This window comes from Bidens hawaiensis, unplaced genomic scaffold (genome assembly GCF_021521415.1).
Source record: "Bidens hawaiensis isolate Kalapana, Puna unplaced genomic scaffold, B.hawaiensis_p1.1 tig00002343_1, whole genome shotgun sequence".
Classification (NCBI taxonomy): Eukaryota; Viridiplantae; Streptophyta; class Magnoliopsida; order Asterales; family Asteraceae; genus Bidens; species Bidens hawaiensis.
In genome coordinates this window covers 684,795-756,883 of record NW_027491127.1, presented here as the reverse complement: position 1 = coordinate 756,883, position 72,089 = coordinate 684,795, and the positions used below count along the sequence as shown (strand labels likewise).

The following is a 72,089-nucleotide window of genomic DNA, read 5'->3' as shown; positions in this document are numbered from 1 at the left end:
ATACTTCATTGCTAGTATTCATCCAAAATGATGTTGCCTCATTCTAATGTTTAGATTTTAGGATATTTATTTTTTTTTGGTTAAAAATAATACGTAAAAACTGAAAAAGATACTAAAATATTTATTAACAATGAACTGAGAACAAAATATATAATTGGATTTTCACACATGGTCTATGACCAGACCAAGACTAGGACAAGGCAACTTGACCATGCTAGCCTAGTATTGTCGCTAGTCTACCAATTCAAGTGAGATGAAAATTATTATGTAGGTTTTTATCATTTATTCGTTGATTCTACGACTTATGTAGTTATGTTATTAAACTATACTTAAATTCCAAATACTATAAAGTATATAACATTCAACTTGGATTTTAAAGCTAGTTTTATAGATTTGTTATAAAATAACTAACTTAGCCCTTCCAAAAAATAACGATCCTATAAATCAAAAGGTTTATTATTATTATTATTATTATTATTATTATTATTATTATTATTATTATTATTATTATTATTATTATCTATAATAAGGTCTAAAATAATACTTAATATAGAAATAGTCTAACAAAGAAACTATTATTTAAGGGATATATGTTGGAAGCGTCCAACAGAAATAAGATTGCCACAAACACAATACCTCCTTGGGATACATTTTATCTGTTTTAATTTCTAGACCTTTAACTCTAAGTAGTTAATTTGTAAGCATCTAAATAGAAAGCACCTTCAAAATATATAAACGCAACTCTAGAGTAGTTTTTTTTAAAAGAAGTGACCAAACCTATGGACATGATCCTCTAGTCCAAGCCTCTTAACAAAGCATAAAGTGCCACATTGCACCCACAATACGCACATGTGTGAGTTAAGGTGTTTCGCACCTTCAAATTCCCATTAATTCTTTTGTTGTAAACAATATCTATACAAGTACATATAAACCATTTCAATGTTACTTTCTCCTGTCTTAGACAAGTTCCCGCACTTGCCGTCCCATTTTCGCAACTTTTGATGTTTCAAACATATACAAATTCAGTATCATTAGGTCATTCACCTTAATCAACGCCGTTTTACTCATGATTGGTTCGTTACGATTACATAGTAGGGTGCAAATTCCTGTAAATGATATCCAGATTAGTAACTAGCGTGTGCAATTGTTTACGTCATTCATGTATTTGTTTGTTATATGTCGTAGATCGATCCATAGACAATATTTGTTACCGACTTGCCGCAAAATTTTCTTGTTTAAATTTTTGTGCTTTTATAGATTTACTAGCTTTTCTTATGTCAATGTTACCACTATTTTTTATTTTTTTTTGCTTTGGTATGAGAATTCAGGATTGAGGACGGATATTAGATAAAACATATTAGTTTAAGTTTAGAATTTAAATAAGATTTATTATAACTTTTTAAGATATTAAGAGAGATGAATTAATAAAATTATCTGCTATACTTATAAAATATCACCATCAAGAGAGATCTTTATGTTTTATTTTATATTCTTTACTCTAGTTACTTTTGCACTTTTGGAGCTATTATTTTTCCACTATTAGACAATCCAAATACACCCACTAAATTTCTTGTTTGCCAAGGAGATGGAAAGTGAAAGTAGACATATTCTTTTAGCTTTATTACAAAAGATACCTAACAAAGTATCATTGTGGATATAACCCCCTTTTTTTTGATTGGCTGCTAAGGATATATCTAAGGATGAGGGGTGTGGGGGGCTCTAATGGGGGCTTTAATAGGGGCTCCAACCAATAATATTATGACGTGTGGCAGAGAGAGAAACTGGATAAGGGGGGTGTTTGAGCCCCCGTTGGAGCCCCTGGCCCTGGTGTGGAGGGGCTCCAGCAGGGGCTCCAGCGAATTTTTTTTATATTTTTTTATAAATATATTCAAACAACGTATTATTAAAAAAACTCATAAATTATTAAAAAAAACACACATTAATAAAAAAAAACACATTAATATCTAAAAATAAAATAAAAATTAAAGTACTAAAAAAAACATTATTCTTATTCTTCGGCTTGGTCTTCTTCGATCAACCTCTTTCGGATACGTTCCTTTTGCTTTTCCATTAGCATTTGATCGACCGGATTTAGGTTACTGAAATCTCTAGTAAGAAAGTCCAAATCTCTCATTCGACTTTTTTCCTTTTTGTCATAAGAGACCACCTCCATGGTTTTGTTGAATTTATTGAGGGATTCAACAAGATTGGCGATGTTTACGGCTTCCCCCTCAGCCTTTTGTTTCCCCTTGGCGTCCCTTCCCAATGGCCGCCTCCTCGCCGGTGAAGACGTTTCCTCCTCCGCAATGTTTAGGTCAAATCCAACGCGGCAATCCGACCCGGTTGAAGTGCTATACGCTCCAGACGAACTAGTTTTAGTCCGTTTCGGCCCTACTTCCGCATCAACGTCCGGCGCCACCAGCTCAACCCACTTGGAACACCTTTTCAACATATCCCACAACTTTAAATCGTCCCACGTCTTCACCATCCCATACCTCCGCAAACACTCCTGCTTCCACTCTTCGACCGTGAAATTGTAAACCGCCAAATCATCACTGCCACTTGGTCTCATACGACCGCTGTTCCTGTTGAAAAGATTAGTAAACAAGCCGACAAATTTTCTGATTTCGGACCACCGACCCGAAATCATATCGGCGTTCCGCTCTGTACTCCCAACGAGCATTTAGAACGTCTCCCTAACCTTTGTCCAAAAAATCTTGCTCTTTTGGTAGTCGGCTGCAAAATGAATAAATAAATTAGATTTCCATTTAACTTTTTTTATTTAACTTTTTTTATTAAAAATCATTTTTAAAAACGTTAAAACAATTACCGCAACGCCGATCCTCAGAAATGACTATCCAAGCCCGACACAAGGCTTCCTTCTCATCCGATGACCACGGAGTGGCTTTCCGTTTCGTCCTCGGAGTCGAAGCCGGTCCCGACCCGTCCGTTGCAAGTTGTTTTTTCCGGTGGACGCGTCTTTTTGGTCCCGTAGCTTCACCGTGTGATTCTTGTGTCTCCGGAACAACAAAGTTAGGAGACGGTTGTGTATTGGATGGTTGAAAGCCGGATGATTCTTGCGGCTCCGAATAAAACATCGGTTGGTGCGGTGACGACCATAAATCGTCGTCAATATAATCTGAATCAAGGTTTGGGTACCAATTTCCAGCCATTTTTTTTAAAAAAAGTTGAGAAGATGAATTGATTTTGGGTGAAGGTTTGAAGTTGTGGTATAAAAATGGGTGAAATGGGGTATTATATAGGAAAAAAAAATGTTTTTTTTTAATTTAATAAGAGCCCAACAGCTCTTTTCCTAAAACCAAGACAAGCTTTTCTCTCTCTTATCCCGCTAACAGGCTCACGCCTACATGGTTTTACGCGTTAGCGCCCCGTTAGCGCCCCGGTGGTGTGGTGTTAGCGCCTGGGGGCGCGAGCGAAGGGGCTCTAGCGCCCCCGTTGAAGCCCCACACCCCTCAGCCTAATAAAGTCTTTATCAACTCTAGCCTGTTTAACAAATAAATAGTAAATATATTGAATGACAAAAAGAAGTTTGTGGCTACTGAAATTAGGAGTGAGCAATAAACGATTTGAAGTTAAATGATTGATGGAGATTTGAGACAAGATTTGAAGTTATCCGTTCTACGAAAAATAAAATTAAATGCTTATAATTTAGGATTATTTTAACCGAATGATATTATTTTTTCTTCTAAATAAAGTTATTTTAAACCAAAGGATATTATAGGTTTACATGTTTGTTGAATAGGGTTACAGCTAAGGGGTATTGCTTATTTTGGTCATGTCCTCTTATTCGTCACGTTTTTGACACGTCAGTTTTTCCTCTATCATTCAACCTCACTCTTCAACTATGGTATGAGTTATTATCCTTATTCTCCATTATTTCCTACCACTCTATTAATTAATAATATAAAAAATGAAAAAGAAAAGAACAAAACATAAACAGGGAAATGACCCGTGTGACGATCCTCTTGTTGGTCCCGCCACGGGTGAAAGGAAAGGGTGGGTGTAATGTTCAAATGAGGCCATTGCATGAAAGCCTCGCCATGTAGGACCATTTCCTTATGCCCCCATATATATCTTGGTTCAGTGGTTGGCCTAATAGTCACCCATTATTGATTTTTGTATTGAACCATCTTTTTGTAAACATACTTAATATAATTTTTTTTTACATTATTATTCTTTTTTTACAGAAAGTTATATTATACAAAAATTCAAGAAGGTTATATTGTAATACTTATTTTTTTTATCATTAGTTGAGTATAATAATGCTGTTATATAATATTTTAAAGACAATTTTTTTCGCTTACATGTAAATACGTTATTATGTTTTAGTCAGGGTCAACTCAACGAATGTGGAGGTCTAAATCGAAATAAGATTTCGTGGTCTCTTCATGACAATTTTTAAGGAAAAAAATTTGTTTATTACAAGTTTTGAACTCATAAACTATACTTTGGTATCAACTAAGCCTACCAACACATCGATACATTACTTTGAGTTTACTTTACTCATTATAATATATCTATATATAATGTTTTTTGGACTTGGGGGTCTTAATTAAGTGTGAGCTTAAAGCCCTAACTTGTTTTCGTTGTTCCACGAGCCACCCCTGGTTTTAATTCATATCTAAGAACAACGTAGTTCGTACTTAATAGTCATGGTATGTTAATTAATGCATGGCGCTTTATTTTGTATTCAATGATAGTTATGAGAAACAAGGTGTTATTACATAGTGTATTAGTTATGTTCAATAATGAGTGTTACTAACATAGTAACATTGAATGAGTTATATATAGTTAATATATATGCATGCATACAAGGTGTATTTGTTATTTAATTATGATGTTTAGTTCATAGATACTGCGTACTGTCAGATAATACATATATTGTTTTAGTTTATGAAAACTAACACGCATACACTTGTCACTCATCGTCTTCATTCACGAATTAATGTGATTCTTATAGTTATAATATTTTCAGATTTTACGGTTGTTCTTTTGGATTGACTGATTTATCATAGATTGCATACTTGCATTATTGTCTATACATCTAAAATAAATCTGTGGTGTGTGTAGGTCCACTTCAAAAGGCAACTGCACATGGTCAATTAAAATTGCCTTGCCCGTTTAAATTAACCACTATCAAACAAATATGAAATAGACATGCATAAAGCTCTTCATTAAAGATAAATAAACTATTTTGTAGTGTTATTCGGTTGTTATCAGTCCGGTTTGTTACGGTACCGCTATAATACTGATATTTGGTATAGCAACTGAAAGAGAGATGCCGAAGAGGATATCGTCATGTATTTTATATTTATAGAAAACCATAAAACGATGGTATCGATGTTGTTCGGACGAAATTGATTCGGTTGGTCATAGCACCGGTAGAAGTGTGATGGAAGTCAGGAAAACCATAAAAACGAATACCATTATTGATGTTCGGATAATATCTGTTCATCATGATAAAGAACAACTAAATAAATTATGTTTGACTCATTCAATTTCAAACAAAACTATTTCAAAAAATAAATAAAAATAAGTGCATCGTAACGTATATTCGTAATCTATAAAACATTATATTATTATACTATATATAAAAGAAAATCTAAAACTACAGTAATTTTAGTAGAGGTTCAATATCTCGAAATATGTTTTAGTACTTATTCATTTGAAAGTAACAAAGGTAATATAAAAGGAAGTGTTGTAGACTTGTAGTGGTATTGCTATGTGGTTGCAACTAGAAGGTCTTTGACTTCGAATCCTTTTTAATCCTCTTTTTTTGTTTTTTGTTTTTTTTTTCTTAAAGGGTCAGGTTAAACGTACCTCTCCTGTTGCTTGTCATACCCCTCTGGAAAAACCAACTTTCATATTACCCCTTGAAATAATATAATTACCAAATTAGCACAAAATTAATAATTTCATATTTTTTTTACAAGTTGTGTTTTTTTTTTTTGTCTAGGGTTTAGGGTTTCGGGTTTAAAAGTTGCGTTTTTTTTTTATTTTGGGTTTAGGGTTTAACATTTTTTTTATTTTGGGTTTAGGGTTTAGGGTTTAGGGTTTGGGTTTAGCGTTTAGGGTTTGGGTTTAGGGTTTCGGGTTTAGGGTTTAGGGCTTATTTTGTAAAAGATAAAGAGGTAAAATAAGTATCTCATAAATATATATACTATTAGAATTTAAAAAACGATATAAAAAAGTTAATTAGTTTACGTATTCATCAATGCTTTCTCTCTCTCTATGAGTTTGCATGATCAACTAACTGTTAGAACTTGTATGACTAACTGCTTAGTGCGAGACGTTGTTAAAGAAATTAAAAACAAATAAATTAAACTGCTTACAATTGAGAGAGAGTTTCATTTACGTACGTTTTTGTGTAAAAGATAAAGAGGTAAAATAAGTATCTCATAAATATATATACTATTAGAATTTAAAAAACGATATAAAAAAGTTAATTAGTTTACGTATTCATCAATGCTTTCTCTCTCTCTATGAGTTTGCATGATCAACTAACTGTTAGAACTTGTATGACTAACTGCTTAGTGCGAGACGTTGTTAAAGAAAGTAAAAACAAATAAATTAAACTGCTTACAATTGAGAGAGAGTTTCATTTACGTACGTTTTTGTGTTTCTAGCTATATTATACAATTTATAATTATGAATCTAAATAAGTTAAAAAAATATTGTAGGGACTAATATGTATGTAAATAATTTTAAAAGATAATAGTAATTAAAGTTCAGGGGGTGTAAATTTAGTAAAATTAGTATAAGGGGGTACGTTTAGCAGCACCATTTTTTAAATAGAAATGGTTTTTGTATATATAAATTTCATACTAAATCAAGCAAAGAAAAAATAAGATGGTGTAGTCTTTCGTTTTTTAATTTGTTTTAAATACGTTAGTTTTTGATTAATTATTTTTTGGGTTTAGTTTTGGTATCGTAAAGAACGTAGCCTATGCGTCAGGTAACAATCTAGTTAAATTAAAGAGAATGGTAAAGGACGTTATCTTCTCAAACAAAAAAACTAAATCATGAGCTAGCTTTGATAAAATATACTTAGATTCTATTATTTCCTTGTTTTTTTTTCTTTTTGGTGTTCTAATCGTGGTAAATGTAAGTTCTTGTAAGCGAATTAATGGGTGCAATCCCTCTTTTTTTTCTTCAAGTAATTGAATTTTGTTTCTACCTGGTTTTGCGATTTACTAACTGAGTGTGGTTGATTTATTTTAAGATTAAAAAACTTAAAAAAATTAACAAAAGCAATTTTTAGTCCCCAAAAATCTATGTATTAAAGTGGTGTGCTTTCGAATCAAATTAAAAGTCTATTTAGTTAGGATTATAAAAATTCAATAAACCTAGAATAACATTCAATTTTAAAACATACATTCACTTAAAAATAAAATATAAATTACAATACTAAATTTAAAAACTTAAAAAATTAATCAATCACTTCGGAGTTTGAATGGTTTGAAAAATATAAATTAGAAGAGTTTCGTGCACCTCTAGGTGTGACATGTCGGTGGCATGTGATTTGAAAAATACAAATGGAATTTGCGAGAGTGAATGATGAAAGAATATAAGTTTCTGTGTAAAAAATTGTTTGATTGAGGTTAAATTTATAAGGTAAAATTTAATTGATTTGAAAAAAACAACTAACGGAATATACCATCTCCAACAGCTAATTATGGTCTGGAAGTACAACCTGATTTTTGCTACCATAATCTGACAAGAGGTTTGCTATAGATACACCACTTAAACTCATTACACATCATTCCTCAATCTAATCATAGGCTTCATACACAGCGTATGCTGACATACACAGCGTATGCTGACATACGCAGCGTATGGAATAATAACTTAAGTTAGTCAAATCAAAGAAGACATACGATCATATGGAAAACCATACGAGTCATATGCTATAGAAACTATACGAGCCATATTCTTTTGTATGCAGTTCGTATTATATGGAAGATGAGACGTATAAGACTTCATACGAAGCATGTAAATCTAACATAACCATATGAACCGTATAAGAAAGAATAAAAATCGTATGCATGTAGGTTTTTGAAAAATCATGAAAAGTAATCTATACGAACTGTATAAGAAATAATATGAAACGTATGACGAAAAATCTTTAAAATTTTACAATTACTTTTGCAGGAAGCGTGAAACGTGTTTCAACATTTAATCCATCAATCTATCACTAATATTTACGTGTAATCGTTTCTTTGACCATATTGTAAGACAAATATTAGGTATAAAAAGAATCTCTAAATTGTGTGATCTCATATGGTTTTTTTACCAACTTATTTCTTTGAACGAGATAAATCTAACAATGAAGTCTGTTTATATTTTACTCACTTCTTTCTCCCCTTCATCCCTTCCAAATGTTGGTAAAAATATTACCAGCCTAAATTTATTTTTCCAACCACATTGATAAATTTAGTTAATGAAATGCATAATTTTGAAGAAAGTTTTGTGGAATCCGATGAATCTTTCGCCACCGTTTTTGTGGAATCTGGTCATATTTTCGCAACCGAACAGGTATAGGTTTTCTATTCATGTTTGTATTACGTTATCCTGTTATTAACAAAAATGAATCTTATTTTAGGTGTTTATGTGTTTCGATGAGTTGAAGCAATGGGCGTACAACACCAGACTTAATAATGGCTACGTGATAGTGACCCAAAGGTCTAAGACAAATGTTGCTAGCGACAAGAACAAGGTGTTTCTTAGATGTGATCGTGGAGGTGTATACAAGGGGATGGAAACTGTCAGACTCGCTGGTACCAAGAAAATCAACTGTCCATTTTCAGTAGATTGCAAAGTACCACAAAGAGGAAGATGGTTGGAAACTAAAAGTTGTGTGTGGTAAACATAATCATCCGGCTGCTATATATATGGAAGGTCGTGAGTTTGCAAAGAGTATGAACCCTGCGTAAAAAGTTTTGGTTAAGGATCTGACAAACTAGAACGTGGATCCCCAAAACATTATATTAATAATAAGAAAGCAGGACCCTCGTTGTGCGTCTACGGTAAAAAACGTATACAACGAACAACAAAGGCAATGAGTATCCCTCCACGGTAATAAGTCTCCGATGCAGGTTCTTTTCACACTCCTGGCTAATGCTGGTTACCTTCAAGAGCATGAGGTAAATGAATCCACTCACAAGTTGGAGAGGCTATTCATCGTTCATGAATTATCGTTCCCGATTTGGCGTGTATTCCCGCATGTGTTGTTCATATATGCAACATGCAAGACAAATAGGTACGGTTTGCCATTTTTTGAGATTGTAGGTGTAACTTCTACCCGTAAAACCTTTTGTGTAGCTTTCGCTTTTATAAGTGACGAAATAGAAGATAGTTACACGTGGGTCTTAAGCCAACTAAAAAGGACGCTGGACAAGTGTATGCAGCCACGTGTCATACTAACAGACAAGGAGTATGCTTTGATTAATGCATGCCAACAGCAATTCCTAGACGTTGAAATGTTACTATGTTGATTTCACATATATCAGAATATTACCAAACACCACAAACAAAGTTTTCCACTTGAAGAAGACTGCGAGGTCTTCCTCCGTAAGTGGAGAGTGTTACTCAACTCTCCCACCAAGGAGTCGTACCTTTACCATTACCAGCGACTTGAAGAAAAGTACTCTTCAAGCCACCCAAGTAATTCTTAATTATATTCACCGTGTTGTTTACATGTTACTGTTAATTGAGGCGTGACCAATTGTGTTTACAGTTAGAGGACTATTTCCTTACTTGTATGATACATGGTTAAAGTGGTTGGTTAGAGACAGGAACGGTCCCACTGATGATGTGCCATTACGTGATACCCCGGCTCCGCCAAAGGAGTCGCGGCTTTCATGATGTTGGTGATGACGCTTGTGATGATGGTAGTGATGATGATGCTAGTGGTGTTGGTGATGATGATGATGATAGAGGTGACGGTGATGATGATGATGATTTTGGTTATGAAGATAGTTTTGGTGATGGTAGTGACGAGGATCATGATTTATGATGATGCCTAGTATGATAAATGCACAATTTATCTATTATGGTTTATCTTTTAAAACTGACGCACGTAAACATTAATAGTTATCTTTTTTTGTTGTATGTTTGGATTCTAGTAATTTGAATGGATGTAGTAGTATTTTCCTTTTCCAACTATGTTGGGGTTTGATGAATGTTAATGTTCATACTTTTATGTATTTGTTATACAACTATGTGAGTTTAGTACTTAGAAATGTTCATGGTTCGTCTTTTTTATGTCAAACCCAAAACCGACCCAAAGTCTTCACAAATCCTAAAAAATGGATGTAGTTAAAGTTTACTGATGAATATAAAAAGTTTTCGATATTATAAACATTAAACAACAACGTTGTCAACCAATTAACGTACCCTAATATATACTTTGACGATAAATAATATTATTTGACGTTTTGCTTAAACAATCTGTTACAATAAATGTACTAGACTTTTATATCTTTATTATTGTGTTTGTTGTAGACGGTTGCTATAAGAAAAACTTATTTTGTTACACATTCAAATACGAATTGCATACATTTTAGATGATTCGTATTTAAGATATACGAAATGTGTCCTTTTTATACAAAGCTTTTATTAATTTAGTTAAAAATTAATTTTACTTAAAAGTTGTTCATATGAATCGTATGTTTTTCATGTTATTCGTATTGTTTATACAAAAGCCATATGAACCATATAACATTACATACGAAGTATATGACGTTTGAAAAAATATTTCAGCATACGAAACGTATAATGAATGATGTGTAAATAAAGCCTAATTAATAGGCTAGATGGTGTGTGAATAGATTGACAAAGATTGGCGGCGGCAGTATTACCTACCTAGTTCGGGTGCCATACCCTGAAGGCATCCTTTCTCCATTAGCTGGTAAAAAAGATATGTTTACATATTAAATGTGGATTTATACAAAGTCTATTTTTTAACCGAGAGTTTAAAGTTACAAACTTAAAACGAATTTTAAAGAGACACATATTTATCACTATTGATATCCACTTAATAGTCTCTTATGTGTCCCATGTCATAATCTCTTCCAGAACATGATAATTCCTTCTTTTTTCAATTATTGTGTTAGGAAGAAGTCAAATGCCAATTGCCGACTAAATCATGTAGCATTATTGAAGAGCCCGGTAATTAAAATAACTAAACCAATCTAGAAACTGATGCTTTGCTTAATTGGGTTAATGTTATCGAGTACATTAAAATCAACCCTTATATTTTATATAAAGAAACTATGTTATTTTTGGGAACTTTGTTTTATACCTTTTTATAAGAAACATGGGTCCCGGTACGATTCCAGAAGTGTATGCCACTAACATGAGAGAACACAATTGTTTTAGGATTCGAACTTAGGTTAGGTTGGTTGTATGCGGTACGATTCGAACTTAGGTTAGGTTAGGATGGTTGTATTTAACTGAGCTAATACATAAACAGACATCCAGCTCAACCCATACATCCGACATAGAAAAAAGCAAGACAACGATAGACACAAAGCTTGTCGCTTAACAGAACTGGGCCTAACAAGTTTGTCAAATATACCGGGCCTGGTATTGGTTATATAAGCCTAAACCAACAACCTAGGTCCTAGGAGTAGGATGATTTATTGTATTTTGTCACCTTTGATGCAATGTAGTGTTTTAGAGTCTAAATTTTACAATTTTATTTTGGTTTTCATAAGGGATGACATTGATGCAATGTAGGTTATTTTTGTCAAATACTTTATGTTAGTTGATCATAATTTTCGTGTGTACTGATTGCCAAACAATATTATACGAGAACATAACATAATCAGACGAGATCGACATTTTTCTCATCCACCGTTGCCAAAGTCGAAAGGTTGGCATGCTACTAAGTATGACACTGCTTCAAACTTGTGTAGGAGAGTAAGAGTCGACAAAGGTGGCGAAACTGAGTGGTGGCTTCATATTGATGAATGATGATGTTATGACCAAAATCCATTGTTTTTTCTGTTGTTTTCTTAGTAAGTAAAATAAATAGTTCATTGGTTCAAAATTTTGAGTTAATTACTTTAAAAGAGTATTTTTAATTATTTTAACCCTTTACATAATCAGAAGTTAGTTTTAAAAGATACTTTTAACAGCATAAAACCTCCTAACTCAAACATGCAACCTAAACTATAAATATAACTATAACTAACATTTGTATAAATAATCCTAATTTAAATGTACGTACTTGATGATACAAAACTGTTAATAAAATTGAACTTGTTTATAAACGAATGTAACATGTATAAGTCTTAAACAAATAATTTAGTTCTAAAATCATAAATTCGAATCCATGCGAAAGCTGAATATGAAATTTGGTTCCAAAGCTAGCCCGGTTTGAAATTTTAAAATTGAATTCGAATTTGACTTAAGAAATATTCCACTAACAAGGTTTTTGGACCAGGCTTGGTTGTACGTCTTGGGTCCATGAGTTGTATCCACAAGGGCATCCGTAGTGAACCTTCACCACCAACGTTTTTGCTTCAAAAACGCCCAAACACCACTAGGGCGTTTCCAATAATTATAAACCTCTCGTGTGTTTTTGTGGCAATGGCGTTGCCGTGTTGGTGGCACTTATGGGGACCCCGCTTACTAAACCAACCAATAATAAACCCTCATTTCACCCGCTAGTTTTAACTGCTTACTTTATATATATAATATAAAATTTATTTAATCATTACAATTTACAAGGGATTTCAACCACTACACATAAAACCGGAAAAAGCCCTCGTGTCTACATAGCCTTGAGCCGTTGGCGTGGCATAAAAAATGACGTGTTTAGCCCCTCCAGTACGGACTCCCTAACCGTTTGTGCATTTCTACATCCTAACCTTTTTTATTGTTAAGTTAAACGTGAAATAGTACAACATTTTAAAACAAAGGGCCAATTTCTAACACATACGTATAGTACCAAAAGTAACCATCAATAATTAATTTAAAATCACTTTTGGTTCAGACCTTGGAGATTTGCATATTTTAAAACTGTCTACATTTAACTCTATTGTAACCATGCATATTATAACAAAACACATGATTCATTAATCAAGTCTTCAAAACATAACCAAGTTAATCTAGTGAAGTGGTGAGTTAAGCCCCTCCTGGGATGACAACGAATACGCAGGCTGGTGTCGCTTTGAAGGAAACGGTGAAGTTTTCCTGAAAGATGCTCGTTTCTTCAGATGATTTAGCGTTCTTCGGGTATAAATTTCTCTAACCATCGGCTTAGCTCGTTCCTTCAGCATGAGAATAACGAAGAACAACAGTCGGTAAAGGAGAATAATCGCCATCACTGCTGCTAAATCCCACCACTTTGAATGGTTGAGTGGTATCCCTAGCACGGTGGTTAGTATTATCTCTCCGGGTAGCTTTGGTTCGCCTTCGTATTCAGCGTCAAACTCCAGCCCAATCATGTCATTCTTGTATGCTCCCTGGGAAGTAAAAATGAATGAAAATATTAGATATTGTACTCTGTATTATATTTCATTAAAAAGTAGTGTTTACGTTGATACAGAAGACAAACAGGTAACAAGCTGATAAAAAGGTACACTTAATATATTACCTGCAATCCCCATGCCATATAATTGATGTAAGAAACCGGATATCGCCAGAATATATTTGGAAGATCGGGTAGGAGACGAAAGAACCCTGCCGTCATCATCATCACACCCTATAAATCAAGGTATTCATTCAGATTTATGGTTTTTGTGGACACATAATCAAGAAATATAATGATGCGGGTTGACCCAAGAGTTAGCCGACTCCTAATGGGACCAACTAGACACAAGAAACGGGCTAGAAATGGCCCGGCATGAATAAAGCAAAACTTGGGCTACTAGTTGAGTTACAGGCTCATAAGTAGTGGACGAAAATATATTGACAAGACGATCATGAGCCTGTTGTCAGGCTCAAATTCCATCATTTGGGGTTCCGAACTTCCTATCATTACTTTTTAGTCTAAAAAGGCGCAATCCATTGATTGGCTAATTTCATTCAATAATATACTAGTTTCTTCATGATTATCTCTTTTACCCTTTGTGCTTTCGCTTTGCATCAATAAAATGCTAATGAAACGAACAAATGAAACTTACAATGAAACCGGCACCGATAATAATTCCCAGCATGAAATTAGGAACAAAGGAAGCAATAACCATCATGGAACTCTCAACAGCCGCAATGGATAACAGAAGATCAAGGCAAGCATACATTTGCCGGTAGAACCCGTGATGAAACTTCACCATGTTGTAAGTAATTGCAGCCGTACTGAACGACATTATCGTTAAGAACGGGAAGGAAGATAGGAAGTTCGAAAGAATAAACACGCCAACGCCATAATGCCCGTTAAGCCTTTCCCTTTGAAAAATTGAAAAATCTACGCAAAAATAAATCATTATGTTACACTATCTCCGAACTTGATAACACTAATATTACCAACAAGTTATACATAATTATATTTATATACCTTCATTTCTTCGATGAATGAAGGGAAGCCACCAATAGACATGAAGATCATAAACCCCGAAATGAATCCACCACACGCTCCACGAGCTAACATCGCATGATAGTTTGTTCCAATATCGTAAAAAACCGTACCTACACAAATAGATACAGCAATGTACACCCCTATCCTTAACCAGTAGTACCCAACATCTCTACTCATGTTTATAAAAGACCTCTTTGTTAATGTTTTTAACTGCTTCCACCAACTGGCCTTGCTTCCAGTACCCTTTGTTTCAACCACTAGACCTTCCTACCAATTTGAAACAGTTTAAAACAGTTAAAACAATGATATCATATTATCATACTGTGTTTAAAGTTTTAAGAGAGTTAGTTAATTACAATGGTTGATATTTCTTTTATTCTGGTTGTTGCAGCCGCTGCGTATGTTGAGGATTTGTATTTATAAACAAGCATTCCTTTAATTTGCGCGGTTGATGAACATGAGAAAGTAGTGGCGCAGATGATTTTGGTGTCCTGCGGTACATAAAAACGATATTTCAACTTGTCGCATTAGTAATACATTCGCCCATTTTCACACTAAAAGATAAGAAGAATGTACCTTTAGTCTACCCTGCAATGTAGCGTTGATCCTGTCGAAATCGGAGTTGATACACCGAAGAAAGTGATCCGAAGGATTTCTTCGACTTGGACATGGTATACCCGCATCCGCAAAGAACTAAATTGCCAATTTTTAAAATATGTTAGATACATAAATGTGTTTAAATAAAATAATAAATAAATATATAGAAGTTAGAGTGCAAAGGATACCTTATATATATTGGGCCCACTTAGTTAGGCCAAACATAAGGTATCCTCCCTCTATTAGACCACGCGTAGTGGCTTGTTTTGGAGTCCAAAAACGCAGTGAACACCCTCGTGTAGACAAACGGTGGTTGGGGGGGGGGGGGGGGGGACATCACGTGTCAGAAAATGTCCTTATGTGATTACTTATCACTTATCACTATGCGTGGTCTTATACATAACACAAGTACCTCAACGGCCTGTTTGGCTTCACCAAAGAATACTGTTTCGCCACCCGACAACAAAAACAGATCATCAAAAAGTGCAAAAACTTCACTACTCGGCTGGTGAATGGAGGAGACAACGGTTCGCCTACCATCACGAGCCACACTTCTAAGGGCCTGAACCACGAAGAAAGCAGACGCGCTATCGAGGCCACTAGTGGGTTCATCTAGGAACAACAAGGTGGGCTTAGTTAGGATCTCAAGTGCAATACTAAGTCTTTTTTTCTCACCACCACTTATGCCTCTTAAATGCCAGTTGCCAATGAGTTTATCAGCACAATCTTGTAGACCCATTTCCATTATTGTTCCTTCAACAATTCCATTGACCTCAGATTTAGTTAAGTCTCTTGGTAATCTTAGTTTTGCTGAGTATGAAATTGTTTCTTTGACTGTTAGTGTTCCCATTAGTATGTCCTCTTGGGTGACATAAGCCTAGGTTCAAAATTTGGAATCAAAACTATACTCAAATGTCACATTAAATATTGATACTACATCATTAAGAAATGTTACCTAGCTAATTAAGTTTATGAAAAAAAAAGTACCACACCTATACAATAACCTATATAGTTAAGAATAAATGTGTAAAGTTGATCATATGTAAGACGGTTAGTTCGCATTACTTACAACAGCGCTATAATCAAGCCTCTTTTTTTTCCCGTTCAGTAGGACGTTTCCGGTCATTATGACATTTCCAGCTAATCTTCCTGCATTCAGTTATAAAAAAGATATACACATATAAGTTACACATACAAGCAGTGGGTCTATGGGTTACCTGCATTTCTTTAATTCAAATTAATTATATAGACTGAAATAATAGCGTGATTTTGAGTTCAAGTCCGCACTTAGACAGAAATTTGTCGTTAAAAAAAAATAAAATAAAAATTATTTTGATTGTAATAAATCAATTACGAACCTCATTAAGAAAGAACAGTGTGACAAGTACAGTACTTGTTACTTCCTTTTAATGTAACTTAATAAAAAAGTACTATCTCTTTCTTTACAGAAACAAACTATGGCATTTAATTGGAAAATCAACTCCATCAGTTGATGAAGGACTGATGGGTGGCAAATGTGTAAAAACGAAACGGCATTTACATACTGAATAAAAAATCTGATTAATTTTAAAACTTATGTTACATGTTATAATTTATAGTTTATAATAATGAAATATTGTTCAAGTTTAAATATATGTTCGATAAGAGATGCTATACTCATTGTCCAACATAATTTTGTGTGAAATTCAAACAAGAAAATATATTATTATGTATTCAAACAAACTATGTTTCTTAGGTATCATACGTCATATGATACGGTGAAACAGTTGAAGAAGATTTAAAACACAAATCATAACTAGAATCTTTGATAGGAACTACAAGACCAAAGAATAAAAATATCCCAAACTATACCGATTTAAGTTAATGATTTTAACCACCATTGTAACGATGATAGATGCCTCGTTGTAGTCAATATGTGGCCTCGTTGTAGTCAATATGTATTGTGTGTATATTTATAGCTTTATAGCCATATATAATAGTCATGTTATATTAAAGAGAATAGATTAGGGATTTTATAAAATACACTATGGACTAAAGAGATATATTTTAGCTTTCAACGAATCCTTTAAATGGATTGCTTGCTAAATTTATTATATTGAGATACAATCGTCTTTCGATTCGAGAAAACTCTCATCTAAGGCCAACGTTGTGAACATTTTCCCAAAGGTACGATAGTGTGGTGAGATAAAATTCGTTTAGTTCAAGGATCCAACTAGTGAATGTCATTTACTCGTCTAGTCTCTCATCATCTAGAATCGAACTTGAGTCACATGGAACACCAAATCTCTCCTTACCACTCCATCACAAGCCTATTGACATGGTAATGAATAATGTAAATGACAAAACATTATGTGATTGATGAGTATTAATGTACCTTGAGTAACCACCTATATTACCCTAAACATACTCTATGTGCTCAAACCAGGTGTAAATGTTTATATATAAACAAAAAAGATTAAATGCTTAAAATTAATGAGGCCTACCGACCACCCATGAGCTCAAACCACCACTATGCCACAATTAAGTTTTTTTTGTGCGAGTACTTAATACTCATTAATTTGGGTTTCGACCAAATTGCCTATTCACATTCAAGTCAGTAGGTTTTTTTTAACGAAGAATTTTTTATTGTTAGGAGACTTGAATTCAAACCTTACCACTCCTTGATGGGTTGGTTGGAGAGAAAAGCGTATGAAGGGTGAGGATTCTGTGGTAGGTACGTCGGAACACCAGACGGGTAGTATGGCGGGACCTCAGATGGTTGGTAAGTAGGAACCTCGGAAGGATGATATGTTGGTACTTCGGATGGTTGGTATATGGGTAAACTTGACGGATGGTAGCTGGAGTGCCTTGGTGCTTGGTATACTTGATTTGGAGTGTTATCTAGATGGTATAATTGAACTTTGATATGGCTCGGTTTGATTGTGATCCTCGTCGGAATTGAAGAATGCCTCATAATAATCCTTGCTCATGTTGTCTTTTGGGAACTTGTAATATTTTCTTGCTCTTTTTGCTTCATTATCATAATACTCCATTGATTTCTCGAAATACATCTAATTTAGGTGGTTTAGAATGAGGAGAGGGAAAGAAAGGGTTACCAACCAATCTTATCCCTATTCAAACAATCAAATAATAATTTTCTATGCTTGGATCGAAGCTTGGGTATTGTTTTATGATACCCAATTCGCTAAGATCAATGGCTCTGATACCAACACTTGTCACACCCCAAACCACGGCCTAGGCGCATGACACATATGTTGGTACCACAATTGTAATTAAATCAGAGTTGCGGGTTATTAGCGGAAGACTTTATAAAACATGTGGATTTAAATATAATATTTACATACAAAAGACGGGATTTAAAAGTTCCCGTATATAATTTGAAAGATTACTTGTTTATGTTTTACAAAAACAAACCACCATTAACATTATATTATATTTAACAAAAATATCCGAGCCATCGGATTCTTGCACTTCGTCATTCCAAGTGTTAACCTTGATCACCTGCAAAATGTAAGAAAATACGTCAGCAACGAATGCTGGTGAATATGCTGACGCTAAAAATATTTTTCTTACTTAATCACCCCTCGAGACTACGTAGGTCTCGGCCCAACGTGGCTTAGGAATAATCAAGTTAAAATAACACAATTCATAAACTCAAGTCTCTATACTCGGTTCCCCCAGTAAACACCGCATCGTTCGACTAGTTGAGTGCCTATACGTATACACAAGGTCATACTCCCCGCAGGCGAGCGTAATTGTGACCAGGTGTGATGTGCCCACCACATATGTAAGGATCCATACAAACGTATACTATAGCCTGAGGCCAGTATTTATACTCTTATTTACAAATGTTTTAGAGACACTTAGTCTCACGTAAAGTTTTTCATTAAACACATTGACTCGTTTGAAAACAAGTTTGTAAAAGTTTGGGGCGTATTCACCTTTTGATTTGGATCGGCTTCAAACACCATCCGAGGGTTTTTCCCGTTGCTATCTCGCACCTATAGTACGAGTATAACCAATTGTTAGTCGGATATACAATCCGGCTTAAGACCTTTAGTCTTATTTTATAAACTTTACCTCGACGAACTTCTAGTTCAAAATTTCTTTTACTTTAAAAACCTTTAGTTTTAAAAGTAAGTTATAAACCTTTAGATTATTTATAAAACCCTATGTTTCTTCTTCTCTAAGAAACGTATTCTTTTTCTTTTATTATTTAAGAATAGTTATTTATTCCTTAAATAATATTTACAACAAAGATTTAATATATATATACTTACACACATATATACATATTTCTAATTGTTCATAATCTATCTTTTATTGTTTCTTTGTTATATTTTCTTTTCTTTTATCGAGGTATCGAGTATAACCTCGACTTAAGGTTTAAGCCTTTTATAATATTTTATTATTATTTTCATTGGCGTTACGCCTACCTTTGTTGGCTTATGGAAACCCTAATTACTCAAGCAGCACTCCAACGCCGCTTCACCTTCTTTTTCCTTCTCGATCAATCATTTCTTGCGTTGTTCTTCCTTGGCAAGCCGAATGACAAACACCAATTCTTCACCACTTGTCGGCACGCCTTACGAGACTAACCATCATGGTATAGAGGAAGTAACAAACACCTTCTTGGTTGATACGTCGGTGGAACGTGGCACAAACTTCGAGGAAACGAACACGGAAATTGATGGATTGGGACACGCTTTTCGAGGTGGATCGAGGTCGAGTTTATATATCTTAGAGAGATGTTTTAGAGTGAGAGAGATGAGCTGATTTGGTTGTGAAAATATGAGATCCCGGACTTGCTATTTATAGACAACATCTGGAAGCCCATCGCGGTACGCGACGGCCTCTTTGGCACCCTTCGCGTATCGCGACGTAGTCCAGGCCAGTCACCATATAGGTCTGTCACGTGTCGCCACGTGGCAGACGGTGAGCCACGTGTTGACACGTGACGGACGACGTGTCACGTGTGGCCACGTGTCGGGACACGTGGCGAGAGGTGTGCCACGTGTGGACACGTGGTGGATCTTGTGCCAGAGGTGTCAGATCACGTCATCGCGATACGCGATGACGTTGGTTCAACAGTGATCGCGTATCGTTGTTGACTCCTTCTAGAAACTTTTGATCAAGCCCTTCACGATACGCGATGGGCTTGTCTTTTGTCCCGTCGCGTATCGCGATAGAATAAGAAAACAGAATTTTCATTTTTAATCTTGGAGTTTGGAATTTGGCAGAATTAGTCCCTTGACTTTGGAAATTTGATATTTTTGGCACGAAATTTCCGTGATGTTACATTCTTATTCTTCTTCTTCATCTCTCTACACCCACCATCTTTCATCTTTAATTCTCTAACTCACTCAATTCTTAACAAAATCCTTTGATTCCGGGCTCTAATCTGATTATTTTTACGAGAGGAATTCATGTGTGGTGTCGGTTTTCATCAATTTTATCTCGATTTTTGCCGGATTCGTGTTGAGTGTAAAGAACCCTAAGAACCAAGTTTGGGGATTTTCAATTTTAAGTGTTATTTCTTGTAATTGAAGCTTAGTACATCTTCTTTCATCGCTAAAAAGGTATATATTTCACTTGTAATTGAAGCTTAGTACATCTTATTTCATTGCTGACATATTCGTTTTCGTTTATTTATTGGTATGTAAATGAACAAACATAAACAAATGTTCACAAACGTAAATGAATAAACAAGACATGCACTCATGTTCATTCGTTTAATTAAATGAACATCAATTTGTGTTCATGCTTATTCGCTTATTGCGTGAAATTATAAAATATGGAGATTTATAAAGGTTTACCTTTATTTGTTGATTTTATAATTTATGCTATTAAACGATATATGAGTTTATATGCAACTACCATGTTTTTGATCGACTTGACTGAACCCTCCACATCGATCACGACAATGGTTGATACCATGAGAATTTGGTCTCTTCTCTTTCAATCGCGGCTTTGATCGATAAATACCAAGAGTTTAACCGCTCTGATACCAATTCGACTTCTAATCGATAATCAAACACAAATAGAAGTATAAAACGACCAATTCAAGTATGAATTGATATAACTTATCAAAACGTAAACACACACAAAATTAATATCGAATAACTCTCAATATATTATGGAGAAAATATAACTCAAAACCGCTATTACACATAACTCATTTTTCTCTAATGAACCCTAACTCAATTGTATCTCATTTGTTCTATAATGTCTAACTTATCATGATTTATATAGACTAATCTTAACTTACTAACCAAAATATTACCAATTATAATTACAAATCAATAAAAAAATATTGTAATTAGGAAACATAATCAACTATGGCCGACTTGACAATATTGATCCGTCATGTTCATCGATTAATGAATTTAATGGTATAGCATATTTGTCTCGTGATTAGTTTATCCTTATATATGTTGGTCTCTTTCAGCTTTAGTTGCAACGTTAATTTAACATATATTTGACTTTAAAAAAACAAAAACACAAAAATAAAATTATTTATTGAAAAAACTGTATTATTGGTTGATAGTGTTGGCACATGAAAGTCATAGTTTTCTTACCATAAATTGGCCTCTACCCCGTGATTGAGTCGTGATGTCTATCTAGCTTCTTAGGTCATCTTAGGTCATGAGGTATACTTTAACTTATACATAGGTTAAAATGACATAACACTTTAAAAATAGATTAAACCACTCCTCACTAGTATTAAGTGTGTTAAAATGGCACATGAGTTATGCTTCTAACGGGTTAAAATGAACAATATGCATTAATTATGTATTAATTACTAATTGATTTGTTATATTAATTATGTGTTAAATGGGGGTTAAACCATTTCCTTTAGATGACATAGAGTGAAAGAGAAAAAAATGAGTGATGTGGAACTTATATGGAATTAAAATGGGTTAGAGTATACCTCATGGCCTTATATACAAATTATGAAAATATGTAAAAAAAAAAAAAAAGAGTGTTTTACGTTTTTGTTTATCTAATACCAGATACTAGAGGATTAATATGTAACCTGCAACCATTTCTTGATTACTAAATTAATTCTCAATAGTCAATAGTATTGCTTTTGAGTTTTGAGGCTTAGAAGCCATAACAGACCTAACTTAAACTTGGGCCGAAAAAGCACAAACTATTTAACCCAGTCGGTTAAATTAGTTGGTTCTCAATCATTAGTAAAGCTTTTTGACGATCATTCAAAGAATCAATTTCTGACAAAATACTTTTTAGGGGGATAATATCTAAGAATAATTACGAAGTGAAATCAACTATCTGATTAGACAGTACCAATTTGATTTTGGTATGGTATTGATATAGAATCAACTTCTGACAAATTACTTTTTAGATAGATAATATCTGGGAAAAGTTATGAAGTGTAATCAACTATCTAATCACACGGTACCAATTTGGTTTCGGTTTGGTACTGATATAGAATCATGCTTGAAGTTTTAATCTAGTGACTTAAGCATAATACTTGGTTAAAACCATATTGTTTCATATAAATAAAATGAATCCCGTTGTGGGCCCATCCAACATGGAACCAGCCTAGAACGGTACTAAACTGGAGTAAGAACAAGAGCACACATAAACGGTTTAGTAATCTAGTTTCAGCTCAGTTTCAGTTAAGCTTGCTAGTTTTAGTGTTTTTGACTGATCAAGTTTGCATATAAGCAACTCATAGATGTGTTATTTGTCGCATGATTAGAGTTTATAGTTATCCTCTCAATCTCATCCACGGCTATTGCACCCAAAATACGATGGTAATATTTAAGACAAAACATTTCTTATTCGCAACATCTCTTTAGTAACAGAACAAAATGTACAAAACTATTTTGGATTTGGATTTGCTTAAGGTGCCATATAATATGTCTTGGCAAGTCAATTCAAGCGGCCATCTTAAGAATTAATAATACAACCAATAAAGCAATCCGTTATTACAAACGTGTTTCTTTAATTTTGAATCCAAATAAAAAAATTGCCACAAAGAATAACTTTACAAAAGTCTTAACTTATAAAAAAGATGACGTAATAATTTTCGATAATATGATGTAACGATCATGTAATAATTGTCAAGTTGGCTATATAATAGTGTGGCTGCAGCTCTCTTTTAGCACCCCTCACTTCACATCCTCCCAATTATCTGCCTCAAACCAAGCTTGTTGGTCACACGATCCGATTAACGATGTGGGCTTCGAGTGAGATGCTGACAAATGGAACGAGAGATCCCGTTCCACCACGAGGTGGGGTCATCAAGCAGATTTTGAAAGATGTAGCGAACGGTTGTGGTGGTGGAAACAGGTGCATCTAGCTAGCTAGTTGTTGGTTGGTTACCTTCTGATCTAAAATCCCCACATGTACATATGTTGGTACTAGATCTTGGTATGTTTAGATCAGTGTTTTAAGTCCAAGTGTTCTAGTTTTTGATTTCTAGTGGTATCAACTATCCTCTTTTGGTTTATTGTACTAGAAGAAAGTTTTAATGTAATTATTTGTTGTTATATTTGGTTCTCTTGTTTCTTATCTTATTGTTTAGCTTAGATTCGATATTCCTTTCACTTTATTTTTTTGTCATTAAATAACATATATGAAGTTTGATAGCCGAAAAAACCTTTAATTTAGAGGTGGACAACCAGATACTATCGGCTGTTTGTTTTCCATCGGAATATATGAAAAGCGACACCAATTCATCACACATGGTATCCTATAAAAGATAGTCTTAGATCTGTCGCCATGTATGTCAGTATGTGATCTTGTTTATATCGAGAAACACTTCTTATGACATGTCTCATTCTCTATATATTTGTTCAGAGTTCGTTCTTTTTTCTTTCTAAACGATTAAGATTTACGTATACTCTTTATCGTATAACTAATTTATAATTTATATCTGAAAGCAACTAGTATTCTATATGATGAATATAGATCAACATTTTCTATTTGTTTATTTTGTAAGGTTTGGGTAACCTTGTTGACCATCTATCGTTCATATAGTTAAATTAAAAAATATATTTCATGAATTAAATTACAATATATCTGATTTTTAGCTATCCAGTATTGACATAATTAAGTGACATGTAATTAATTAGGTATGGCATATGTGATATGTATATATGCTTTTTTATATGCATTATATAAATTTAGGTTTATAGTTGTCTTTGTGATTTGCGTAATCACTAATCCTATTCCCATAAAGAAATTAAGTCACTTAATTAAGTGATCATCATATTACAAACTCAGCCGAATATTTTAAGACAATCACCAGTCGGGCAACAAGATGAAAAAGAACAGGCGGATGAAGGTTTGGTTTTTTTTTTAATTATAATTTCACATATATATTTTTTAACTAAAGAAGTGTATTTGTAATTTAAAAAAATAAATAAATAGAATATTAAAAATAATTAGCAATATAACTAAAACATGTTACTCCTATCTCAAACATACAATGTTTAAAAGTTAGGCCTTAACGTTGTGATTAGGGCCAAATGTTAAGGACTACATCTGACTTGTTGATCTCCTTTTGGCCTGCGAACATAGTTCGACTATTTTATTCGGTTCAACTGTTAGATAAACAAGTTACACATGCGAGATTATAACACACGTTACTGTCACCATTGCCTCCACCTTCAATACCCGTAACTACTAGCCACGTAAGATGAGTCTATCCTCATATATCAGGGCCGAACTTATAGACTTAGAAGGCTAGGCAAGGGCTTAGGGCCACCAAAAGAATTGAGCCCCCAAATTTCCTTTTTTTTTATAAATAGTTACATACGTGTATTGGAATTGGACCGCAAAAAATGATCTTCAATCTTAAATATGTATGATACCAAAAACAAATGAAACTGAATAATTAAAAAAACGTCCATGACCCACCTTTAGATAAAAAATCATACATTGCTAAATTGTTATCAATCATTGTTAGGTATTTAGCTAATTTCATTTTCCATTTATCATTTTTCTTAGGTATTACACAATACGATTTAGGTAATTTACTTGCTATTATCATTGTTTTTTTTTGTGACAACTGCCAAATTTCAGGTTAACTTCGTTAACTAAACACAGTTAAATCTTGTTGACTATGTCTGTAAACTCAGTTAGTTCTGTTAACTATGTTAATGAACTCTTATACATGTGGGGTCATGTATATGAACTCTTGTACATGTGGTGTCATGTATGCGCACATTTAAGTTAATGTGTCATTGGTGACTTAAACAAGAATAAGTGGCTAATTATAACTAGAATAATAAACTCGTCATACATGTTATGATAAACGTGTTATGTAGCATGTACTGTGTATGATAAGTATAATGTGCTATGTGATAAATATGTTATATTATGGTTGATACATAATTATGTGATTTGTAAGTAAGCTAGGTGATTAAACAAGTTACATTATATGTCATGTTACATGTTGGTTATTTATATGGAACCTTAGATTATAATACATAGAAAATGTTTATAAATTATGTAACATGTCACATATGGATTAATAAAAATAACTTAAGGTGTTATTATTCCATTAAATCATTAGTAAAGGATTTTTAATAACAAGGAGGTTACAAACTATTGGAGTTCAAAGCCTTTCTCTTTCCCTTCTCTCTCTCTCTCTTTGGCCGTGAACCACACACACACACCCATACTCTCACTTTGTTTTGCAAACACTCTCTTTCAATATCATTTTCATACACAAAAGGTTTGGTGATTATTGGAAAGAAAGGGAAGTAAACATTTGGATCAATCAAGAGGGTAGGTATTTATGTTTTGTTGTATACATATGAACCTTGTATCCAAATGATTTGGATCATAAAAGGGGATGATCAAAGTTTGATGAGTCAAAAAGAGTTGTATGTGTTTTGGTCTAGTAGTTTGAATCTTTTATAAATATAATTGTTTTTACTTTTCTTATGAAATCAAATGGATAATAAAAAGACATGAAATTTGATTGAGTAAGAATGATCTTTGATGATTTAGAATCATAGGGATGTAAAAACCATGGTTTTTGTTGATTGTGGTTTGAATCTGCTTGCTGGCAGACTTTGTGTCTTGGATTGTATGGTGAATAACTTGATGATACGTTTGTGTTTTTGGTCGATTTTTGATTCTATGAACGTGTATTTTGAATCTAGTTTTCAGAAAGTCGGGAATCTTAATTTTTGAACTTTGTTTGAGTACTTTTTATTAATTTATAAAATCAGGATGCAAATCTGATTTAGAGGTAAAGTTTCTGAGTTGTGTTATAAATTGCATAACTTGATGTTGAAAATAGATATGGAGATAATTCCACTTCTGTAATGTTGTAAATTGAAATAGAAATCTAGTCCAATTGGTCTTGCATCAATTGGACAAGTATGGAATTTTTGACAAATATTTGTTTACTGCTGTGTTGAGATAGAGTTAAAAGTTAGATTGATGTAGTGTGTGAATAATCTGTATGTTTTGGTAAGTTATAAAATTATGAGAAAAATATATGTTATACCTAATACATGTGATTATATGTGTGATTTATTTGGTAATTTAATTCCAAGTTTTGATTGATTAGAAAAATCGGTTTTTGAATGATTGAAATGTGTTAAGGGTGATCAATATATTGATTAGTTAGAATGGTTATAAATTGTAGTATATTGACTATGCTAATTGGAATTTTGACTTTGTGAGTCAACTTGGAACTATTTGACTAAGTGGTTAGTCTTACTTGTGAAATGTTGAAAGTATTAGGAGTTGGACTTAGTCATAGAATTTCATGAAAAGTGGCTAAGTGCATATTACTTGATTTTTGTTAAAGTTGTGACTAGGAACATAATATAAACATTCTAAGTCTAACAAATTGGTCAAAAGTCATCAACGGGCCGTCGGTCAACATTTTGGTCAAAGGTCAACATTTTGGTCAAACGGTCAACAAAACTCAATTTTTAGTCTTCGGTCATCGAGACTTGGACTTTTTAGTCAACGGTCAACAACTTGGACCTTTTGGTCAAAAGTCAAACGAAAAGTCAAACTTTAGTCAAAGTCAACAAAAGTCAAACTTTGGTCAAACTTCAAATAAACAAGAGAATTGTTTGGATACTAAGGATTCTAGGAATCGCTTAGCAAATACTTATAGTGCTTGTGTGATTTAGGCACTAGAACAACATTGATTTAAGAAGTTGACTTTCAGTTTGAACCGCATTCGAGGTGAGTTTCACTACCCCACTTTTTACTTACTCCTTTTGGGGGGAAAGCATGCAACATACAAACTTTTTGGATAATTGTAGACTTTTTAATACCTCATGGGTACATAGTGCACTTAAACTTATACTGAAGTCCCCCATGCACATTGGACCGTTAGCAATTGTATATTGGCTAGGTAATGAAAGGTAGTACTACTGTGTTTGACAAACCCCCTCGGGGCTCTCGGTTGAGGGAGTCGCCGGGCGTCTCATTTACTAGAAACACACTAGTCTTATATTAGACTTCGTGGGTGGCAAACAAAACTAACACGTCAGCCTCGGTCACAATGGAACACACACTAATGTAACATGATTGCTAGCCTAATTAACTAGCGGTATTACTAATGCATACATTATCCGTACATTATCCATGCTTTACTACTACACTGTTTACTTACTAAATGGTTGTTTGACAAACTTGTTTTTAAACTCAAACTGTGAACTCACCAACCGTCGTGTTGACCCGTTTTAGCATGTCTTTCTCAGGTCGCTGATAGTGCAAGGATAGGAGTTGTATTCATGATCACCAATAGACATTGCGTCTTAAGTTGGAATCTTTTATTTAATAATGTTATGGCTTGCGCATGTTTTGGGCGCCTTATACTATTTGGTTTTGTTTAGGGATGTTTTCCGTTATGTTACGCTTCCGCATATTAAAACCTTAAGACATTAACTCTGAATGGTTTCCCAAATAGGGGGCAATAAAGTATTTTAAAATATTTAGACGTTGTTTGTTGTAACTAATGATTGAGATCCTGGTTTGTCACGCGCCTCGCTGTAAAACCCCGCATGTGGAAATTGAGGGTGTGACATTTTGCTATTCACTTAGTTGATAACGATAACACATAATGCATTATGTTTGTTATTAAGCTTTTGCATTAAACTAAATAGCATTGATATTTCTTGTTATTATTGTCGATCCCAACCTCAGAAAATATATAGTGGTTTACATCAGAATGTTATTTAAAGGGTCTACAACTCTTTATTTCGTTTAGGGCTTTCAAAATTGTTAAACCGACCATATTTCTTTTCTTTTTATGAAACCACGCATTTTAATGCATGAAAAACTAATTAGTATGGACCATTTTCGTATTGATGGTAATCAATAATCTAACTCTCAACTTTATCTATATTTACAATAAACAATTATTTGAGGTTGAGATTTTTATATGGCTTTGCCATCACGTCGTCCTTTTGGACAATAACGAGGTGGACCGGTGGGCGATTTAAGGGTGGGGGACCTTAATTTCACTCTACAAAATATGAACATATGCATGGGACCATTTTCAATAAAAACATATATAGAAAAAAAAAACATATTATAGTTATCTAATTAAATATATCCTGATTTTTTGTCTGGAGCAACGATTTTTTTTATATTTAATCTATCACACTCTTTAAATTATGAAGCTCTGATAACTCACTCTGGCTAGACTATTTTGTCTTAACCGGGCCCACGCTGGATTCAAAGTTTGGCTTGGTCGTTTCTCCGGGAAACCATATATACTATCGACTGCCACTTGACAGTCATTGTGTTGCCACAAGAGCAAAGTTCTCTGACGTAGCACATTGTGGGAAGAAAACCCGAGTGGGTTCAGAATCTGAACTGACAACCTTGTACAAGGCCTAGCTCAAATACTTCATTGCTAGTATTCATCCAAAATGATGTTGCCTCATTCTAATGTTTAGATTTTAGGATATTTATTTTTTTTTTGGTTAAAAATAATACGTAAAAACTGAAAAAGATACTAAAATATTTATTAACAATGAACTGAGAACAAAATATATAATTGGATTTTCACACATGGTCTATGACCAGACCAAGACTAGGACAAGGCAACTTGACCATGCTAGCCTAGTATTGTCGCTAGTCTACCAATTCAAGTGAGATGAAAATTATTATGTAGGTTTTTATCATTTATTCGTTGATTCTACGACTTATGTAGTTATGTTATTAAACTATACTTAAATTCCAAATACTATAAAGTATATAACATTCAACTTGGATTTTAAAGCTAGTTTTATAGATTTGTTATAAAATAACTAACTTAGCCCTTCCAAAAAATAACGATACTATAAATTTATTATTATTATTATTATTATTATTATTATTATTATTATTATTATTATTATAAGGTCTAAAATAATACTTAATATAGAAATAGTCTAACAAATAAACTATTATTTAAGGGATATATGTTGGAAGCGTCCAACAGAAATAAGATTGCCACAAACACAATACCTCCTTGGGATACATTTTATCTGTTTTAATTTCTAGACCTTTAACTCTAAGTAGTTAATTTGTAAGCATCTAAATAGAAAGCACCTTCAAAATATATAAACGCAACTCTCAAGTAGTTTTTTTTAAAAGAAGTGACCAAACCTATGGACATGATCCTCTAGTCCAAGCCTCTTAACAAAGCATAAAGTGCCACATTGCACCCACAATACGCACATGTGTGAGTTAAGGTGTTTCGCACCTTCAAATTCCCATTAATTCTTTTGTTGTAAACAATATCTATACAAGTACATATAAACCATTTCAATGTTACTTTCTCCTGTCTTAGACAAGTTCCCGCACTTGCCGTCCCATTTTCGCAACTTTTGATGTTTCAAACACATACAAATTCAGTATCATTAGGTCATTCACCTTAATCAACACCGTTTTACTCATGATTGGTTCGTTACGATTACATAGTAGGGTGCAAATTCCTGTAAATGATATCTAGATTAGTAACTAGCGTGTGCAATTGTTTACGTCATTCATGTATTTGTTTGTTATATGTCGTAGATCGATCCATAGACAATATTTGTTACCGACTTACCGCAAAATTTTCTTGTTTAAATTTTTGTGCTTTTATAGATTTACTAGCTTTTCTTATGTCAATGTTACCACTATTTTTTATTTTTTTTTGCTTTGGTATGAGAATTCAGGATTGAGGACGGATATTAGATAAAACATATTAGTTTAAGTTTAGAATTTAAATAAGATTTATTATAACTTTTTAAGATATTAAGAGAGATGAATTAATAAAATTATCTGCTATACTTATAAAATATCACCATCAAGAGAGATCTTTATGTTTTATTTTATATTCTTTACTCATTAGTTACTTTTGCACTTTTGGAGCTATTATTTTTCCACTATTAGACAATCCAAATACACCCACTAAATTTCTTGTTTGCCAAGGAGATGGAAAGTGAAAGTAGACATATTCTTTTAGCTTTATTACAAAAGATACCTAACAAAGTATCATTGTGGATATAACCCCTTTTTTTGAATGGCTGCTAAGGATATATCTAAGGCTGAGGGTGTGGGGGGCTCTAACGGGGGGTTTAATGGGGGCTCCAACCAATAATATTATGACGTGTGGCAGAGAGAGAAACTGGATAAGGGGGGTGTTGGAGCCCCCGTTGGAGCCCCTGGCCCTGGTGTGGAGGGGCTCCAGCAGGGGCTCCAGCGAATTTTTTTTTTATTTTTTTATAAATATATTCAAACAACGTATTATTAAAAAAACTCATAAATTATTAAAAAAAACACACATTAATAAAAAAGACACATTAATATCTAAAAATAAAATAAAAATTAAAGTACTAAAAAAAACATTATTCTTATTCTTCGGCTTGGTCTTCTTCGATCAACCTCTTTCGGATACGTTCCTTTTGCTTTTCCATTAGCATTTGATCGACCGGATTTAGGTTACTGAAGTCTCTAGTAAGAAAGTCCAAATCTCTCATTCGACTTTTTTCCTTTTTGTCATAAGAGACCACCTCCATGGTTTTGTTGAATTTATTGAGGGATTCAACAAGATTGGCGATGTTTACGGCTTCCCCCTCAGCCGGTTTTTTCCCCTTGGCGTCCCTTCCCAATGGCCGCCTCCTCGGCGGTGAAGATGTTTCCTCCTCCGCAATGTTTAGGTCAAATCTAACGCGGCAATCCGACCCGGATGAAGTGCTATACGCTCCAGACGAACTAGTTTTAGTCCGTTTCGGCCCTACTTCCGCATCAACGTCCGGCGCCACCAGCTCAACCCACTTGGAACACCTTTTCAACCTATCCCACAACTTTAAATCGTCCCACGTCTTCACCATCCCATACCTCCGCAAACACTCCTGCTTCCACTCTTCGACCGTGAAATTGTAAACCGCCAAATCATCACTGCCACTTGGTCTCATACGACCGTTGTTCCTGTTGAAAAGATTAGTAAACAAGCTGACAAATTTTCTGATTTCGGACCACCGACCCGAAATCATATCGGCGTTCCGCTCTGTACTCCCAACGAGCATTTAGAACGTCTCCCTAACCTTTGTCCAAAAAATCTTGCTCTTTTGGTAGTCGGCTGCAAAATGAATAAATAAATTAGATTTCCATTTAACTTTTTTATTTAACTTTTTTATTAAAAATCATTTTTAAAAACGTTAAAACAATTACCGCAACGCCGATCTCCAACAGCTAATTATGCTCTGGAAGTACAACCTGATTTTTGCTACCATAATCTGACAAGAGGTTTGCTATAGATACACCACTTAAACCCATTACACATCATTCCTCAATCTAATCATAGGCTTCATACACAACGTATGCTGACATACGCAGCGTATGCTGACATACGCAGCGTATGGAATAATAACTTAAGTTAGTCAAATCAAAGAAGACATACGATCATATGGAAAACCATACGAGTCATATGCTATAGAAACTATACGAGCCATATTCTTTTGTATGCAGTTCGTATTATATGGAAGATGAGACGTATAAGACTTCATACGAAGCGTGTAAATCTAACATAACCATATGAACCGTATAAGAAAGAATAAAAATCGTATGCATGTAGGTTTTTGAAAAATCATGAAAAGTAATCTATACGAACTGTATAAGAAATAATATGAAACGTATGACGAAAAATCTTTAAAATTTTACAATTACTTTTGCAGGAAGCGTGAAACGTGTTTCAACATTTAATCCATCAATCTATCACTAATATTTACGTGTAATCGTTCTTTGACCATATTGTAAGACAAATATTAGGTATAAAAAGAATCTCTAAATTGTGTGATCTCATATGGTTTTTTTACCAACTTATTTCTTTGAACGAGATAAATCTAACAATGAAGTCTGTTTATATTTTACTCACTTCTTTCCCCCCTTCATCCCTTCCAAATGTTGTTAAAAATATTACCAGCCTAAATTTATTTTTCCAACCACATTAATAAATTTAGTTTATGAAATGCATAATTTTGAAGAAAGTTTTGTGGAATCCGATGAATCTTTCGCCACCGTTTTTGTGGAATCTGGTCATTTTTTCGCAACCGAACAGGTATAGGTTTTCTATTCATGTTTGTATTACGTTATCCTGTTATTAACAAAAATGAATCTTATTTTAGGTGTTTATGTGTTTCGATGAGTTGAAGCAATGGGCGTACAACACCGGACTTAATAATGGCTACGTGATAGTGACCCAAAGGTCTAAGACAAATGTTGCTAGCGACAAGAACAAGGTGTTTCTTAGATGTGATCGTGGAGGTGTATACAAGGGGATGGAAACTGTCAGACTCGCTGGTACCAAGAAAATCAACTGTCCATTTTCAGTAGATTGCAAAGTACCACAAAGAGGAAGATGGTTGGAAACTAAAAGTTGTGTGTGGTAAACATAATCATCCGGCTGCTATATATATGGAAGGTCATGAGTTTGCAAAGAGTATGAACCCTGCGTAAAAAGTTTTGGTTAAGGATCTGACAAACTAGAACGTGGATCCCCAAAACATTATATTAATAATAAGAAAGCAGGACCCTCGTTGTGCGTCTACGGTAAAAAACGTATACAACGAACAACAAAGGCAATGAGTATCCCTCCACGGTAATAAGTCTCCGACTCAGGTTCTTTTCACACTCCTGGCTAATGCTGGTTACCTTCAAGAGCATGAGGTAAATGAATCCACTCACAAGTTGGAGAGGCTATTCATCGTTCATGAATTATCGTTCCCGATTTGGCGTGTATTCCCGCATGTGTTGTTCATATATGCAACATGCAAGACAAATAGGTACGGTTTGCCATTTTTTGAGATTGTAGGTGTAACTTCTACCCGTAAAACCTTTTGTGTAGCTTTCGCTTTTATAAGTGACGAAATAGAAGATAGTTACACGTGGGTCTTAAGCCAACTAAAAAGGACGCTGGACAAGTGTATGCAGCCACGTGTCATACTAACAGACAAGGAGTATGCTTTGATTAATGCATGCCAACGGCAATTCCTAGACGTTGAAATGTTACTATGTCGATTTCGCATATATCAGAATATTACCAAACACCACAAACAAAGTTTTCCACTTGAAGAAGACTGCGAGGTCTTCCTCCGTAAGTGGAGAATGTTACTCAACTCTCCCACCAAGGAGTCGTACCTTTACCATTGCCAGCGACTTGAAGAAAAGTACTCTTCAAGCCACCCAAGTAAGTCTTAATTATATTCACCGTGTTGTTTACATGTTACTGTTAATTGAGGCGTGACCAATTGTGTTTACAGTTGTATGATACATGGTTAAAGTGGTTGGTTAGAGATAGGAACGGTCCCACTGATGATGTGCCATTACGTGATACCCCGGCTCCGCCAAAGGAGTCGCGGCTTTCATGATGTTGGTGATGACGCTTGTGATGATGGTAGTGATGATGATGCTAGTGGTGTTAGTGATGATGATGATGATAGAGGTGACGGTGATGATGATGATTTTGGTTATGAAGATAGTTTTGGAGATGGTAGTGACGAGGATCATGATTTATGATGATGCCTAGTATGATAAATGCACAATTTATCTATTATGGTTTATCTTTTAAAACTGACGCACGTAAACATTAATAGTTATCTTTTTTTGTTGTATGTTTGGATTCTAGTAATTTGGATGGATGTAGTAGTATTTTCCTTTTCCAACTATGTTGGGGTTTGATGAATGTTAATGTTCATACTTTTATGTATTTGTTATACAACTATGTGAGTTTAGTACTTAGAAATGTTCATGGTTCGTCTTTTTTATGTCAAACCCAAAACCGACCCAAAGTCTTCACAAATCCTAAAAAATGGATGTAGTTAAAGTTTACTGATGAATATAAAAAGTTTTCGATGTTATAAACATTAAACAACAACGTTGTCAACCAATTAACGTACCCTAATATATACTTTGACGATAAATAATATTATTTGACGTTTTGCTTAAACAATCTGTTACAATAAATGTACTAGACTTTTATATCTTTATTATTGTGTTTGTTGTAGACGGTTGCTATAAGAAAAACTTATTTTGTTACACATTCAAATACGAATTGCATACATTTTAGATGATTCGTATTTAAGATATACGAAATGTGTCCTTTTTATACAAAGCTTTTATTAATTTAGTTAAAAATTAATTCATATGAATCGTATGTTTTTCATGTTATTCGTATTGTTTATACAAAAGCCATATGAACCATATAACATTACATACGAAGTATATGACGTTTGAAAAAGTATTTTAGCATACGAAACGTATAATGAATGATGTGTAAATAAAGCCTAATTAATAGGCTAGATGGTGTGTGAATAGATTGACAAAGATTGGCGGCGGCAGTATTACCTACCTAGTTCGGGTGCCATACCCTGAAGGCATCCTTTCTCCATTAGCTGGTAAAAAAGATATGTTTACATATTAAATGTGGATTTATACAAAGTCCATTTTTTAACCGAGAGTTTAAAGTTACAAACTTAAAACGAATTTTAAAGAGACACATATTTATCACTATTGATATCCACTTAATAGTCCCTTATGTGTCCCATGTCATAATCTCTTCCAGAACATGATAATTCCTTCTTTTTTCAATTATTGTGTTAGGAAGAAGTCAAATGCCAATTGCCGACTAAATCATGTAGCATTATTGAAGAGCCCGGTAATTAAAATAACTAAACCAATCTAGAAACTGATGCTTTGCTTAATTGGGTTAATGTTATCGAGTACATTAAAATCAACCCTTATATTTTATATAAAGAAACTATGTTATTTTTGGGAACTTTGTTTTATACCTTTTTATAAGAAACATGGGTCCCGGTACGATTCCAGAAGTGTATGCCACTAACATGAGAGAACACAATTGTTTTAGGATTCGAACTTAGGTTAGGTTGGTTGTATGCGGGTGGTAAGTCTTTCAAAGTCCCCTGACGACTTGTTGCACTAAAACCATTTTAATTCACCCATAAATTTCCTTTAGTCCCTTAACTTAAAAAAAACAAATCAAAAGGACAATTTTGCCCCTCAGACCTCATCTAACTATAGAAAATAGACGGAATTTTAGCGATTTGGACAAAACTGACAAAAATCTTGAAACTTCTCTAGGCCCGGATGTAAAAAAAAAAAAGAAGTAATTAGACTATAGTTGCGTAAGATTTCGAAAATGACACTTTGCTCGATCTATAAAAACTAGAATATTAAGTACAGGTTTGGTTTTAATCTATTATTTAACTGAGCTAATACATAAACAGACATCCAGCTCAACCCATACATCCGACATAGAAAAAAGCAAGACAACGATAGACACAAAGCTTGTCGCTTAACAGAACTGGGCCTAACAAGTTTGTCAAATATACCGGGCCTGGTATTGGTTATATAAGCCTAAACCAACAACCTAGGTCCTAGGAGTAGGATGATTTATTGTATTTTGTCACCTTTGATGCAATGTAGTGTTTTAGAGTCTAAATTTTACAATTTTATTTTGGTTTTCATAAGGGATGACATTGATGCAATGTAGGTTATTTTTGTCAAATACTTTATGTTAGTTGATCATAATTTTCGTGTGTACTGATTGCCAAACAATATTATACGAGAACATAACATAATCAGACGAGATCGACATTTTTCTCATCCACCGTTGCCAAAGTCGAAAGGTTGGCATGCTACTAAGTATGACACTGCTTCAAACTTGTGTAGGAGAGTAAGAGTCGACAAAGGTGGCGAAACTGAGTGGTGGCTTCATATTGATGAATGATGATGTTATGACCAAAATCCATTGTTTTTTCTGTTGTTTTCTTAGTAAGTAAAATAAATAGTTCATTGGTTCAAAATTTTGAGTTAATTACTTTAAAAGAGTATTTTTAATTATTTTAACCCTTTACATAATCAGAAGTTAGTTTTAAAAGATACTTTTAACAGCATAAAACCTCCTAACTCAAACATGCAACCTAAACTATAAATATAACTATAACTAACATTTGTATAAATAATCCAAATTTAAATGTATGTACTTGATGATACAAAACTGTTAATAAAATTGAACTTGTTTATAAACGAATGTAACATGTATAAGTCTTAAACAAATAATTTAGTTCTAAAATCATAAATTCGAATCCATGCGAAAGCTGAATATGAAATTTGGTTCCAAAGCTAGCTCGGTTTGAAATTTTAAAATTGAATTCGAATTTGACTTAAGAAATATTCCACTAACAAGGTTTTTGGACCAGGCTTGGTTGTACGTCTTGGGTCCATGAGTTGTATCCACAAGGGCATCCGTAGTGAACCTTCACCACCAACGTTTTTGCTTCAAAAACGCCCAAACACCACTAGGGCGTTTCCAATAATTATAAACCTCTCGTGTGTTTTTGTGGCAATGGCGTTGCCGTGTTGGTGGCACTTATGGGGACCCCGCTTACTAAACCAACCAATAATAAACCCTCATTTCACCCACTAGTTTTAACTGCTTACTTTATATATATAATATAAAATTTATTTAATCATTACAATTTACAAGTGATTTCAACCACTACACATAAAACCGGAAAAAGCCCTCGTGTCTACATAGCCTTGAGCCGTTGGCGTGGCATAAAAAATGACGTGTTTAGCCCCTCCTGTACGGACTCCCTAACCGTTTGTGCATTTCTACATCCTAACCTTTTTTATTGTTAAGTTAAACGTAAAATAGTACACAACATTTTAAAACAAAGGGCCAATTTCTAACACATACGTATAGTACCAAAAGTAACCATCAATAATTAATTTAAAATCACTTTTGGTTCAGACCTTGGAGATTTGCATATTTTAAAACTGTCTACATTTAACTCTATTGTAACCATGCATATTATAACAAAACACATGATTCATTAATCAAGTCTTCAAAACATAACCAAGTTAATCTAGTGAAGTGGTGAGTTAAGCCCCTCCTGGGATGACAACGAATACGCAGGCTGGTGTCGCTTTGAAGGAAACGGTGAAGTTTTCTTGAAAGATGCTCGTTTCTTCAGATGATTTAGCGTTCTTCGGGTATAAATTTCTCTAACCATCGGCTTAGCTCGTTCCTTCAGCTTGAGAATAACGAAGAACAACAGTCGGTAAAGGAGAATAATCGCCATCACTGCTGCTAAATCCCACCACTTTGAATGGTTGAGTGGTATCCCTAGCACGGTGGTTAGTATTATCTCTCTGGGTAGCTTTGGTTCGCCTTCGTATTCAGCGTCAAACTCCAGCCCAATCATGTCATTCTTGTATGCTCCCTGGGAAGTAAAAATGAATGAAAATATTAGATATTGTACTCCGTATTATATTTCATTAAAAAGTAGTGTTTACGTTGATACAGAAGACAAACAGGTAACAAGCTGATAAAAAGGTACACTTAATATATTACCTGCAATCCCCATGCCATATAATTGATGTAAGAAACCGGATATCGCCAGAATATATTTGGAAGATCGGGTAGGAGACGAAAGAACCCTGCCGTCATCATCATCACACCCTATAAATCAAGGTATTCATTCAGATTTATGGTTTTTGTGGACACATAATCAAGAAATATAATGATGCGGGTTGACCCAAGAGTTAGCCGACTCCTAATGGGACCAACTAGACACAAGAAACGGGCTAGAAATGGCCCGGCATGAATAAAGCAAAACTTGGGCTACTAGTGGAGTTACAGGCTCATAAGTAGTGGACGAAAATATATTGACAAGGCGATCATGGGCCTGTTGTCAGGCTCAAATTCCATCATTTGGGGTTCCGAACTTCCTATCATTACTTTTTAGTCTAAAAAGGCGCAATCCATTGATTGGCTAATTTCATTCAATAATATACTAGTTTCTTCATGATTATCTCTTTTACCCTTTGTGCCTTCGCTTTGCATCAATAAAATGCTAATGAAACGAACAAATGAAACTTACAATGAAACCGGCACCGATAATAATTCCCAGCATGAAATTAGGAACAAAGGAAGCAATAACCATCATGGAACTCTCAACAGCCGCAATGGATAACAGAAGATCAAGGCAAGCATACATTTGCCGGTAGAACCCGTGATGAAACTTCACCATGTTGTAAGTAATTGCAGCCGTACTGAACGACATTATCGTTAAGAACGGGAAGGAAGATAGGAAGTTCGAAAGAATAAACACGCCAACGCCATAATGCCCGTTAAGCCTTTCCCTTTGAAAAATTGAAAAATCTACGCAAAAATAAATCATTATGTTAAACTATCTCCGAACTTGATAACACTAATATTACCAACAAGTTATACATAATTATATTTATATACCTTCATTTCTTCGATGAATGAAGGGAAGCCACCAATAGACATGAAGATCATAAACCCCGAAATGAATCCACCACACGCTCCACAAGCTAACATCGCATGAAACAGTTTAAAACAGTTAAAACAATGATATCATATTATCATACTGTGTTTAAAGTTTTAAGAGAGTTACTTAATTACAATGGTTGATATTTCTTTTATTCTGGTTGTTGCAGCCGCTGCATATGTTGAGGATTTGTATTTATAAACAAGCATTCCTTTAATTTGCGCGGTTGATGAACATGAGAAAGTAGCGGCGCAGATGATTTTGGTGTCCTGCGGTACATAAAAACGATATTTCAACTTGTCGCATTAGTAATACATTCGCCCATTTTCACACTAAAAGATAAGAAGAATGTACCTTTAGTCTCTGAGAACCCTGCAATGTAGCGTTGATCCTGTCGAAATCGGAGTTGATACACCGAAGAAAGTGATCCGAAGGATTTCTTCGACTTGGACATGGTATACCCGCATCCGCAAAGAACTAAATTGCCAATTTTTAAAATATGTTAGATACATAAATGTGTTTAAATAAAATAATAAATAAATATATAGAAGTTAGAGTGCAAAGGATACCTTATATATATTGGGCCCACTTAGTTAGGCCAAACATAAGGTATCCTCCCTCTATTAGACCACGCGTAGTGGCTTGTTTTGGAGTCCAAAAATGCAGTGAACACCCTCGTGTAGACAAACGGTGGTTGGGGGGGGGGGGGACATCACGTGTCAGAAAATGTCCTTATGTGATTACTTATCACTTATCACTATGCGTGGTCTTATACATAACACAAGTACCTCAACGGCCTGTTTGGCTTCACCAAAGAATACTGTTTCGCCACCCGACAACAAAAACAGATCATCAAAAAGTGCAAAAACTTCACTACTCGGCTGGTGAATGGAGGAGACAACGGTTCGCCTACCATCACGAGCCACACTTCTAAGGGCCTGAACCACGAAGAAAGCAGACGCGCTATCGAGGCCACTAGTGGGTTCATCTAGGAACAACAAGGTGGGCTTAGTTAGGATCTCAAGTGCGATACTAAGTCTTTTTTTCTCACCACCACTTATGCCTCTTAAATGCCAGTTGCCAATGAGTTTATCAGCACAATCTTGTAGACCCATTTCCATTATTGTTCCTTCAACAATTCCATTGACCTCAGATTTAGTTAAGTCTCTTGGTAATCTTAGTTTTGCTGAGTATGAAATTGTTTCTTTGACTGTTAGTGTTCCCATTAGTATGTCCTCTTGGGTGACATAAGCCTAGGTTCAAAATTTGGAATCAAAACTATACTCAAATGTCACATTAAATATTGATACTACATCATTAAGAAATGTTACCTAGCTAATTAAGTTTATGAAAAAAAAAGTACCACACCTATACAATAACCTATATAGTTAAGAATAAATGTGTAAAGTTGATCATATGTAAGACGGTTAGTTCGCATTACTTACAACAGCGCTATAATCAAGCCTCTTTTTTTTCCCGTTCAGTAGGACGTTTCCGGTCATTATGACATTTCCAGCTAATCTTCCTGCATTCAGTTATAAAAAAGATATACACATATAAGTTACACATACAAGCAGTGGGTCTATGGGTTACCTGCATTTCTTTAATTCAAATTAATTATATAGACTGAAATAATAGCGTGATTTTGAGTTCAAGTCCGCACTTAGACAGAAATTTGTCGTTAAAAAAAAATAAAATAAAAATTATTTTGATTGTAATAAATCAATTACGAACCTCATTAAGAAAGAACAGTGTGACAAGTACAGTACTTGTTACTTCCTTTTAATGTAACTTAATAAAAAAGTACTCTCTTTCTTTACAGAAACAAACTATGGCATTTAATTGGAAAATCAACTCCATCAGTTGATGAAGGACTGATGGGTGGCAAATGTGTAAAAACGAAACGGCATTTACATACTGAATAAAAAATCTGATTAATTTTAAAACTTATGTTACATGTTATAATTTATAGTTTATAATAATGAAATATTGTTCAAGTTTAAATATATGTTCGATAAGAGATGCTATACTCATTGTCCAACATAATTTTGTGTGAAATTCAAACAAGAAAATATATTATTATGTATTCAAACAAACTATGTTTCTTAGGTATCATACGTCATATGATACGGTGAAACAGTTGAAGAAGATTTAAAACACAAATCATAACTAGAATCTTTGATAGGAACTACAAGACCAAAGAATAAAAATATCCCAAACTATACCGATTTAAGTTAATGATTTTAACCACCATTGTAACGATGATAGATGCCTCGTTGTAGTCAATATGTGGCCTCGTTGTAGTCAATATGTATTGTGTGTATATTTATAGCTTTATAGCCATATATAATAGTCATGTTATATTAAAGAGAATAGATTAGGGATTTTATAAAATACACTATGGACTAAAGAGATATATTTTAGCTTTCAACGAATCCTTTAAATGGATTGCTTGCTAAATTTATTATATTGAGATACAATCGTCTTTCGATTCGAGAAAACTCTCATCTAAGGCCAACGTTGTGAACATTTTCCCAAAGGTACGATAGTGTGGTGAGATAAAATTCGTTTAGTTCAAGGATCCAACTAGTGAATGTCATTTACTCGTCTAGTCTCTCATCATCTAGAATCGAACTTGAGTCACATGGAACACCAAATCTCTCCTTACCACTCCATCACAAGCCTATTGACATGGTAATGAATAATGTAAATGACAAAACATTATGTGATTGATGAGTATTAATGTACCTTGAGTAACCACCTATATTACCCTAAACATACTCTATGTGCTCAAACCAGGTGTAAATGTTTATATATAAACAAAAAAGATTAAATGCTTAAAATTAATGAGGCCTACCGACCACCCATGAGCTCAAACCACCACTATGCCACAATTAAGTTTTTTTTGTGCGAGTACTTAATACTCATTAATTTGGGTTTCGACCAAATTGCCTATTCACATTCAAGTCAGTAGGTTTTTTTTAACGAAGAATTTTTTATTGTTAGGAGACTTGAATTCAAACCTTACCACTCCTTGATGGGTTGGTTGGAGAGAAAAGCGTATGAAGGGTGAGGATTCTGTGGTAGGTACGTCGGAACACCAGACGGGTAGTATGGCGGGACCTCAGATGGTTGGTAAGTAGGAACCTCGGAAGGATGATATGTTGGTACTTCGGATGGTTGGTATATGGGTAAACTTGACGGATGGTAGCTGGAGTGCCTTGGTGCTTGGTATACTTGATTTGGAGTGTTATCTAGATGGTATAATTGAACTTTGATATGGCTCGGTTTGATTGTGATCCTCGTCGGAATTGAAGAATGCCTCATAATAATCCTTGCTCATGTTGTCTTTTGGGAACTTGTAATATTTTCTTGCTCTTTTTGCTTCATTATCATAATACTCCATTGATTTCTCGAAATACATCTAATTTAGGTGGTTTAGAATGAGGAGAGGGAAAGAAAGGGTTACCAACCAATCTTATCCCTATTCAAACAATCAAATAATAATTTTCTATGCTTGGATCGAAGCTTGGGTATTGTTTTATGATACCCAATTCGCTAAGATCAATGGCTCTGATACCAACACTTGTCACACCCCAAACCACGGCCTAGGCGCATGACACATATGTTGGTACCACAATTGTAATTAAATCAGAGTTGCGGGTTATTAGCGGAAGACTTTATAAAACATGTGGATTTAAATATAATATTTACATACAAAAGACGGGATTTAAAAGTTCCCGTATATAATTTGAAAGATTACTTGTTTATGTTTTACAAAAACAAACCACCATTAACATTATATTATATTTAACAAAAATATCCGAGCCATCGGATTCTTGCACTTCGTCATTCCAAGTGTTAACCTTGATCACCTGCAAAATGTAAGAAAATACGTCAGCAACGAATGCTGGTGAATATGCTGACGCTAAAAATATTTTTCTTACTTAATCACCCCTCGAGACTACGTAGGTCTCGGCCCAACGTGGCTTAGGAATAATCAAGTTAAAATAACACAATTCATAAACTCAAGTCTCTATACTCGGTTCCCCCAGTAAACACCGCATCGTTCGACTAGTTGAGTGCCTATACGTATACACAAGGTCATACTCCCCGCAGGCGAGCGTAATTGTGACCAGGTGTGATGTGCCCACCACATATGTAAGGATCCATACAAACGTATACTATAGCCTGAGGCCAGTATTTATACTCTTATTTACAAATGTTTTAGAGACACTTAGTCTCACGTAAAGTTTTTCATTAAACACATTGACTCGTTTGAAAACAAGTTTGTAAAAGTTTGGGGCGTATTCACCTTTTGATTTGGATCGGCTTCAAACACCATCCGAGGGTTTTTCCCGTTGCTATCTCGCACCTATAGTACGAGTATAACCAATTGTTAGTCGGATATACAATCCGGCTTAAGACCTTTAGTCTTATTTTATAAACTTTACCTCGACGAACTTCTAGTTCAAAATTTCTTTTACTTTAAAAACCTTTAGTTTTAAAAGTAAGTTATAAACCTTTAGATTATTTATAAAACCCTATGTTTCTTCTTCTCTAAGAAACGTATTCCTTTTCTTTTATTATTTAAGAATAGTTATTTATTCCTTAAATAATATTTACAACAAAGATTTAATATATATATACTTACACACATATATACATATTTCTAATTGTTCATAATCTATCTTTTATTGTTTCTTTGTTATATTTTCTTTTCTTTTATCGAGGTATCGAGTATAACCTCGACTTAAGGTTTAAGCCTTTTATAATATTTTATTATTATTTTCATTGGCGTTACGCCTACCTTTGTTGGCTTATGGAAACCCTAATTACTCAAGCAGCACTCCAACGCCGCTTCACCTTCTTTTTCCTTCTCGATCAATCCTTTCTTGCGTTGTTCTTCCTTGGCAAGCCGAATGACAAACACCAATTCTTCACCACTTGTCGGCACGCCTTACGAGACTAACCATCATGGTATAGAGGAAGTAACAAACACCTTCTTGGTTGATACGTCGGTGGAACGTGGCACAAACTTCGAGGAAACGAACACGGAAATTGATGGATTGGGACACGCTTTTCGAGGTGGATCGAGGTCGAGTTTATATATCTTAGAGAGATGTTTTAGAGTGAGAGAGATGAGCTGATTTGGTTGTGAAAATATGAGATCCCGAACTTGCTATTTATAGACAACATCTGGAAGCCCATCGCGGTACGCGACGGCCTCTTTGGCACCCGTCGCGTATCGCGACGTAGTCCAGGCCAGTCACCATATAGGTCTGTCACGTGTCGCCACGTGGCAGACGGTGTGCCACGTGTTGACACGTGACGGACGACGTGTCACGTGTGGCCACGTGTCGGGACACGTGGCGAGAGGTGTGCCACGTGTGGACACGTGGTGGATCTTGTGCCAGAGGTGTCAGATCACGTCATCGCGATACGCGATGACGTTGGTTCAACAGTGATCGCGTATCGTTGTTGACTCCTTCTAGAAACTTTTGATCAAGCCCTTCACGATACGCGATGGGCTTGTCTTTTGTCCCGTCGCGTATCGCGATAGAATAAGAAAACAGAATTTTCATTTTTAATCTTGGAGTTTGGAATTTGGCAGAATTAGTCCCTTGACTTTGGAAATTTGATATTTTTGGCACGAAATTTCCGTGATGTTACATTCTTATTCTTCTTCTTCATCTCTCTACACCCACCATCTTTCATCTTTAATTCTCTAACTCACTCAATTCTTAACAAAATCCTTTGATTCCGGGCTCTAATCTGATTATTTTTACGAGAGGAATTCATGTGTGGTGTCGGTTTTCATCAATTTTATCTCGATTTTTGCCGGATTCGTGTTGAGTGTGAAGAACCCTAAGAACCAAGTTTGGGGATTTTCAATTTTAAGTGTTATTTCTTGTAATTGAAGCTTAGTACATCTTCTTTCATCGCTAAAAAGGTATGTATTTCACTTGTAATTGAAGCTTAGTACATCTTATTTCATTGCTGACATATTCGTTTTCGTTTATTTATTGGTATGTAAATGAACAAACATAAACAAATGTTCACAAACGTAAATGAATAAACAAGACATGCACTCATGTTCATTCGTTTAATTAAATGAACATCAATTTGTGTTCATGCTTATTCGCTTATTGCGTGAAATTATAAAATATGGAGATTTATAAAGGTTTACCTTTATTTGTTGATTTTATAATTTATGCTATTAAACGATATATGAGTTTATATGCAACTACCATGTTTTTGATCGACTTGACTGAACCCTCCACATCGATCACGACAATGGTTGATACCATGAGAATTTGGTCTCTTCTCTTTCAATCGCGGCTTTGATCGATAAATACCAAGAGTTTAACCGCTCTGATACCAATTCGACTTCTAATCGATAATCAAACACAAATAGAAGTATAAAACGACCAATTCAAGTATGAATTGATATAACTTATCAAAACGTAAACACACACAAAATTAATATCGAATAACTCTCAATATATTATGGAGAAAATATAACTCAAAACCGCTATTACACATAACTCATTTTTCTCTAATGAACCCTAACTCAATTGTATCTCATTTGTTCTATAATGTCTAACTTATCATGATTTATATAGACTAATCTTAACTTACTAACCAAAATATTACCAATTATAATTACAAATCAATAAAAAAATATTGTAATTAGGAAACATAATCAACTATGGCCGACTTGACAATATTGATCCGTCATGTTCATCGATTAATGAATTTAATGGTATAGCATATTTGTCTCGTGATTAGTTTATCCTTATATATGTTGGTCTCTTTCAGCTTTAGTTGCAACGTTAATTTAACATATATTTGACTTTAAAAAAACAAAAACACAAAAATAAAATTATTTATTGAAAAAACTGTATTATTGGTTGATAGTGTTGGCACATGAAAGTCATAGTTTTCTTACCATAAATTGGCCTCTACCCCGTGATTGAGTCGTGATGTCTATCTAGCTTCTTAGGTCATCTTAGGTCATGAGGTATACTTTAACTTATACATAGGTTAAAATGACATAACACTTTAAAAATAGATTAAACCACTCCTCACTAGTATTAAGTGTGTTAAAATGGCACATGAGTTATGCTTCTAACGGGTTAAAATGAACAATATGCATTAATTATGTATTAATTACTAATTGATTTGTTATATTAATTATGTGTTAAATGGGGGTTAAACCATTTCCTTTAGATGACATAGAGTGAAAGAGAAAAAAATGAGTGATGTGGAACTTATATGGAATTAAAATGGGTTAGAGTATACCTCATGGCCATATATACAAATTATGAAAATATGTAAAAAAAAAAAAAAAGAGTGTTTTACGTTTTTGTTTATCTAATACCAGATACTAGAGGATTAATATGTAACCTGCAACCATTTCTTGATTACTAATTAATTCTCAATAGTCAATAGTATTGCTTTTGAGTTTTGAGGCTTAGAAGCCATAACAGACCTAACTTAAACTTGGGCCGAAAAAGCACAAACTATTTAACCCAGTCGGTTAAATTAGTTGGTTCTCAATCATTAGTAAAGCTTTTTGACGATCATTCAAAGAATCAATTTCTGACAAAATACTTTTTAGGGGGATAATATCTAAGAATAATTACGAAGTGAAATCAACTATCTGATCAGACAGTACCAATTTGATTTTGGTATGGTATTGATATAGAATCAACTTCTGACAAATTACTTTTTAGATAGATAATATCTGGGAAAGGTTATGAAGTGTAATCAACTATCTAATCACACGGTACCAATTTGGTTTCGGTTTGGTACTGATATAGAATCATGCTTGAAGTTTTAATCTAGTGACTTAAGCATAATACTTGGTTAAAACCATATTGTTTCATATAAATAAAATGAATCCCGTTGTGGGCCCATCCAACATGGAACCAGCCTAGAACGGTACTAAACTGGAGTAAGAACAAGAGCACACATAAACGGTTTAGTAATCTAGTTTCAGCTCAGTTTCAGTTAAGCTTGCTAGTTTTAGTGTTTTTGACTGATCAAGTTTGCATATAAGCAACTCATAGATGTGTTATTTGTCGCATGATTAGAGTTTATAGTTATCCTCTCAATCTCATCCACGGCTATTGCACCCAAAATACGATGGTAATATTTAAGACAAAACATTTCTTATTCGCAACATCTCTTTAGTAACAGAACAAAATGTACAAAACTATTTTGGATTTGGATTTGCTTAAGGTGCCATATAATATGTCTTGGCAAGTCAATTCAAGCGGCCATCTTAAGAATTAATAATACAACCAATAAAGCAATCCGTTATTACAAACGTGTTTCTTTAATTTTGAATCCAAATAAAAAAATTGCCACAAAGAATAACTTTACAAAAGTCTTAACTTATAAAAAAGATGACGTAATAATTTTCGATAATATGATGTAACGATCATGTAATAATTGTCAAGTTGGCTATATAATAGTGTGGCTGCAGCTCTCTTTTAGCACCCCTCACTTCACATCCTCCCAATTATCTGCCTCAAACCAAGCTTGTTGGTCACACGATCCGATTAACGATGTGGGCTTCGAGTGAGATGCTGACAAATGGAACGAGAGATCCCGTTCCACCACGAGGTGGGGTCATCAAGCAGATTTTGAAAGATGTAGCGAACGGTTGTGGTGGTGGAAACAGGTGCATCTAGCTAGCTAGTTGTTGGTTGGTTACCTTCTGATCTAAAATCCCCACATGTACATATGTTGGTACTAGATCTTGGTATGTTTAGATCAGTGTTTTAAGTCCAAGTGTTCTAGTTTTTGATTTCTAGTGGTATCAACTATCCTCTTTTGGTTTATTGTACTAGAAGAAAGTTTTAATGTAATTATTTGTTGTTATATTTGGTTCTCTTGTTTCTTATCTTATTGTTTAGCTTAGATTCGATATTCCTTTCACTTTATTTTTTTGTCATTAAATAACATATATGAAGTTTGATAGCCGAAAAAACCTTTAATTTAGAGGTGGACAACCAGATACTATCGGCTGTTTGTTTTCCATCGGAATATATGAAAAGCGACACCAATTCATCACACATGGTATCCTATAAAAGATAGTCTTAGATCTGTCGCCATGTATGTCAGTATGTGATCTTGTTTATATCGAGAAACACTTCTTATGACATGTCTCATTCTCTATATATTTGTTCAGAGTTCGTTCTTTTTTCTTTCTAAACGATTAAGATTTACGTATACTCTTTATCGTATAACTAATTTATAATTTATATCTGAAAGCAACTAGTATTCTATATGATGAATATAGATCAACATTTTCTATTTGTTTATTTTGTAAGGTTTGGGTAACCTTGTTGACCATCTATCGTTCATATAGTTAAATTAAAAAATATATTTCATGAATTAAATTACAATATATCTGATTTTTAGCTATCCAGTATTGACATAATTAAGTGACATGTAATTAATTAGGTATGGCATATGTGATATGTATATATGCTTTTTTATATGCATTATATAAATTTAGGTTTATAGTTGTCTTTGTGATTTGCGTAATCACTAATCCTATTCCCATAAAGAAATTAAGTCACTTAATTAAGTGATCATCATATTACAAACTCAGCCGAATATTTTAAGACAATCACCAGTCGGGCAACAAGATGAAAAAGAACAGGCGGATGAAGGTTTGGTTTTTTTTTTAATTATAATTTCACATATATATTTTTTAACTAAAGAAGTGTATTTGTAATTTAAAAAAATAAATAAATAGAATATTAAAAATAATTAGCAATATAACTAAAACATGTTACTCCTATCTCAAACATACAATGTTTAAAAGTTAGGCCTTAACGTTGTGATTAGGGCCAAATGTTAAGGACTACATCTGACTTGTTGATCTCCTTTTGGCCTGCGAACATAGTTCGACTATTTTATTCGGTTCAACTGTTAGATAAACAAGTTACACATGCGAGATTATAACACACGTTACTGTCACCATTGCCTCCACCTTCAATACCCGTAACTACTAGCCACGTAAGATGAGTCTATCCTCATATATCAGGGCCGAACTTATAGACTTAGAAGGCTAGGCAAGGGCTTAGGGCCACCAAAAGAATTGAGCCCCCAAATTTCCTTTTTTTTTATAAATAGTTACATACGTGTATTGGAATTGGACCGCAAAAAATGATCTTCAATCTTAAATATGTATGATACCAAAAACAAATGAAACTGAATAATTAAAAAAACGTCCATGACCCACCTTTAGATAAAAAATCATACATTGCTAAATTGTTATCAATCATTGTTAGGTATTTAGCTAATTTCATTTTCCATTTATCATTTTTCTTAGGTATTACACAATACGATTTAGGTAATTTACTTGCTATTATCATTGTTTTTTTTTGTGACAACTGCCAAATTTCAGGTTAACTTCGTTAACTAAACACAGTTAAATCTTGTTGACTATGTCTGTAAACTCAGTTAGTTCTGTTAACTATGTTAATGAACTCTTATACATGTGGGGTCATGTATATGAACTCTTGTACATGTGGTGTCATGTATGCGCACATTTAAGTTAATGTGTCATTGGTGACTTAAACAAGAATAAGTGGCTAATTATAACTAGAATAATAAACTCGTCATACATGTTATGATAAACGTGTTATGTAGCATGTACTGTGTATGATAAGTATAATGTGCTATGTGATAAATATGTTATATTATGGTTGATACATAATTATGTGATTTGTAAGTAAGCTAGGTGATTAAACAAGTTACATTATATGTCATGTTACATGTTGGTTATTTATATGGAACCTTAGATTATAATACATAGAAAATGTTTATAAATTATGTAACATGTCACATATGGATTAATAAAAATAACTTAAGGTGTTATTATTCCATTAAATCATTAGTAAAGGATTTTTAATAACAAGGAGGTTACAAACTATTGGAGTTCAAAGCCTTTCTCTTTCCCTTCTCTCTCTCTCTCTTTGGCCGTGAACCACACACACACACCCATACTCTCACTTTGTTTTGCAAACACTCTCTTTCAATATCATTTTCATACACAAAAGGTTTGGTGATTATTGGAAAGAAAGGGAAGTAAACATTTGGATCAATCAAGAGGGTAGGTATTTATGTTTTGTTGTATACATATGAACCTTGTATCCAAATGATTTGGATCATAAAAGGGGATGATCAAAGTTTGATGAGTCAAAAAGAGTTGTATGTGTTTTGGTCTAGTAGTTTGAATCTTTTATAAATATAATTGTTTTTACTTTTCTTATGAAATCAAATGGATAATAGAAAGACATGAAATTTGATTGAGTAAGAATGATCTTTGATGATTTAGAATCATAGGGATGTAAAAACCATGGTTTTTGTTGATTGTGGTTTGAATCTGCTTGCTGGCAGACTTTGTGTCTTGGATTGTATGGTGAATAACTTGATGATACGTTTGTGTTTTTGGTCGATTTTTGATTCTATGAACATGTATTTTGAATCTAGTTTTCAGAAAGTCGGGAATCTTAATTTTTGGACTTTGTTTGAGTACTTTTTATTAATTTATAAAATCAGGATGCAAATCTGATTTAGAGGTAAAGTTTCTGAGTTGTGTTATAAATTGCATAACTTGATGTTGAAAATAGATATGGAGATAATTCCACTTCTGTAATGTTGTAAATTGAAATAGAAATCTAGTCCAATTGGTCTTGCATCAATTGGACAAGTATGGAATTTTTGACAAATATTTGTTTACTGTTGTGTTGAGATAGAGTTAAAAGTTAGATTGATGTAGTGTGTGAATAATCTGTATGTTTTGGTAAGTTATAAAATTATGAGAAAAATATATGTTATACCTAATACATGTGATTATATGTGTGATTTATTTGGTAATTTAATTCCAAGTTTTGATTGATTAGAAAAATCGGTTTTTGAATGATTGAAATGTGTTAAGGGTGATCAATATATTGATTAGTTAGAATGGTTATAAATTGTAGTATATTGACTATGCTAATTGGAATTTTGACTTTGTGAGTCAACTTGGAACTATTTGACTAAGTGGTTAGTCTTACTTGTGAAATGTTGAAAGTATTAGGAGTTGGACTTAGTCATAGAATTTCATGAAAAGTGGCTAAGTGCATATTACTTGATTTTTGTTAAAGTAGTGACTAGGAACATAATATAAACATTCTAAGTCTAACAAATTGGTCAAAAGTCATCAACGGGCCGTCGGTCAACATTTTGGTCAAAGGTCAACATTTTGGTCAAACGGTCAACAAAACTCAATTTTTAGTCTTCGGTCATCGAGACTTGGACTTTTTAGTCAACGGTCAACAACTTGGACCTTTTGGTCAAAAGTCAAACGAAAAGTCAAACTTTAGTCAAAGTCAACAAAAGTCAAACTTTGGTCAAACTTCAAATAAACAAGAGAATTGTTTGGATACTAAGGATTCTAGGAATCGCTTAGCAAATACTTATAGTGCTTGTGTGATTTAGGCACTAGAACAACATTGATTTAAGAAGTTGACTTTCAGTTTGAACCGCATTCGAGGTGAGTTTCACTACCCCACTTTTTACTTACTCCTTTTGGGGGGAAAGCATGCAACATACAAACTTTTTGGATAATTGTAGACTTTTTAATACCTCATGGGTACATAGTGCACTTAAACTTATACTGAAGTCCCCCATGCACATTGGACCGTTAGCAATTGTATATTGGCTAGGTAATGAAAGGTAGTACTACTGTGTTTGACAAACCCCCTCGGGGCTCTCGGTTGAGGGAGTCGCCGGGCGTCTCATTTACTAGAAACACACTAGTCTTATATTAGACTTCGTGGGTGGCAAACAAAACTAACACGTCAGCCTCGGTCACAATGGAACACACACTAATGTAACATGATTGCTAGCCTAATTAACTAGCGGTATTACTAATGCATACATTATCCGTACATTATCCATGCTTTACTACTACACTGTTTACTTACTAAATGGTTGTTTGACAAACTTGTTTTTAAACTCAAACTGTGAACTCACCAACCGTCGTGTTGACCCGTTTTAGCATGTCTTTCTCAGGTCGCTGATAGTGCAAGGATAGGAGTTGTATTCATGATCACCAATAGACATTGCGTCTTAAGTTGGAATCTTTTATTTAATAATGTTATGGCTTGCGCATGTTTTGGGCGCCTTATACTATTTGGTTTTGTTTAGGGATGTTTTCCGTTATGTTACGCTTCCGCATATTAAAACCTTAAGACATTAACTCTGAATGGTTTCCCAAATAGGGGGCAATAAAGTATTTTAAAATATTTAGACGTTGTTTGTTGTAACTAATGATTGAGATCCTGGTTTGTCACGCGCCTCGCTGTAAAACCCCGCATGTGGAAATTGAGGGTGTGACATTTTGCTATTCACTTAGTTGATAACGATAACACATAATGCATTATGTTTGTTATTAAGCTTTTGCATTAAACTAAATAGCATTGATATTTCTTGTTATTATTGTCGATCCCAACCTCAGAAAATATATAGTCGTTTACATCAGAATGTTATTTAAAGGGTCTACAACTCTTTATTTCGTTTAGGGCTTTCAAAATTGTTAAACCGACCATATTTCTTTTCTTTTTATGAAACCACGCATTTTAATGCATGAAAAACTAATTAGTATGGACCATTTTCGTATTGTTGGTAATCAATAATCTAACTCTCAACTTTATCTATATTTACAATAAACAATTATTTGAGGTTGAGATTTTTATATGGCTTTGCTATCACGTCGTCCTTTTGGACAATAACGAGGTGGACCGGTGGGCGATTTAAGGGTGGGGGACCTTAATTTCACTCTACAAAATATGAACATATGCATGGGACCATTTTCAATAAAAACATATATAGAAAAAAAAACATATTATAGTTATCTAATTAAATATATCCTGATTTTTTGTCTGGAGCAACGATTTTTTTTATATTTAATCTATCACACTCTTTCAATTATGAAGCTCTGATAACTCACTCTGGCTAGACTATTTTGTCTTAACCGGGCCCACGCTGGATTCAAAGTTTGGCTTGGTCGTTTCTCCGGGAAACCATATATACTATCGACTGCCACTTGACAGTCATTGTGTTGCCACAAGAGCAAAGTTCTCTGGCGTAGCACATTGTGGGAAGAAAACCCGAGTGGGTTCAGAATCTGAACTGACAACCTTGTACAAGGCCTAGCTCAAATACTTCATTGCTAGTATTCATCCAAAATGATGTTGCCTCATTCTAATGTTTAGATTTTAGGATATTTATTTTTTTTTTGGTTAAAAATAATACGTAAAAACTGAAAAAGATACTAAAATATTTATTAACAATGAACTGAGAACAAAATATATAATTGGATTTTCACACATGGTCTATGACCAGACCAAGACTAGGACAAGGCAACTTGACCATGCTAGCCTAGTATTGTCGCTAGTCTACCAATTCAAGTGAGATGAAAATTATTATGTAGGTTTTTATCATTTATTCGTTGATTCTACGACTTATGTAGTTATGTTATTAAACTATACTTAAATTCCAAATACTATAAAGTATATAACATTCAACTTGGATTTTAAAGCTAGTTTTATAGATTTGTTATAAAATAACTAACTTAGCCCTTCCAAAAAATAACGATACTATAAATTTATTATTATTATTATTATTATTATTATTATTATTATTATTATTATTATTATAAGGTCTAAAATAATACTTAATATAGAAATAGTCTAACAAATAAACTATTATTTAAGGGATATATGTTGGAAGCGTCCAACAGAAATAAGATTGCCACAAACACAATACCTCCTTGGGATACATTTTATCTGTTTTAATTTCTAGACCTTTAACTCTAAGTAGTTAATTTGTAAGCATCTAAATAGAAAGCACCTTCAAAATATATAAACGCAACTCTCAAGTAGTTTTTTTTAAAAGAAGTGACCAAACCTATGGACATGATCCTCTAGTCCAAGCCTCTTAACAAAGCATAAAGTGCCACATTGCACCCACAATACGCACATGTGTGAGTTAAGGTGTTTCGCACCTTCAAATTCCCATTAATTCTTTTGTTGTAAACAATATCTATACAAGTACATATAAACCATTTCAATGTTACTTTCTCCTGTCTTAGACAAGTTCCCGCACTTGCCGTCCCATTTTCGCAACTTTTGATGTTTCAAACACATACAAATTCAGTATCATTAGGTCATTCACCTTAATCAACACCGTTTTACTCATGATTGGTTCGTTACGATTACATAGTAGGGTGCAAATTCCTGTAAATGATATCTAGATTAGTAACTAGCGTGTGCAATTGTTTACGTCATTCATGTATTTGTTTGTTATATGTCGTAGATAGATCCATAGACAATATTTGTTACCGACTTACCGCAAAATTTTCTTGTTTAAATTTTTGTGCTTTTATAGATTTACTAGCTTTTCTTATGTCAATGTTACCACTATTTTTTATTTTTTTTTTGCTTTGGTATGAGAATTCAGGATTGAGGACGGATATTAGATAAAACATATTAGTTTAAGTTTAGAATTTAAATAAGATTTATTATAACTTTTTAAGATATTAAGAGAGATGAATTAATAAAATTATCTGCTATACTTATAAAATATCACCATCAAGAGAGATCTTTATGTTTTATTTTATATTCTTTACTCATTAGTTACTTTTGCACTTTTGGAGCTATTATTTTTCCACTATTAGACAATCCAAATACACCCACTAAATTTCTTGTTTGCCAAGGAGATGGAAAGTGAAAGTAGACATATTCTTTTAGCTTTATTACAAAAGATACCTAACAAAGTATCATTGTGGATATAACCCCTTTTTTTGAATGGCTGCTAAGGATATATCTAAGGCTGAGGGGTGTGGGGGGCTCTAATGGGGGCTTTAATGGGGGCTCCAACCAATAATATTATGACGTGTGGCAGAGAGAGAAACTGGATAAGGGGGGTGTTGGAGCCCCCGTTGGAGCCCCTGGCCCTGGTGTGGAGGGGTTCCAGCAGGGGCTCCAGCGAATTTTTTTTTTATTTTTTTATAAATATATTCAAACAACGTATTATTAAAAAAACTCATAAATTATTAAAAAAACACACATTAATAAAAAAACACATTAATATCTAAAAATAAAATAAAAATTAAAGTACTAAAAAAAACATTATTCTTATTCTTCGGCTTGGTCTTCTTCGATCAACCTCTTTCGGATACGTTCCTTTTGCTTTTCCATTAGCATTTGATCGACCGGATTTAGGTTACTGAAGTCTCTAGTAAGAAAGTCCAAATCTCTCATTCGACTTTTTTCCTTTTTGTCATAAGAGACCACCTCCATGGTTTTGTTGAATTTATTGAGGGATTCAACAAGATTGGCGATGTTTACGGCTTCCCCCTCAGCCGGTTTTTTCCCCTTGGCGTCCCTTCCCAATGGCCGCCTCCTCGGCGGTGAAGATGTTTCCTCCTCCGCAATGTTTAGGTCAAATCCAACGCGGCAATCCGACCCGGTTGAAGTGCTATACGCTCCAGACGAACTAGTTTTAGTCCGTTTCGGCCCTACTTCCGCATCAACGTCCGGCGCCACCAGCTCAACCCACTTGGACACCTTTTCAAACTATCCCACAACTTTAAATCGTCCCACGTCTTCACCATCCCATACCTCCGCAAACACTCCTGCTTCCACTCTTCGACCGTGAAATTGTAAACCGCCAAATCATCACTGCCACTTGGTCTCATACGACCGTTGTTCCTGTTGAAAAGATTAGTAAACAAGCCGACAAATTTTCTGATTTCGGACCACCGACCCGAAATCATATCGGCGTTCCGCTCTGTACTCCCAACGAGCATTTAGAACGTCTCCCTAACCTTTGTCCAAAAAATCTTGCTCTTTTGGTAGTCGGCTGCAAAATGAATAAATAAATTAGATTTCCATTTAACTTTTTTATTTAACTTTTTTATTAAAAATCATTTTTAAAAACGTTAAAACAATTACCGCAACGCCGATCTCCAACAGCTAATTATGCTCTGGAAGTACAACCTGATTTTTGCTACCATAATCTGACAAGAGGTTTGCTATAGATACACCACTTAAACCCATTACACATCATTCCTCAATCTAATCATAGGCTTCATACACAGCGTATGCTGACATACGCAGCGTATGGAATAATAACTTAAGTTAGTCAAATCAAAGAAGACATACGATCATATGGAAAACCATACGAGTCATATGCTATAGAAACTATACGAGCCATATTCTTTTGTATGCAGTTCGTATTATATGGAAGATGAGACGTATAAGACTTCATACGAAGCGTGTAAATCTAACATAACCATATGAACCGTATAAGAAAGAATAAAAATCGTATGCATGTAGGTTTTTGAAAAATCATGAAAAGTAATCTATACGAACTGTATAAGAAATAATATGAAACGTATGACGAAAAATCTTTAAAATTTTACAATTACTTTTGCAGGAAGCGTGAAACGTGTTTCAACATTTAATCCATCAATCTATCACTAATATTTACGTGTAATCGTTCTTTGACCATATTGTAAGACAAATATTAGGTATAAAAAGAATCTCTAAATTGTGTGATCTCATATGGTTTTTTTACCAACTTATTTCTTTGAACGAGATAAATCTAACAATGAAGTCTGTTTATATTTTACTCACTTCTTTCCCCCCTTCATCCCTTCCAAATGTTGTTAAAAATATTACCAGCCTAAATTTATTTTTCCAACCACATTGATAAATTTAGTTTATGAAATGCATAATTTTGAAGAAAGTTTTGTGGAATCCGATGAATCTTTCGCCACCGTTTTTGTGGAATCTGGTCATTTTTTCGCAACCGAACAGGTATAGGTTTTCTATTCATGTTTGTATTACGTTATCCTGTTATTAACAAAAATGAATCTTATTTTAGGTGTTTATGTGTTTCGATGAGTTGAAGCAATGGGCGTACAACACCGGACTTAATAATGGCTACGTGATAGTGACCCAAAGGTCTAAGACAAATGTTGCTAGCGACAAGAACAAGGTGTTTCTTAGATGTGATCGTGGAGGTGTATACAAGGGGATGGAAACTGTCAGACTCGCTGGTACCAAGAAAATCAACTGTCCATTTTCAGTAGATTGCAAAGTACCACAAAGAGGAAGATGGTTGGAAACTAAAAGTTGTGTGTGGTAAACATAATCATCCGGCTGCTATATATATGGAAGGTCATGAGTTTGCAAAGAGTATGAACCCTGCGTAAAAAGTTTTGGTTAAGGATCTGACAAACTAGAACGTGGATCCCCAAAACATTATATTAATAATAAGAAAGCAGGACCCTCGTTGTGCGTCTACGGTAAAAAACGTATACAACGAACAACAAAGGCAATGAGTATCCCTCCACGGTAATAAGTCTCCGACTCAGGTTCTTTTCACACTCCTGGCTAATGCTGGTTACCTTCAAGAGCATGAGGTAAATGAATCCACTCACAAGTTGGAGAGGCTATTCATCGTTCATGAATTATCGTTCCCGATTTGGCGTGTATTCCCGCATGTGTTGTTCATATATGCAACATGCAAGACAAATAGGTACGGTTTGCCATTTTTTGAGATTGTAGGTGTAACTTCTACCCGTAAAACCTTTTGTGTAGCTTTCGCTTTTATAAGTGACGAAATAGAAGATAGTTACACGTGGGTCTTAAGCCAACTAAAAAGGACGCTGGACAAGTGTATGCAGCCACGTGTCATACTAACAGACAAGGAGTATGCTTTGATTAATGCATGCCAACGGCAATTCCTAGACGTTGAAATGTTACTATGTCGATTTCACATATATCAGAATATTACCAAACACCACAAACAAAGTTTTCCACTTGAAGAAGACTGCGAGGTCTTCCTCCGTAAGTGGAGAATGTTACTCAACTCTCCCACCAAGGAGTCGTACCTTTACCATTGCCAGGGACTTGAAGAAAAGTGCTCTTCAAGCCACCCAAGTAAGTCTTAATTATATTCACCGTGATGTTTACATGTTACTGTTAATTGAGGCGTGACCAATTGTGTTTACAGTTGTATGATACATGGTTAAAGTGGTTGGTTAGAGACAGGAACGGTCCCACTGATGATGTGCCATTACGTGATACCCCGGCTTCGCCAAAGGAGTCGCGGCTTTCATGATGTTGGTGATGACGCTTGTGATGATGGTAGTGATGATGATGCTAGTGGTGTTAGTGATGATGATGATGATAGAGGTGACGGTGATGATGATGATTTTGGTTATGAAGATAGTTTTGGTGATGGTAGTGACGAGGATCATGATTTATGATGATGCCTAGTATGATAAATGCACAATTTATCTATTATGGTTTATCTTTTAAAACTGACGCACGTAAACATTAATAGTTATCTTTTTTTGTTGTATGTTTGGATTCTAGTAATTTGGATGGATGTAGTAGTATTTTCCTTTTCCAACTATGTTGGGGTTTGATGAATGTTAATGTTCATACTTTTATGTATTTGTTATACAACTATGTGAGTTTAGTACTTAGAAATGTTCATGGTTCGTCTTTTTTATGTCAAACCCAAAACCGACCCAAAGTCTTCACAAATCCTAAAAAATGGATGTAGTTAAAGTTTACTGATGAATATAAAAAGTTTTCGATATTATAAACATTAAACAACAACGTTGTCAACCAATTAACGTACCCTAATATATACTTTGACGATAAATAATATTATTTGACGTTTTGCTTAAACAATCTGTTACAATAAATGTACTAGACTTTTATATCTTTATTATTGTGTTTGTTGTAGACGGTTGCTATAAGAAAAACTTATTTTGTTACACATTCAAATACGAATTGCATACATTTTAGATGATTCGTATTTAAGATATACGAAATGTGTCCTTTTTATACAAAGCTTTTATTAATTTAGTTAAAAATTAATTTTACTTAAAAGTTGTTCATATGAATCGTATGTTTTTCATGTTATTCGTATTGTTTATACAAAAGCCATATGAACCATATAACATTACATACGAAGTATATGACGTTTGAAAAAATATTTCAGCATACGAAACGTATAATGAATGATGTGTAAATAAAGCCTAATTAATAGGCTAGATGGTGTGTGAATAGATTGACAAAGATTGGCGGCGGCAGTATTACCTACCTAGTTCGGGTGCCATACCCTGAAGGCATCCTTTCTCCATTAGCTGGTAAAAAAGATATGTTTACATATTAAATGTGGATTTATACAAAGTCTATTTTTTAACCGAGAGTTTAAAGTTACAAACTTAAAACGAATTTTAAAGAGACACATATTTATCACTATTGATATCCACTTAATAGTCTCTTATGTGTCCCATGTCATAATCTCTTCCAGAACATGATAATTCCTTCTTTTTTCAATTATTGTGTTAGGAAGAAGTCAAATGCCAATTGCCGACTAAATCATGTAGCATTATTGAAGAGCCCGGTAATTAAAATAACTAAACCAATCTAGAAACTGATGCTTTGCTTAATTGGGTTAATGTTATCGAGTACATTAAAATCAACCCTTATATTTTATATAAAGAAACTATGTTATTTTTGGGAACTTTGTTTTATACCTTTTTATAAGAAACATGGGTCCCGGTACGATTCCAGAAGTGTATGCCACTAACATGAGAGAACACAATTGTTTTAGGATTCGAACTTAGGTTAGGTTGGTTGTATGCGGGTGGTAAGTCTTTCAAAGTCCCCTGACGACTTGTTGCACTAAAACCATTTTATATCATTCACCCATAAATTTCCTTTAGTCCCTTAACTTAAAAAAAAAACAAATCAAAAAGACAATTTTGCCCCTCAGACCTCATCTAACTATAGAAAATAGACGGAATTTTAGCGATTTGGACAAAACTGACAAAAATCTTGAAACTTCTCTAGGCCCGGATGTAAAAAAAAAAAAGAAGTAATTAGACTATAGTTGCGTAAGATTTCGAAAATGACACTTTGCTCGATCTATAAAAACTAGAATATTAAGTACAGGTTTGGTTTTAATCTATTATTTAACTGAGCTAATACATAAACAGACATCCAGCTCAACCCATACATCCGACATAGAAAAAAGCAAGACAACGATAGACACAAAGCTTGTCGCTTAACAGAACTGGGCCTAACAAGTTTGTCAAATATACCGGGCCTGGTATTGGTTATATAAGCCTAAACCAACAACCTAGGTCCTAGGAGTAGGATGATTTATTGTATTTTGTCACCTTTGATGCAATGTAGTGTTTTAGAGTCTAAATTTTACAATTTTATTTTGGTTTTCATAAGGGATGACATTGATGCAATGTAGGTTATTTTTGTCAAATACTTTATGTTAGTTGATCATAATTTTCGTGTGTACTGATTGCCAAACAATATTATACGAGAACATAACATAATCAGACGAGATCGACATTTTTCTCATCCACCGTTGCCAAAGTCGAAAGGTTGGCATGCTACTAAGTATGACACTGCTTCAAACTTGTGTAGGAGAGTAAGAGTCGACAAAGGTGGCGAAACTGAGTGGTGGCTTCATATTGATGAATGATGATGTTATGACCAAAATCCATTGTTTTTTCTGTTGTTTTCTTAGTAAGTAAAATAAATAGTTCATTGGTTCAAAATTTTGAGTTAATTACTTTAAAATAATTACTTTAAAAGAGTATTTTTAATTATTTTAACCCTTTACATAATCAGAAGTTAGTTTTAAAAGATACTTTTAACAGCATAAAACCTCCTAACTCAAACATGCAACCTAAACTATAAATATAAATATAACTAACATTTGTATAAATAATCCTAATTTAAATGTACGTACTTGATGATACAAAACTGTTAATAAAATTGAACTTGTTTATAAACGAATGTAACATGTATAAGTCTTAAACAAATAATTTAGTTCTAAAATCATAAATTCGAATCCATGCGAAAGCTGAATATGAAATTTGGTTCCAAAGCTAGCCCGGTTTGAAATTTTAAAATTGAATTCGAATTTGACTTAAGAAATATTCCACTAACAAGGTTTTTGGACCAGGCTTGGTTGTACGTCTTGGGTCCATGAGTTGTATCCACAAGGGCATCCGTAGTGAACCTTCACCACCAACGTTTTTGCTTCAAAAACGCCCAAACACCACTAGGGCGTTTCCAATAATTATAAACCTCTCGTGTGTTTTTGTGGCAATGGCGTTGCCGTGTTGGTGGCACTTATGGGGACCCCGCTTACTAAACCAACCAATAATAAACCCTCATTTCACCCACTAGTTTTAACTGCTTACTTTATATATATAATATAAAATTTATTTAATCATTACAATTTACAAGGGATTTCAACCACTACACATAAAACCGGAAAAAGCCCTCTTGTCTACATAGCCTTGAGCCGTTGGCGTGGCATAAAAAATGACGTGTTTAGCCCCTCCAGTACGGACTCCCTAACCGTTTGTGCATTTCTACATCCTAACCTTTTTTATTGTTAAGTTAAACGTAAAATAGTACAACATTTTAAAACAAAGGGCCAATTTCTAACACATACGTATAGTACCAAAAGTAACCATCAATAATTAATTTAAAATCACTTTTGGTTCAGACCTTGGAGATTTGCATATTTTAAAACTGTCTACATTTAACTCTATTGTAACCATGCATATTATAACAAAACACATGATTCATTAATCAAGTCTTCAAAACATAACCAAGTTAATCTAGTGAAGTGGTGAGTTAAGCCCCTCCTGGGATGACAACGAATACGCAGGCTGGTGTCGCTTTGAAGGAAACGGTGAAGTTTTCTTGAAAGATGCTCGTTTCTTCAGATGATTTAGCGTTCTTCGGGTATAAATTTCTCTAACCATCGGCTTAGCTCGTTCCTTCAGCTTGAGAATAACGAAGAACAACAGTCGGTAAAGGAGAATAATCGCCATCACTGCTGCTAAATCCCACCACTTTGAATGGTTGAGTGGTATCCCTAGCACGGTGGTTAGTATTATCTCTCCGGGTAGCTTTGGTTCGCCTTCGTATTCAGCGTCAAACTCCAGCCCAATCATGTCATTCTTGTATGCTCCCTGGGAAGTAAAAATGAATGAAAATATTAGATATTGTACTCCATATTATATTTCATTAAAAAGTAGTGTTTACGTTGATACAGAAGACAAACAGGTAACAAGCTGATAAAAAGGTACACTTAATATATTACCTGCAATCCCCATGCCATATAACTGATGTAAGAAACCGGATATCGCCAGAATATATTTGGAAGATCAGGCAGGAGACGAAAGAACCCTGCCGTCATCATCATCACACCCTATAAATCAAGGTATTCATTCAGATTTATGGTTTTTGTGGACACATAATCAAGAAATATAATGATGCGGGTTGACCCAAGAGTTAGCCGACTCCTAATGGGACCAACTAGACACAAGAAACGGGCTAGAAATGGCCCGGCATGAATAAAGCAAAACTTGGGCTACCAGTGGAGTTACAGGCTCATAAGTAGTGGACGAAAATATATTGACAAGACGATCATGGGCCTGTTGTCAGGCTCAAATTCCATCATTTGGGGTTCCGAACTTCCTATCATTACTTTTTAGTCTAAAAAGGCGCAATCCATTGATTGGCTAATTTCATTCAATAATATATTAGTTTCTTCATGATTATCTCTTTTACCCTTTGTGCTTTCGCTTTGCATCAATAAAATGCTAATGAAACGAACAAATGAAACTTACAATGAAACCGGCACCGATAATAATTCCCAGCATGAAATTAGGAACAAAGGAAGCAATAACCATCATGGAACTCTCAACAGCCGCAATGGATAACAGAAGATCAAGGCAAGCATACATTTGCCGGTAGAACCCGTGATGAAACTTCACCATGTTGTAAGTAATTGCAGCCGTACTGAACGACATTATCGTTAAGAACGGGAAGGAAGATAGGAAGTTCGAAAGAATAAACACGCCAACGCCATAATGCCCGTTAAGCCTTTCCCTTTGAAAAATTGAAAAATCTACGCAAAAATAAATCATTATGTTACACTATCTCCGAACTTGATAACACTAATATTACCAACAAGTTATACATAATTATATTTATATACCTTCATTTCTTCGATGAATGAAGGGAAGCCACCAATAGACATGAAGATCATAAACCCCGAAATGAATCCACCACACGCTCCACAAGCTAACATCGCATGATAGTTTGTTCCAATATCGTAAAAAACCGTACCTACACAAATAGATACAGCAATGTACACCCCTATCCTTAACCAGTAGTACCCAACATCTCTACTCATGTTTATAAAAGACCTCTTTGTTAATGTTTTTAACTGCTTCCACCAACTTGCCTTGCTTCCAGTACCCTTTGTTTCAACCACTAGACCTTCCTACCAATTTGAAACAGTTTAAAACAGTTAAAACAATGATATCATATTATCATACTGTGTTTAAAGTTTTAAGAGAGTTACTTAATTACAATGGTTGATATTTCTTTTATTCTGGTTGTTGCAGCCGCTGCATATGTTGAGGATTTGTATTTATAAACAAGCATTCCTTTAATTTGCGCGGTTGATGAACATGAGAAAGTAGTGGCGCAGATGATTTTGGTGTCCTGCGGTACATAAAAACGATATTTCAACTTGTCGCATTAGTAATACATTCGCCCATTTTCACACTAAAAGATAAGAAGAATGTACCTTTAGTCTCTGAGAACCCTGCAATGTAGCGTTGATCCTGTCGAAATCGGAGTTGATACACCGAAGAAAGTGATCCGAAGGATTTCTTCGACTTGGACATGGTATACCCGCATCCGCAAAGAACTAAATTGCCAATTTTTAAAATATGTTAGATACATAAATGTGTTTAAATAAAATAATAAATAAATATATAGAAGTTAGAGTGCAAAGGATACCTTATATATATTGGGCCCACTTAGTTAGGCCAAACATAAGGTATCCTCTCTCTATTAGACCACGCGTAGTGGCTTGTTTTGGAGTCCAAAAACGCAGTGAACACCCTCGTGTAGACAAACGGTGGTTGGGGGGGGGGGACATCACGTGTCAGAAAATGTCCTTATGTGATTACTTATCACTATGCGTGGTCTTATACATAACACAAGTACCTCAACGGCCTGTTTGGCTTCACCAAAGAATACTGTTTCGCCACCCGACAACAAAAACAGATCATCAAAAAGTGCAAAAACTTCACTACTCGGCTGGTGAATGGAGGAGACAACGGTTCGCCTACCATCACGAGCCACACTTCTAAGGGCCTGAACCACGAAGAAAGCAGACGCGCTATCGAGGCCACTAGTGGGTTCATCTAGGAACAACAAGGTGGGCTTAGTTAGGATCTCAAGTGCAATACTAAGTCTTTTTTTCTCACCACCACTTATGCCTCTTAAATGCCAGTTGCCAATGAGTTTATCAGCACAATCTTGTAGACCCATTTCCATTATTGTTCCTTCAACAATTCCATTGACCTCAGATTTAGTTAAGTCTCTTGGTAATCTTAGTTTTGCTGAGTATGAAATTGTTTCTTTGACTGTTAGTGTTCCCATTAGTATGTCCTCTTGGGTGACATAAGCCTAGGTTCAAAATTTGGAATCAAAACTATACTCAAATGTCACATTAAATATTGATACTACATCATTAAGAAATGTTACCTAGCTAATTAAGTTTATGAAAAAAAAAGTACCACACCTATACAATAACCTATATAGTTAAGAATAAATGTGTAAAGTTGATCATATGTAAGACGGTTAGTTCGCATTACTTACAACAGCGCTATAATCAAGCCTCTTTTTTTTCCCGTTCAGTAGGACGTTTCCGGTCATTATGACATTTCCAGCTAATCTTCCTGCATTCAGTTATAAAAAAGATATACACATATAAGTTACACATACAAGCAGTGGGTCTATGGGTTACCTGCATTTCTTTAATTCAAATTAATTATATAGACTGAAATAATAGCGTGATTTTGAGTTCAAGTCCGCACTTAGACAGAAATTTGTCGTTAAAAAAAAATAAAATAAAAATTATTTTGATTGTAATAAATCAATTACGAACCTCATTAAGAAAGAACAGTGTGACAAGTACAGTACTTGTTACTTCCTTTTAATGTAACTTAATAAAAAAGTACTATCTCTTTCTTTACAGAAACAAACTATGGCATTTAATTGGAAAATCAACTCCATCAGTTGATGAAGGACTGATGGGTGGCAAATGTGTAAAAACGAAACGGCATTTACATACTGAATAAAAAATCTGATTAATTTTAAAACTTATGTTACATGTTATAATTTATAGTTTATAATAATGAAATATTGTTCAAGTTTAAATATATGTTCGATAAGAGATGCTATACTCATTGTCCAACATAATTTTGTGTGAAATTCAAACAAGAAAATATATTATTATGTATTCAAACAAACTATGTTTCTTAGGTATCATACGTCATATGATACGGTGAAACAGTTGAAGAAGATTTAAAACACAAATCATAACTAGAATCTTTGATAGGAACTACAAGACCAAAGAATAAAAATATCCCAAACTATACCGATTTAAGTTAATGATTTTAACCACCATTGTAACGATGATAGATGCCTCGTTGTAGTCAATATGTGGCCTCGTTGTAGTCAATATGTATTGTGTGTATATTTATAGCTTTATAGCCATATATAATAGTCATGTTATATTAAAGAGAATAGATTAGGGATTTTATAAAATACATTATGGACTAAAGAGATATATTTTAGCTGTCAACGAATCCTTTAAATGGATTGCTTGCTAAATTTATTATATTGAGATACAATCGTCTTTCGATTCGAGAAAACTCTCATCTAAGGCCAACGTTGTGAACATTTTCCCAAAGGTACGATAGTGTGGTGAGATAAAACTCGTTTAGTTCAAGGATCCAACTGGTGAATGTCATTTACTCGTCTAGTCTCTCATCATCTAGAATCGAACTTGAGTCACATGGAACACCAAATCTCTCCTTACCACTCCATCACAAGCCTATTGACATGGTAATGAATAATGTAAATGACATAACATTATGTGATTGATGAGTATTAATGTACCTTGAGTAACCACCTATATTACCCTAAACATACTCTATGTGCTCAAACCAGGTGTAAATGTTTATATATAAACAAAAAAGATTAAATGCTTAAAATTAATGAGGCCTACCGACCACCCATGAGCTCAAACCACCACTCTGCCACAATTAAGTTTTTTTTGTGCGAGTACTTAATACTCATTAATTTGGGTTCGACCAAATTGCCTATTCACATTCAAGTCAGTAGTTTTTTTTTAACGAAGAATTTTTTATTGTTAGGAGACTTGAATTCAAACCTTAATTTCTATTTAGTGTTTGAATGGTTTTGCCTTACCCAATAGATCACCGGCACCAACCCCATTGATAATTTAGAGAACTAGGTTATTACTTATTAGTACTAATATTTAAACCATCGATCAGTTAGACAATGTACTCCTAAATCAACCAATTAAACTCCTTTCATATTTGAGTTTAGTCTATAAACAACGTCACTTTCGGTTTTATTTCATTCATATACAGAGTGTAAGCAAGTTGAGTGGATTCCGACTATCCATGCTCGTCTAGAATTTAGTTCGAACTCATATAACTTAATAGTTCAAGCTTAACGCGGCTCGGCACGTTTCAAACTCTAAACCTAGAACTCGAGCCTTGCTTGTATGTTGTTTTTAAGCTCGAACTCAAATAGTTTACTATTTATTAATTTACTAGTTATTTTATATATATACATGCACAAAATTTATAACTTTTATCGTTTTAACTTCTATATGTATTATAATAAATATTATCTAATTAATTTTACGATAAATAATACTTATAGTATAAATGAGATAATATATTAAATAAAAATAATGTATTTCTATAAATAGTATATATATTTATTTAGACTCGCGGGCCTACAACTCTACAAGCTTATATATGACCATAGGCTGATGGACTTGGTGGGTAGGGGGGTGTAGGATCCACTCAATTTTTTAGATTTAGTGAATTTTGTTACCTTAAAATTCAATATTCCCCCATTAATTTTTTTCCCATGCCCCCAAATTCCTGATCTAAATTCAAGCCCAAGCATAATAAGTCATTATCCTTATACTTCACATCTTTATAGCTACTCAGGGTCCATAAAATGATTAAAATTCAATATTTCAACAACTTTTAACCTTGTTTTTCTGTTATTACATTTAAATTTATTGACTTGCAGATGTTAATTGCTATATGTCCATAAATTTTCTTTTATAAATACTTATAATTGTGTGAAAATCATAATTATATCTAACAAGTTTGCATTGAACAAAGAAACAGATTTTCCTTATACAGGTTTACTTTCTTTTACCGATCCCCCCCTGAATAAAATTTCTGGATCCACCACTGTATATGACACCTGAGTTCGAATCAGAGCTCATTTAATAAACGAGCTTCGCTAGCCTCGATAGAGCTTAAGCTTAGCTCGTATAAGCTTGGCTTTATTCGAGCTTTTAGTGGATATTTCCCAGTTAGGCTTCTCTGACCTCTCGTATGCATATGCACAAATTAACGTTACAATTGATTCTTTTAGATACTTATATATCTCTTACAAAAAGAATATAAAATTAAAATTTTTAAGAAATATTTATTTTGACCAAACCCATCTTACCAAAATCCTTTATAGCGACATAGCAATTATTAAAAATTTTACTATAAGTTAGAACCAACAATTATTTTCTTATTCTTGACTATAAGTTTAATATTTAGATAATAAAGTTTATCAAATATTGTCTTTTTCACCTGAAAAACAACCTAGGAGCACCACAACAGGCTTCCCATACCAAGATCTAGATGATGTGGCAACGCAAAGGACTTGGAGAAAGCAGACCTATTTGTTGTGGAGGTGAAGTCCATGGACTTGGTTTGTGAGTGAGAGCGAACGGAGATGCGGACATATGGGGACCCCAACTCTTTCTCAAACAATACAAATTTATATACAATTTTAATTTTTTTTAATGGGGTTTTGTTGTTGTAAAGGAAAATTGGTATTTTTAAATAAAGTTTAGAATGTGATTAAAGTTAAAATGACATTTTATGAAGGTTTGCTATTGTGCTATGATTTAAACATGCAATTTTTCAAATTTAGAAAAAAAAATTCAAATTTAGAAATTTTACTGTTTAAAGCTAGTGAAATCTTTATAGCCTCTATAAAATGTTCATATTTGTAAGCAGTAGTTATTACATATTAATAAATATAGAAACACAGAAATGGACAACAAAAAGAAATAATTTTTGGGGTAGAGAAATATGGTTATAATCTTATATGATGACATTAACAAATAACAAGTATATGAAACAATTCATATCAATGTTGTAAAACTCGTTAGGCGGTCCCTAGGCAGCCGACCCTCTTGTAAAGATTACTCGGAGAGTACTCGGCTTGTACTCGGACATCATAAGTTTACTAATATTATAACAAAAATAGGTTAATATCAATATAAATAAAAGAAATGCATTTTTAAATAATAAAATAGTCTAAAAATTACTAATCATTAATTTAAAAAGTGATATTTGTTCTTTAATATTATTGAAAAACGAATTACGTTTTATTGTTTTGAGTCAAAATCGGTCCAAGTTCACCAATAAATGTGGTTCTGGCTGAGGTTGACCACATTTGACCGATTCTTAGTAACTAGGCGGATTTACAGAAACTCGCCTCGACGACATACCTTGTAGCGAGTACTCGGAGAGTACTCGGCCTTGGAATCCTACTTTTACAACATTGATTCATATACACAAACATACATATATATAAAGCCAAACAAATAATATTCATACCTGCTAAAGAATCAAGAAGTGTTGATTTCCCTGAACCAGAAGGACCCATAATAGCCATGATCCTAGATGGTTGAGCAAAACCTGTCAACCCATTCAATATCCTTCTAGTTGGTTTATTGCTATTGTTTGGTAACACCACTGTCAAATCTTCCCATACCAAATAAGCACCAAAATTGCCACCGCCGACACGACCACCATCGCCACTATCCATTGAACTCACCACCTCATGACCCACTGCCACTTCTATCTCCATATTTCACTTAATCAATAACCTAGCTAGCTTGTGTCAAGACTTGTTTAATTTGTTGCATGGATATATAGGTGGTGGGGTGAGTCATGGGTGGTTGGGGGGGATTAATGTCTTAGATAAGTGGGTGATAGAACAAAGGGCTTTCTGGTCTGAGAAGATGTTATTACCAAAAAAGAAAGTGTAGTGTCATTTTGCCACTCAATGTGGCAAAGTAAGTTTTAATGCTGCCATGAATAGTGTTCAGGAAGTTGGTGTAATATGTATGGATGTGAATACTAATACACTTGCTTTCTTTGTGTGTATAACTGCATATCTATTTGGGTATATTACTTAAGGAGACTTAGTGAGATTTTTGTTTAAACTTAACCCATATAATGTAATAAGTTACATACATACATGCATACATACATACATACATACATACACACAAACATACATACATACATACATACAAAACAATATATATTCTAGTTGGACAAAAGATCTCAAAGTTGGAACTCTTGAAGCATATTAGAAAATCAAACTATGTAGAAACCTTCAATCGAGTATTAATACTCGAGTGGTCACACATTTATCTAAGTTGTTAAGAGGAAAAAAACTATACTAAAAGCCTTAAAATCCCCCCCCCCCCCCCCAAAACATAAGAAAATGTTGAAAACAAGGTTTATAGTGTATTTAACGGGTGCTGCTTTTTCTATCTAATCATGAAAGATATTATTGTAAACAAAAAAATTAATTGAATTCATCGCAACCTTATAATCTCTATTATTAGAGCACCCGTAGTGGGCTAACGACTTGCTCCACATAAGCAGAACCTGCCCGCCACATCAATACGGGCGGGACACTTTATTGCCATGCATTTTGGGTGAAAGAAGCATGAAGCGAGAAACAATGTTGGTTGATATGACTGAGAAAGCGTCGTTCGCTTAATTTAATAAATTGTAGTTTGGTTTTTTAAATACGATTCTACAAATACAGTAGAAACATTTAAACATCTCATATTCTCATGTTAAAAAACTCTAAAACTTAACAATTTTATTTTTTAAATATGGATACCACATATAGTCAAATTAATGTTAGGAAGATGAGGCAATAATGCCGTTCGTGCGGGCCTCCAACTTAGACATCAATATAAAGAAAGTTCGTAACGAGTTACAAGATGATCCTCCATTTTTGTGATCGCGAAGCAACTCATAACTTACTAATACACGGTTATTCTTTTAATTTTTTATTTTCTGAGATTTGCATATATAGCGATGGTCATTTTCGGGGTGTCGCCATCTAGCGAGTTGCCAACTATTTCTACATTTACGAGTAGCTAGCGATGGAGAAAGAATTTTTGTATACTCAACAAACGGAAGACGCATGACGTAAATTACGTTTTATGGTAACAAAGTACTGTATGTCTGTAATTCATCAACATTCTTACGACAAGCGTATGATAGTTTGTGCAATCATCGATGGCATAAACTGGGATTGGTCAAATTGCCCTACGGCTTGGCAAGGTCAGCATCAACGACGTGACCATTCACACTAATATTAGTTCTTGAGGCAGTGGCATCATATATTTCACATATATATTTATAAAAAAAATATATTCCAGTGGACAAATGGTCTCCAAGTTGGAACTCTAGTAAGTAGTAACATACTAGAAAACCAAACTACTTAGAAATTTTTGATCGAGTATAAATACTCGAGTGGTCTCACTTTTATCTGAGTTGTTAAGCGGATATAACTGATTGTAAAAGTCTTAAAATCACCTGAAAACATAAAAAATGTCGAAAACAAGGTTTATAGTACATGTGTATTTCTTGGGTATCGCTTGTTTTTGTAACATCCCGAAAATATTCATACCAATTTTTGTCAATTTAGGAAGTTGAGAGACCATTTAGTCATTTAGCTATAATAAAAATATAAAACTCTCTTGAAGCGACACATGTCCGATGACTAATAGGATGGAATCGACATGTGTTCGATGACTAATCTAGTGAAACTGACACATTTACGATGACTAATCAAATAGATTGACATGTGTCGCCACATGTCACATGAAAGGACATGTGTCATCACAAGAATGAATGGTGGCAAAAGACGGTCCGACCGGCGGTATAAGAAACAACTATAAATAGTGGTCATGGGTTGCTCATTTGTGACATCCCGAACATCAAACCACTATCACTTCCTCGAAGTTTGTAACACTGAGTTTGAGTCCCGACACCACTCTAGAGTTTCGACGTTTCATACCCCGACACCTTACGTATAGTCAAATTACTCCTCGTTCTTCCTTAACCGTTATACCCATTTTAAGGTAACAATTATGTTTAAGATTATTCAAGTTATAGCTTAAACTTTAATCGAGGCTATGGCCTTTAACCTTGAACATATTTTATAAACATTCACAAATAAGTTTTCATAAACGTTATTTCTTAATGAAGTAATGTTAACAAAAGATTTATTTTGACGGATATGTAGTAACTGGAAGGGAGATATCGCCAGTAGTTGAGTTTCTTGTCTAAGGAAAGTAATTCGTATAAATCCCAATCAACCGAGGGACCCGTTTACTTTCCTGGAGAAACTCGATGAGAATGATTGAACCTATTAGGCCAAAGCATGCTATGTCAAACGTCACTTTATAATAAACAAAAAAGTTTTACTCGAAGGAAATTACAAGGTTAAACCAGATACAGGATATGGAACTAGATTACGTGATCTAGTATTAATACGTGGTTGTTATCAAACTATAGGTCTGATCAATCCCGTTCGTCCAGCTTAAACGAAAGAACTTAAAGCTCGATTTTGAAAGGTGAATACGTTAACCTTTTTAATCAGTCAAAGCATATTTATACTCAATGAGACGAACGGGTGTTTGTCTTAACGAGTCAATCAATGTCTACATGAGATTATGTGATCTCTAAAACACTATAATACAAAGTAGAAAATAAAATCAACTCAGACCGAATACGCATGTTTCTGGATCCATACACAACTGTT

The 72,089-nt window shown here is 34.1% G+C and overlaps 1 protein-coding gene and 3 pseudogenes across 2 annotated transcripts; all 4 read right to left on the bottom strand.

Annotated features, from left to right (window-relative positions):
- Positions 1 to 13,010: 13,010 nt before the first annotated feature.
- LOC143619003 (ABC transporter G family member 12-like) lies at positions 13,011 to 16,365 on the bottom strand (annotated as a pseudogene). The gene is made up of 8 exons (XR_013151126.1): positions 16,360 to 16,365; positions 16,212 to 16,301; positions 15,555 to 16,019; positions 14,902 to 15,238; positions 14,524 to 14,812; positions 14,154 to 14,425; positions 13,625 to 13,732; positions 13,011 to 13,493 (listed from the first exon to the last, which is right to left on the bottom strand). The product of XR_013151126.1 is annotated as an ABC transporter G family member 12-like (transcript).
- A 21,021-nt stretch (positions 16,366 to 37,386) lies between these two features.
- On the bottom strand, positions 37,387 to 40,542 carry LOC143619002 (ABC transporter G family member 12-like; annotated as a pseudogene).
- A 21,157-nt stretch (positions 40,543 to 61,699) lies between these two features.
- Positions 61,700 to 62,205, bottom strand: LOC143619001 (ABC transporter G family member 12 pseudogene; annotated as a pseudogene).
- Positions 62,206 to 63,025: 820 nt separating this feature from the next.
- LOC143619000 (ABC transporter G family member 12-like) lies at positions 63,026 to 69,128 on the bottom strand. Its single transcript, XM_077091046.1, has 7 exons — positions 68,849 to 69,128; positions 64,767 to 64,846; positions 64,110 to 64,574; positions 63,685 to 63,807; positions 63,465 to 63,599; positions 63,088 to 63,375; positions 63,026 to 63,046 (listed from the first exon to the last, which is right to left on the bottom strand). Exons 1-7 carry the CDS (start codon positions 69,099 to 69,101, stop codon positions 63,026 to 63,028), a joined length of 1,365 nt encoding a protein of 454 aa, XP_076947161.1. The 5' UTR covers positions 69,102 to 69,128.
- Positions 69,129 to 72,089: the final 2,961 nt, after the last annotated feature.

Excerpts from the sequence above, each read along its gene's own strand:
- LOC143619000 (XM_077091046.1), bottom strand. The coding sequence starts at position 69,101 with ATGGAGATAGAAGTGGCAGTGGGTCATGAGGTGGTGAGTTCAATGGAT. Across the intron at positions 63,376-63,464 it reads TAAAAGAAATATCAACCATT|GAAGGTCTAGTGGTTGAAAC; the intron begins GTAATTAAGTAA and ends TCAAATTGGTAG. Across the intron at positions 63,047-63,087 it reads CATTCATCGAAGAAATGAAG|TGTTATCAAGTTCGGAGATA; the intron begins GTATATAAATAT and ends TGGTAATATTAG.